At 41.6% G+C, this 72,089-nt stretch overlaps 1 protein-coding gene across 2 annotated transcripts; it reads right to left on the reverse strand.

Annotated features, from left to right (window-relative positions):
- Positions 1–685: 685 nt before the first annotated feature.
- Positions 686–54,285, reverse strand: LOC124236620 (PGAP2-interacting protein). Of its 2 annotated transcripts, none has more exons than XM_046655539.1 (16): positions 54,207–54,285; positions 52,257–52,448; positions 48,698–48,818; positions 48,174–48,328; positions 45,744–45,945; positions 41,628–41,716; positions 36,279–36,536; positions 33,869–33,994; positions 30,997–31,076; positions 27,680–27,785; positions 26,498–26,633; positions 24,694–24,843; positions 19,546–19,690; positions 15,251–15,312; positions 9,996–10,151; positions 686–945 (listed from the first exon to the last, which is right to left on the reverse strand). In XM_046655539.1, the coding sequence occupies exons 1-16, from the start codon at positions 54,247–54,249 to the stop codon at positions 867–869; spliced, it is 2,100 nt and encodes a 699-aa protein (XP_046511495.1). In that variant the 5' UTR covers positions 54,250–54,285; the 3' UTR covers positions 686–866. The 2 variants fall into 2 exon arrangements, with proteins under 2 accessions (XP_046511495.1, XP_046511494.1); XM_046655538.1 differs by lacking the exon at positions 54,207–54,285 and adding an exon at positions 52,761–52,953.
- Positions 54,286–72,089: the final 17,804 nt, after the last annotated feature.

Genomic DNA, 72,089 nt, shown 5'->3' on the forward strand with positions numbered 1-72,089 from the left:
GCCATTAAGTGAGCACATTCTGCTTTGGCGGCCCGGGGTTCGCTGGTTTGTATCCCAGGTGCGGACATGGCACCACCTGGCAAAAGCCATGCTGTGGTAGGTGTCCCACATATAAAGTGGAGGAAGAGGGGCATGGATGTGAGCTCAGGGCCAGTCTTCCTCAGCAAAAAGAGGAGGATTGGCAGCAGATGTTAGCTCAGGGCTAATCTTTCTCAAAAAAAAAAAAGCCTTGAATGCCAAAAAAAGAAATTCACTCTGTGGGACCCCTGTGTGTGTTGAGGTGTGCTCCCTGACATCTGGTGGCCTGACTGACCGGAGACAACAGAACAGCGTGTCATGTGGGGAGTGATATAAATTTGGGAGGAAAGACAGATGATTCCACCAGAGCTCAGAGAAGGACAGTGAGGGCCACGGTGTTGCTGCTGCTGGGTCAGCAATGGCTATATATACACGTCTTCTTCTAACAAGTAGTCTTGATCTTTAAACATTTTTTTCCTCCTTTGTCCCAAGAAGGATTTAAGTCTGCTTGATTTTTGTGAGTAGTCCTTCTAGCTCATCAATAAATCAATTTTCTATTTTTAAGCATTAAGAAGGTAAGACACTTTTATTGTTTTATCTCTAATAGCAAAACTTTCTTATATTACCCCCATATTCTATTTTTTATCAAAAACTTAAGGAAAACAACTTGGAGAAATGCTTTTATTACACAATATATTTTATAAATTGATGGATTATCCCCCTGTACAGATAGCATATTTTTCATTCTTTGTATGTGGTTTCCCACTTTCATTCATCTCTTCTTTTTATCTTGCATACTTTTGTTTTCCTTAGACTTGCCCAGTCAATGAATTCTTGTTTTAAATAGCTCATAAAAAGTATTTGGGAGTACTCATATGAAAATGATGGTTGTTCTCAAAATTGTGTCCTTCCTTGTAGGATCCAAACCTAAAAAAAAGTAATTGGCATGTAAACACCGTTCATAAAACTATGTTCTTATGTCAAATTTCAACCATAATCTACTGTGGTTTAGCTTATCTATCATAAGACCAGGAGAGATGCGATCAACTTATAAAATAGCAAAGAAATAAAGGATTCATGCATATGGGAAAGGCAAACTAAAATTTTAGCCTTCGAAGTCCTCTTCCCATGGTTATGGATCATTCCAAAAGCACAGCTGTTTAAGAATTATTGGGGGAAGATATTGGTGAAAAACAAGTCTGGATTTTCTCTCTAGTCATCAGTTTGAATAATATTCATTTTATAGGTAAAGTGATCATGACACCTGAAATGTTATTCATGTTACATTTACACATATATAGAATCTATTTTGGCACAATTTCAAGTTCTAAGGCTTCTAGAAGTGTTCAGGTGCTACAGATTAATGGTTTACTCTCCTGATGAATAATTATTTAATTATATAGCTCTGGTTGGTATGATGAAATATGAAGGAAGCTAAGACCTGAGCACACGAAGCCATTGACTTTCTTTTCTTTATCAGAAATTGCAATATTCAAGTAACCTCCATACTGTAGAAGAGAGGAGTTCTGTTTACTTTCTCATCTCAAAACAATAATAAAGAATATTAAAATTTTGCATAACCTTCCGTCTGCTATTCCATGACTAGAACTGAGTCCTGAGGAAGTAATCAAAGATATACCCAAAGATATAATAAGGAGCCGCTGGAAGAGTCTCTATAATAATGAAAGAATAAATGTGCAAAAACAGCTAAATTGGTTAGCTAAGTTTGGTACATCCACACAATGGACTATTACGCAATCATTAAAAATATTTTCAGGGACCAGCCTGGTGGCGCAGTGGTTAAGTGCCCATGTTCTGCTTTGGCGGCCTGGGGTTCGCCGGTTTGGATCCCAGGTGCGGACGTGGCACCGCTTGGCAAGCCATGCTGTGGTAGGTGTCCCACATATAAAAAGTAGAGGAAGATAGGCACAGATGTTAGCTCAGGGCCAGTCTTCCTCAGCAAAAAGAGGAGGATTGGCAGCAGATGTTAGCTTAGGGCTAATTGTTCTCAAAAACAAAAACAAAACACTGATCTCCCTTGCCCAAACAAAACAAAAAAAGGAAAAATAAATATTAATAAAATAGCATAATATTAAAAAAAATATTTTCAGAAGAATACTTTATTATGGAAGGAATTCATCATATACTATTTGGATGAAAGAAACCAGATTAACAAATAGACTGACTACACATGCACATATGCATACATATATGTATATATGTTCACACATTTACAAAGGTGAGATAATTGTGTGATATATAGATATACTTGCACATAAAAAGCAAAGATGTATCCAAAAACATTACCAGCAATAACCTTTGAAGTGCTTCTCTCCCCACTGCAACATAAGCTCCACAGGACAAGACTTGGTCTTATTCATTACTCTGTCCTCAGTATCTAGCACAAGGCCTGGCATGGTGCTGGGATCGTGGTACTCAGTGAATATTTGTTGAATAAAGGAATGGGATTTTTGGTGAACTTAGTATTCCTTGTTTCTATTTTATAAATTTTCATATGTATATATTTTGTAAGAAGGAATTTTAAAATTAAGGCAGGACTTCTACTTATGCTTCTGTTATTCTCATAAGTAAACTGAGTGGGAAAGCAGATGTAGCTGCCTTCACAGTTGGTGTGGATCAAGCTGCAGATCTGATCAGCCTAAAATTTTTTTTTCTTGAGGAAGATTAGCCCTGAGCTAACAACTGCCCGTCCTCCTCTTTTTTGCTGAGGAAGCCTGGCCCTGAGCTAACATCGTGCCCATCTTCCTTTACTTTATATGTGGGATGCCGACCACAGCATGGCATGCCAAGTGGTGCCATGTCCGCACCCCGGATTTGAACCAGCAAACTCTGGGCCGCTGAGAAGCGGAATATGCAAACTTAACTGCTGTGCCACCAGGCCGGCCCCTAAAATATTTTATTTGGACTTCTCACACTCCTGGTAAATGAAGAATAAGGAAATAGGGAAATTTTTTTTCTTCCCGGATCTTCCAGCTTCCATTTAAGAAGTTACCTCAAAATCACCCAAGCAGAACAGAAAAGAGAAAAAAGAATTAGACAGAATCACAACAGTCTAAGGGAACTCTGGGACAATATCAAGCATGCTAACATTCGGATTATAGGTGTCCCAGAAGGAGAAGAGAGAGACAAAGGGGCAGAAAATTTATTTGTAGAAATAATAGATGAAAATTTTCCTAACCTGAGGAAGGAAACAGACATCCAAGTTCAGGAAGCACAGAGAGCTCCAAACAAGATAAGCCCAAAGAGGCCCACACCAAGACATATTATAATTAAACTGTCAAGAATGAAAGACAAAGAGAGAATCCTAAAAGCAGCAAGAAAAAGGCCACAAGTGACATACAAAGGGAAACCCATCAGGTTATCAGCAGACTTCTCAGCTGAGACCCTACAGGCGAGAAGAGAATGGCACGAATTTAAAGTGCTAAAAGGAAAAGACCTACAGCCAAGAATACTCTGTCCATCAAGGTTGTCATTCAGGATGGAAGGGGAGATAAAGAGCTTCCCAGACAAGCAAAAATTAAAGGAGTTTATCACCAAGAAACCAGCTCTGCCAGAAATGCTGAAGGGACTTATTTAAGTGGGAAAGCAATGACCACAAATAGAGATTTAAAAAAAATATTAAAAAAACAAAACAACAACAACAAAAAACCAGGCAATAAAATCACTTGTAAGGTAAAAATACAGCAAAGGTAGCAGATCGACTACCTGTGAAGATAATATGAAGGTTAAACGACAAATGTACTAAAATCACCTATTTCAATGATAAGAGGGTAATGGATAGACAAACACTAAACAATAGACTATATATGATTTGAAAAACATATAATGTGGGAGGAGGGGAGTGAAAAAGTAGAGCTTTTAAAAGAGGTCGAGCTAAAGAGTCTATCAACTCAATACAGACTGTTATATGCATAGAATATTAAATAGGATCCTCATGGTAATCACAAATCAGAAACCTATAATGAGCAAGAAAAAAAGTAAGACAAAAGAAATCAATCATATTACTAAAGATAGCCATCAAAACACAAGGGAGGAGAGCAAGAGAAAAAGAAGGAACAGAGAAGAACTACTAAAACACTCAGAAAAAAAAAATAGGGACAAAATGGCAATAAATACATATTTATCAATAGCTACTTTAAATGTCAATGGACTAAATGCTCCAATCAAATGCCATAAGGTGGCCAAGTGGATAAAAACACAAGACCCATATATATGCTGCATACAAGAGACACACTTCAGACCTAAAGACACTCAAAAACTCAAAGTGAAAGGATGGAAAAAGATATTCTATGCAAATAGCAAAGAAAAGAAAGCAGGGGTAGCAATACTTGTATCAGACAAAATAGACTTTAAAACAAAAACTGTAACAAGAGACAAAGAAGGGCACTACATAATGATAAAGGGAACAATCCAACAAGAAAATATAACACTTGTAAATATCTATGCACCCAACATAGGAGCACCTAAATATATAAAGCAATTATTAACAGACATAAGAGGAGAAATAGACAGTAACACAATAATAGTAGGGGACTTTAACACTCCACTTACACCAATGGATAGATCATCCAAACAGAAGATCAATAAGGAAACACTCGCCTTAAAGGACACACTAGACCAGATGGACTTAGATATATACAGAACATTCCATCCAAAAACCACAGAATACGCATTCTTTTCAAATGCCCATGGAACATTCTCCAGAAGTGATCACACATTAGGCCACAAAACAAGTCTCAATAAATTTAAGAAGATTAAAATAACACTATGCATCTTTTCTGACCACAAAGGTATGAAACTAGAAATCAACTACAGGAAGAAAACCAGAAAAGCCACAAAAATGTGGAGATAAACAAAACGCTACTGAACAATGATTGGGTCAATGAAGAAATCAAAGAAGAAATCAAAAAATTCCTGGAGACAAATGAAAATGAAAACACGACATGCCAAAATCTGTGGGATACAGCAAAAGTGGCTCTAAGAGGGAAGTTTACAGCAATTCAGGCCTACCTCAACAAAGAAGAAAAATCTCAAATAGACAATCTAAAAGCGCATCTAAAGGTACTGGAAAAAGAACAACAAACGAAGCCCAAAATCAGCAGAAGGAAGGAAATAATAAAAATCAGAGCAGAAATAAACGAAACAGAGACTGAAAAAACAGTAGAAAAAATTAATGAAACCAAGAGCTGGTTCTTTGAAAAGATAAACAGAATTGACAAACCCTTAGCTAGAGTCACCAAGAAAAAAAAGAGAGAAGGCTCAAATAAATAAAATCAGAAACGAAAGAGGGGAGATTACAACAGACACCTCAGAAATACAAAAGATAATAAGAGAATACTAGGAAAAGCTAGACGCCAACAAATTGGATAATCTAGAAGAAATGGATAAATTATTAGACACATACAACCTTCCAAAACTGGACCAAGAAGAAGCAGAAAATTTGAATAGACCAATCACCAGTAAGGAGATTGAAACAGCAATCAAAAACCTCCCAAAAAATAAAAGTCCAGGACCAGATGGCTTCCCTGGTGAATTCTACCAAACATTCAAAGAAGACTTAATACCTATCCTTCTCAAACTCTTCCAAAAAATGAAGAGGAGGGGAGGCTTCCTAACTCCTTCTATGAAGCCAACATTATCCTGATACCAAAACCAGACAAGGACAACACAAAAAAAGGAAATTACAGGCCAACATCACTGATGAACATTGATGCAAAAATCCTCAACAAAATACTAGCAAATCGAATACAACAATACATTAAAAAGATCATACATCATGATCAAGTGGGTTTCATTCCGGGGATGCAGGGATGGTTCAACATCCACAAATCTATCAACGTGATACACCACATTAACAAAATGAAGAATAAAAATCACATGATCCTCTCAATAGATGCAAAGAAAGCATTTAACAAGATACAGCATCTATTTATGATAAAAACTCTAAATAAAATGGGTATAGAAGGAAAATACCTCAACATAATAAAGGCCATATACGACAAACCCACAGCAAATATCATTCTCAATGGAGAAAAATTGAAAGCTATCCCTCTAAGAACAGGAACCAGAAAAAGATGCCCACTGTCACCACCTTATTTAACATAGTATTGGAAGTCCTAGCCAGAGCAATCAGGCAAGCAAAAGAAAGAAAAGGGATCCACATTAGAAAAGAAAAAGTGAAACTGTCACTCTTTGCAGATGGCGTGATTTTATATCTAGAAAACCCTAAACATCCCACTAACAAACTTTTAGAAACAATAAAGGAACACAGTCAAGTTGCGGGATACAAAATCAACATACAAAAATCGGTTGGGTTTCTATACACTAACAATGAAGTAGCAGAAAGAGAAATTAAGAATACAATCCCAATTACAATTGCAACAAAAAGAAATAGCTAGGAATAAACTTAACCAAAGAGGTGAAAAATCTGTACACCGAAAACTGTAAAACATTGTTGAAATAAATCGAAGAAGACACAAAGAAAAGGAAAGATATTCCGTGCTCTTGGAGTGGAAGAATTAAGATCGTTAAAATGCCCATACTTCCTAAAGCAATCTATAGATTCTACGCAATCCCTATCAAAGTTCCAACAACATTTTTCACAGAAATAGAACAAAGAATCCTAAAATTTATATGGAACAACAAAAGACCCCGAATAGCCAAAGGAGTCCTGAGAAAAAAGAACAAAGCTGGAGGAATCACACTCCCTGATTTCAAATTATACTACAAAGCCATAGTAAGCAAAACAGCATGGTACTGGCACAAAAACAGACACACAGATCAATGGAACAGAACTGAGAGCCCAGAAGTAAACCTGAACGTTTATGGACAGCTAATAGTCGACAAGGGAGTCAAGAGCATACGATGGAGAAAGCAGAGTCCCTTCAATAAGTGGTGTTGGGAAAACTGGACAGCCACATGCAAAAGAATGAAAGTAGACCATTCCCTTACACCATGCACAAAAATCAACTCAAAATGGATTAAAGACTTGAATGTAAGACCGAAACCATGAGACTTCTAGAAGAAAACATAGGCAGTACGCTCTTTGACATCGGTCTGAGCAGCATATTTTCAAGTCCCATATCTGACCGGGCAAGGGAAACAAAAGAAAAAATGAACAAATGGGGCCACATCAAACTAAAAAACTTCTGCACAGCAAAGGAAACCATCAACAAAACGAAAAGACAACCTAACAATTGAGAGAAGATATTTGCAAACCATATATCAGATAAGGAGTTAATATCCAAAATATACAAAGAACTAATACAGCTCAACATCCAATTAGAAAATGGGCAAAAGATCTGAACAGAGATTTCTCCAAAGAAGATATACGTATGGCCAACAGGCATAGGAAAAGATGCTCGACATCACTAGCTATCAGGGAAATGCAAATCAAAACTACAATGAGGGGAAAAGAGGGAGAGAGAGAGAGAATGAAGAGGACAGGGAGAGCGCAGAGAGGAAAACTGCAGAAAACCACAGGGAAAGTACGGTACAGCCTCAGATCTTTTAATTTTTTTAAAAAAATAAAACTTACTTCTAGTTCATTTTCCCATCAAAAAAAAAAAAAAAATTACAATGAGGGATCACCTCACTCCGGTCAGAATGGCTATAATTAACAAGACAGGAAACAACAAATGTTGGAGAGGATGTAGAGAGAAGGGAACCCTTGTTACACTGCTGGTGGGAGTGCAAACTGGTACAGCCACTATGGAAAGCAGTATGGAGTATCCTCAGAAAACTAAGGATAGAGCTACCATATGATCCAGCTATCCCACTGCTGGATATTTACCCAAAGAACCTGAAAACACAAATGCATAAAGATACTTGCATCCCTATGTTCATTGCAGCATTATACACAATAGCCAAGACTTGGAAGCAACCTAGGTGCCCATCAAGGGACGAATGGATAAAGAAGATGTGGTATTTATACACAATGTACTACTACTCAGCCATAAGAAATGATGGAATCCGGCCATTTGTGACAACGTGGATGGACCTTGAGGCTATTTTGCTGAGTAAAATAAGTCAGAGGGAGAAAGTCAAATACCATATTATCTCACTCATAAGTAGAAGATAAAAACAACAAGAAACAAACACATAGCACTGGAGATTGGATTGGTGGTTACCACAGGGGAAGGGGGAACGGGGGAGGGCAAAAGGGGTGATTAGGCTCACATGTGAGGGTATGAACTATGATTAGTTTTCAGGTGGTGAACATGATGTAATCTACACAGAATTTGAAATATATTATGATGTACAGCCGATAAATTAATTAATTAATTAAAAATAATAAATGTAAAAAAAAAGTTACCTCAATCAACATAAAGAAGGAAACTTTTTTTTTTTTTTGAGGAAGATTAGCCCTGAGCTAACATCTGCTGCCAATCCTCCTCTTTTTGCTGAGGAAGACTGGCCCTGAGCTAACATCCGTGCCCATCTTCCTCTACTTTCTATGTGGGGCACCTGCCACAGCATGGCGTGCCAAGTGGTGCCATGTCCGCACCCGGGATCTGAACCAGCAAACCCCGGGCCACCAAAGCGGAACATGCAAACTTAACCGTTGCGCCACCAGGCTGGCCCCAAAAAGGAAACGTTTTATTTTACTTCTACTGTTACTGCTACAAATACTTTGCTGCTATTGCAGCTGCTGGCTACTGAGCATTCACCAAGCACTATTCTAAGAACTTTATGTGTCACTCAAACCTCAACTAACCTTAAGAGTTAGCCACTACTATTTTTCCCGTTTGGTAGATGAGAGATTTGAGGCTTGGAGAGGTTAAACAAGTTGCCCACAGTGACACAGCTGTTCACTGGCAAGAGTGAGGATTTGAACAGGGCAGCCTGACCCCAGAGCCCATGCACTTCACAACTCCATTGCACTCGCTACACAGGGCAAGATCAAATACAGGAACGGAAGCAAATCAAGGCTGGGTTACAGCTCTCCTTACATTCACTGCCCACACTTTGGTACAGTTTTTTCTTGTTGTAAAGAGAGACAAGGAAGAAAAAGAGAATGGATAAATGTCATTTTTCCCCCAAACAAAATGATGTCTGAGAAGTCTCTAGAGCCATTAGCTGGTAAGAGTAGTAGAAATGTCAAATAATAGTAATGGATAGGACATGTTCTGGGTTTGGTTTTGTGCAAACGTTTCCTCTCATTATCCAGTCATGGGAGGAGAAAAGAGCACGTACTCCAAATCACATGTTTTACTGCAAATGGACTTCTCAGATAATCTCTATTTAAAACTAAACAAAACCCAACATATTTCACACGGTAGACTATCTGCAATGGAAACGAATTATCCGCTCGCCACAGTCTCAACACTAACTGCCCATTAGAATAACCTGGAAAGATTTTTCAAACCCCAAAGCCCAGACAACAAAGAGATGCTGATGAATTGGTCTAGGGTGGGGCCCAGGAAGTGGTAGTTTCTAAAAGCTCTCCAAGTGAGTCTAATGTGCAGCCAGCGCTGAGAGTCACAGCAAGCCAGCGATGCTAAGAGGCTTTCTTCCCACGTGGCTCTGTCCGGCACTGGCCACGTAACCCTAGGGAAGTTATTTCACGTTCCTCAGCCTGAGCTTTTTTACCTATAAAATGGGGATAACAAGAGTACCAACCCAATGAGGATTAATCGAGATAAGACACAGAGCACTGAACAGGGTCTGGGACACAGAACACTCAAATATGGTGCTAAGGACGGTGATGGTGAGGATGATGCTGATGTGATCTTTTGGCCTGACCTTGGTCCTGTAACACAGTTCTCTGCCCCAGAAAGCAGAGACCATCACTTCAACCCAAGCAGGCTTTGATCATCTTTACCATGAGCTCGCTTACGTCAATGAACCTCCAGAACCAAATATAACTTGTAGCTCATGGTGGGATAATATTTAGGTCCCTAGAGGGGATGCGTTGCCTTGTAACTGTAGTCTACAACATAAAGGAACTCACTCACCTGGGATTGAAATGAATTTTCTCAGGAACTTCCCTGGGGTCTGTGACCACTTTCTGGTTGTCTCTATAATCAACGGGGTCATCAGGGATGCTAAATTTAGCCATCTGAATTTCAGAGTCACTCAGTCCAGCATGGGAGATTCTTGCATAACCCAATCTGTGGCAGAAATAGAAATGTTTTGTAAAGGTTTTATCATCATACAGAAATCTGATGAGATACCCTCATTATTAGCCAATTTCCCATTTCTAACTCTACCTTGTACATCACTAGAATTAACTTGATTTAATCCTCTAAATATTTATCAAAATATTGCTTTTATGATATAAATGAATAAGGAGCATGCACATAGATTTAATTAACTAAACATACTTGACAACCTTACTCTACTTTTTTACACCAATGAATATTCTGCCTACACAAATTGCCTCTTACACAATTATGTTTTGAGTCAATAACAAGAATTCTTCAGAATGATAGGAGCGTATGCCTAAATCATTTCTTACCTTTAAAAATCCAAATACCACATGCAAATTTCCATCCATGCTAACAAGTCTAAAATAAAAGATTTTATATATCTGAAAAAATGGCACATCCTGGTTTTGCTTAGAGCTTTCAGTTCTCCAGGAAATCAAAGCACTTTATGGATGTTATCCAAATAATTATGGAGAAGCTCAGGTGGAAAAATGAGAGAATTGTGAGCAGCCAAGAATTCCTTTCCTTTTCTTTGTTTTTGTTTTTGTTTTGGTGAGGAAGATTGGCCCTGAGCTAACATCTGTTGCCAATCTTCCTCTTTTTTTCCCTCCCCTCACCCTTGGTACATAGTTGTATATCCTAGTTGTATGTCCTTCTAGTTCTTCTACGTGGGATGCTACCACTGCATGGCTTGACAAGCAGTGTGTAGGTCTGCACCCAGGATCCAAACCGGAGAAACCCAGACCACTGAAGTGGAGCAAGGGAAGTTAACCACTACACTACCTGGACGGCCCCAAGAATTCATTTTATTTTATTTATATTTTGCCTCTTCAAAAGAAATAATTTGGGGCTGGCCAGGTGGCGCAGCGGTTAAGTTCTCATGTTCCACTTCTCGGTGGCCCGGGGTTCGCCGATTCGGATCCTGGGTGAGGACATGGCACCGCTTGGCAAAAAGCCATGCTGTTGTAGGCGTCCCACATATAAAATAGAGGAAGATGGGCATGGATGTTAGCTCAGGGCCAGTCTTCCTCAGCAAAAAGAGGAGGATTGGCAGTAGTTAGCTCAGGGCTAATCTTCCTCAAAAAAAAAAAAAAAAGAGAGAGAAAGAAAGAATTGTTAGGGGCCGGACCGGTGGTGTAGTGGTTAAGTTTGTGCAATCTGCTTTGGCGGCCTGGGGTTTACAGATTCAGATCCCAGGTGCACACCTACGTATCACTCATCAGGCCATGCTGTGGTGGCATTCCACATACAAAATAGAGGAAGATTGGCACAGATGTTAGCTCACAGATAATCTTCCTCAAGCAAAAAGAGGAAGATTGGCAACAGACGTTAGCTCAGGGCCAATCTTCCTCACGAAAAAAAGAAAGAAAGAAAGAATTGTCAGCTTCAGTCATTCATTATTCAGTGAACAAGTATATATGAAGTCCCTACTACATGTAGGCATTGTTCTAGGTTTGGGGGATAAACTGAACAAATCAAAGCCCTTGCCCTCATAGAGTTTCATTCTAGTTGGGGAGGACAAATTAAATATGCATGTACGTGTGTATAAAGTCTATCAGGTGGTGATAAGAGCCTGAGCACTAAGGGGGCATAAACAGAGGAAAGAGGGTGGGGAATGCTAGGTGGCAGAGGTCGCTATTTTATGGTGGATGGTCAGAGCATCCCTCTCCGACAAAGTGACATTTGAGCAAAGAACTGAATGAAGTGAGGGAGCAGACATACAGATATCAGAGGAAAGGAGTTCTAGGGAAAGGGGACAGCAAATGCAAAGGTTCGGAGGTAGAATGTGCTCCGCTTTTTTGAGGACCAGCTCTGCAACGACTGGAGTGGAGTGCAGAAGGGGGAACCTGAGTTTGCATGGGGAGTGGGGGTGGCAGATGATGCAAACCCTTGCAGGTTGCTACAAGGACTTCAGATAAGTTCTGAGAGTGCGATGGGAATGCAGAGGCTTTTGTGCAGAGATACGATGGCTACCGTGTGGAGAACAGACTCCAGGCAAAGGGTGGTAGCCAGGAGACCAGTTAGGAGGCCACTGCAATAATTTAGGTGAAAGACGCTAGGGGCTTGGGCCAGGGTGGCAGGAGGAGGAACTTAAAACAAAGCCTGCAATGACTTGAAAAATAGTAACAGAAACTCAGAGCCAGGCAAGCGGAGGCAGCAAGTCTGCCCGCTGTGAAGGGTAAGAGAAGAGCAGTGATGGCAACAGAATGGGGTCCAAGCTGTCCGACAGGTTGGTGTACTTGTCTAAGCTCAGGGCCCAAATCCATGCAGGTCCCTGTCCCTAGTAAATCTAAGTTATTTATTTCCCAAATCTCTACGATCAAATTCTAATCTGTTTCATAGATACTGCCTTCAAAGGAGCTTCCCAAAGTCCTTGAAAATAAGGAAACTGAAAATCCAATCTTCTACTAAAACAGGGGATCTCTCCCTGTGGTCCAGTAAGTATATATTAAGTGCCTACTAAGTGCAGGACACTGAATTAGATGACTGAGATAAAGCCTACAGAATTGGTTTGTGGACAGAAACTGAAAAACAGTTGTCCCTAACTTCATTAATTTGGGTATTTTCAAAATTACCTTCCCAGCTGCTGTAGACTGAATGCTTGTGTCCCCCCAAATTCATATGTTGCAGCCCTAACCCCCTGTGTGGCCATACTGGGAGATGGGGCCTCTAAGGAAGCAAATGAGTTAAATAAAGTCACAAGGTGGGGACCCTGATCCAACAGAATTAGTGTCCTTATAAGAGGAGATGCAACAGAGCATGTGTGCTCATGTGTGCTCTTTCTCTCTGTCTCCAGCACTGTGAGAAAATAAATTTCTGTGGTTTAAGCCAGCCAGTCTATGGTATTTTGTTCTGGCAGCCGGAGCTGACGAATATACCATCTTTGACAGTCACATTTAGTGTACACACACACACACACATATAATCTGCCATCCCACTCTCCTAGGGAGAGGCAATAAAGGTCTCGGGCCACCAATGTACAAAGAGAGCCCAGGGATTAGCAATTAGGGGCACTGGTGCTATAAAGACCACTGTTCCTCGGCAACTAGCACTTTTGACAACTTGAACTTAGACCTATCTCACTCTATATCATAAACTGATTTCTGGAAATTCTAATATCCCTATTAAAACAATCACTTTAATTTCAATTTAAACAGAAACAGTGTTTTCAATCTGAGGTATCGAATACTTCACAAAACTAACACTTCGGCACACTCCCTCCCAGCTTAGCCCTTTGGGGACACCAAGATAATAGTCAAGCCATCTCTCCTGCAGCCACGTGGGCATGTGCTGAGTTTCTTTTTAGAGTTTCTGAATTATTAATATAACCGGAAGGATCTTAGCATCTTGAGGGCCTCCTTGGCTCACCTCAGTAAGCATATGAACTGATGGAGTCATCCAGGAACCAAAAAAGGCCACCATTTTACTAGGTAACATCCAAAGTCCTTAGTAAGAGTCCACAGGACCTTACGTGCTCCCCTCCCTCCCTGCCTGTACACTCCCCCTCACCTCCTCTACCACCATCCCACCTGCACACACTCCAGCCCCACTAGCCTCATTTTTCTTCAAACATATCAGCACTCCAGCATTTGGGCTTTTGCACTAGCTGGTCCTTATACCTGGAAGGGTCTTCTCCCAGGTAGCAAGATGGCCCACTCCTTCAAATCTCAGCTCCAATGTCATCTCAGTAAGACCTACCAATCCTCCTATTTACAATCGCAACCCCACCTCCATATTCCAGATGCTCCTTACCCTGCTCAACTTCTTCCCACCACACTCATCACCTCCTAAAATATGCTATCATGGCATTACTGATTCCATCATGCCAATCATTGTCTATCTTCCCTCTGCCAGGGTAAGGATCCTTCTCCGCTTTGTTTACTGCTATACCCCCAGTGCCTGACATGCACTGTGCTCCATCTATACTAGTTGAATGACAAATGGAGTAAAGAACAGGAGAACCTAACAGTTTGCTTTCACTGGGCTATAACTCAGAACTGAACAAGCCATATCTCCAATAGGAGAGAAGTCGACCCTGCAATTCTATTTTATTCCTAGAAGGCAACCATTTTCCTTCATAAATGTAGACCACAGATCTCAGAATATAAGGTTACTTAAGGAGTGATCAGGTCAACATCAGCCCGTCTTCAGGTAGGCAATGCCAAGACTCCTCTGGGTGATGAACTGCTCTGTACGGAGAGGGGACTAAGGCCCAGAGAGGTCCATCTTAGAAGCCCACAGTAGAGGTCCCAGCACCGTCCCAAGGAGGGTAGTCAGAGGCCTCAAGTCAAACATCTCCAAACAGATTCTGTACTAATAGGAGGAGCCTGGTGAGTTTCGGGGATGGCCTCCAGCACGTTCCCTCCACTGAGGAACCCTGAAAGTGGAGGGACCTGTGAATCAAATCACTGTCTAGATGATCTGCCCCCCTTGCCTCTCTCATGTCACCTCCCATCTCACTCTACTCCAGGCACGCAGGCCTCCTTGCTATTATAAAAACACCAAGCCAGCTCCACTCAAATTCTGTACCTGCTATTCCCTCTGTCTCGAGAGCTCTTCCAGGATATAGGCAGTTGGAATCCCTCATTCCAGTCGGGCTGCCGCCTGGACATCACTCCATCAGAGACGCTACTCTGTCCATTCTATGTAACACACCACAGCCACCCCCGGCACCCTCATCCTTCTTACCTGGTTTCATTTTTCTTTTTCAACACATTTATCACCACCTCTCCTATTCTATTTCTTATGTGCTTATTTTCTGTCTTTTTCCACTGGAATGGAGGCTATATGAACAAGGATTTTGTTTTGTTCCTCTTATATCCCCACTGCCTAGAAGAACACCTGGCACATAATAGGTATATAATAAATACTTGTTGAATAAATGAATGAATGAAAGAATGAATGGTCAGTCCCTTTTTTTGGTATTAAACTTTTCTTCACTTTATTTAAAGAAAAAGTTAAAAAAGGAACTAATTGCTTCCATAAAGTTTTTCCTTTCAAGATAGACCCCAAAGATCCCAGTCAACAGATTAAAAAAAAAACTAACAAACACCTATGCTCACCTGATCAGCCCTCGATACATAATGTATTCACACCATCTGTCTTGATCTGTGCTGTCAATATCCTAATAAAGAACAGAAAAGAGAATGTTTAAAGCATAAAAAATAGTGCTCTATTCCGAACTGCCAAGAAAACGTGTAAGCTACAGTAATAAATACGGCTTTGTGCATGCTATTTTCTCGGTCTGGCTCCTACTGATCGGATAAGGTCCAAATTGTTTATTCATTCTACAGACATTTCTGGAGCACCTACTATGTGTCCATCCAGCCCCTGTACTAGAAGCTGGGAGTACAAGGAGGAAAGTGGTCTAGATCAGGAGCGAGGCAGGTAAATCAGCGGTTACAATACAGTCACTGGCTCCCTACAGCTTTCCAGGTCCCTCATCCCAAGCAGAATTTACGGCATCCTCCTCGGTCATCCTATGCAGTACTTTCTGCACACCAGCTACACCATTCTGTACAGTTATTTGTTTATATGTCTCCACCCTCCCCTCCTGAGCAGAGGGATTCTTAATCACTTTGGCTCCCTGGTACTTAGCATGAAGCCTGGCATTCGGCAGGCACTCAATCTGTGTTTGTTAAATTGAATCACTGGAAATAAACACATTTGGGAAGTAATCATGAGTCTTTTTGATGTTGAAAGCTTGAGACCAGGGTTATTTTTCATCAGAGAACCAGAACATAAACATGTTCTTTTTCTATAACGTGTTGGGAAAACTCTCAATATGGAGCTTTTATACTGAAGAAATTTCCATTTTCTACTTTTAAAACATCTCATAAATAAAAAATACATCTGACTTTTTCCCATTTCTCAATTTTACTATTAAAATTTAATTTAAAACGTATTTTAAATACATAATTTAAAACAATGTCCTGCCTGGTGGTGCAGCAGTTAAGTTTACCCGTTCTACTTTGGCAGCCTGGGGTTCGCTGGTTCGAATCCCAGGCGTGGACCTACACACCACTTATCAAGCCATGCTGTGGCAGACATCCCACATATAAAGTAGAGGAAGATGGGCATGGATGTTAGCTCAGGGCCAGTCTTCCTCAGCAAAATAAGGAGGATTGGCGGCAGACACTAGCTTAGCACTGATCTTCCTCAAAATAAAAAACCATATTTTTAAATCACTAAAAGAATACACCACAATTTATTATCTATTTCTCAATTTTTTTTCATAAGCTTAGTGGTGGACACCTGGATGCTTGTTAATTAATCTTTTTGATTACTCTTATATCACACACATACAGAGGCCTTTTGTATACATGAAAAAATTATAATAAATGTTAAACATTAAATTAAAAAAATTTAATGATGAAAAAGCAAATAAATTGAAAGTACTGTTCTGATTTGCCTTGGGAAGAAATAAAAATTTAGTCATTCTGCTGTATATATTGGGAATAATAAATTATGAATATGTTTAACTATCATTTTATTTTACTAGGTTTTTAGAAGATGCTGTCAAATTTTAAGATGGCAGAATTTAAATACTCATTTCTTAAAGAGAAAAATCTGTTCATCCAAGCATTTATGATTAAAATTGCTCTCAGCATTAATAAACTTCCCAATAGAAAAAAGCCATATAAGAATCCACTGCCAATCTTGACACAGCTTCTGACTGTGACAGTGGAAACCAACAGAAGATTAAATAAAAATCAAATAAAATTCCTCTTTCCTAACACCATGCATATCCCTTACACACACACGCGCACACACACACAATGTAAGAATCCTTCCCTTATTATGATGTGATTTTTCCTTAGACTTGCCAAATATCATCTTGTCTAATATTCTTTTGTACTTTATAGACCGTGTATTTGGACATTTACCTTATTTGATTTTATACATACAGCCAGACGCACATAATATGTACATATAGCTACCACTCATCGAGTGCCTCCTACATACAAGGCTGAGGACTTTGCAGGCATTATCTTATAGTCCATCCTCATAACAACCCTATGATACAGTAGATATTACCATCACCACTCTACACATGTGGACGTTGAGGTCCACAGACCTCAGTCCCCAGAAAGGTGAAATAATTTGCTCCAAGTTCACACAGCTGAGAAATACAGCACCAGCTACGCTAGTGAACGATGAGAGACCATACAGAGAGGGAGCCCCAGCCAAGAACCAGCACCAAAGCCACAGACATGTGAGTGGGGCCATCTTGGACCCCCCCAGCCACAAGCGAGCCACCAGCTGACTGCACGAGTGAATCCAGGCAAGAACAGAAAACCACCCAGTCGACCCACAGAAGCAGGAGACTATTAAACCACTGCTGCTTAAGTCACTAAGGTTTCAGGTGGTTTGTTACACAGTGATAAATAACTAACACAACCTCTGTGATTCCACACTCTCCAGATTTTCCCTTTACTCTTCTGACCTTTCCTTAATCGCTGTCCTGAGATAATCTCCCTTCTCTTCCCTCACCCATCACCCCCATGATAGCCACATTAAATGTGGCTTTATCAGGGGTTTTCTTTCGTCTTATTTTTGCAATTCTCTAACCTCATGAGCAATGTTATCTGTTTCCATGGTTTCAACGGTCAGCTAGATGATGTCACCTCCTTAATCTGTATCTCTAGTCCTAGTTGCCCTTCTCAATTCCAGATCCACATATCCAGCTGCCTGATGGCAATTTCCATTAATATCCCACAGATACCTCAACTCAACCTAAAGCTGAACTCATCATCTTCTTTGCAAAATTCTTCTTACTTATGAATTTCCTATAATAACAAATGTCACCATCATAAGCTCTCTGACTAAAGCCAAAATCCGGAGTCTGTACTGGCCACACTTTCTGCCTTATCCTCTAGGGCAGAGATGAACTCATCTCCCCAGTATCTGCCTGGCCCTTCTTCCAAAGGTGTAGTATTTTTAACTGGGTATCGAGGTTAAATATTGCAACTCCCAACTTCCTGTATGGTAGGGTGTGGCCATATGACTAAATTCCAGTCAATAAAATATAAGTACAAGTGCTGGAGGTCAGTTTCCTGGAATTTTCCTTTAGAGATTTCTTGCATATGCTCTTGGCCCCTTCTTTATCCTTTCCTCTGTCTTGCTAACTAGAACACGGATGTTGCCATCTTGGACTGGGAGGCAAACTTGGGAATGGAGGCCTCATAAAGTGGAGCCCCAAGACAGAAGGAGCACACTCCGGATACCACAGGATGCCACACCAGTGCTGACTCACCTGCCCAGACTTCTACATAAATATACTTCTCTTAGTTAAACCACTGCCATTTTGTGTTTTCTGTCTCATGGAGAAAACCCTCATCACACCATGCTCTCTCTCACCTGTCTTTCAAAGCACTTGATAAGATGGATAAGCTTTTTTGTCTGCAGATATTATCTCAAGACAATGAAGTCAAAAACAAAATGTAAAGGACCAAGAAATCTACTTAGGGCTTAACTAAATATAACAATTATATTTCTCATTATAAATTAAGGCATTTAACACTCCAGTTGTACAGCATATATCATATATCAGTCTCCAAGATTTGATTTGTGTGTCAGTTCCCCAGAGCATGACTGTATCTGGGTACAGTGACAAACTCGACTGTTTTGGATCTGAACAGGTAAGTTCTAATTCAGTATCATTTAGTGAGGCCCTGTCTGGCTGGTCAGCCAGCCTGTCTGTGTGCCATTTCATTTCATCTTTTACTCTCAGCATCATAATTAACTTGCATAACGTGGCAGATTGTATTTTCTAAACATGGCTAGAGTAACTGACTTTCCATATGGTATTCTTATAAAGTGACTTAGATACTCGTTGATGGAGTTTATGTTTCTCTCACTTGAATGTGAGCAAGCTGTGACAATGGCAGAAGTCACACTACATGACTTACAAGGCTAGGTCATACAAGGCAATACAGCTTCTTCCTGGTTCTCTTGGGACACACACTCTTGGAAGCCAGCCATCATGCAAGGAGGAAGTCCAAGTAGCTCATGGATGCCACCCAGGACCCCAAGCCCAAAGCCCCAGGGGATCTTGTATTCAACAGCCAGCAACTTGCCACTTCTGAGTCATCTGCAAAATGGCTCCTGCAGGCCCCAGTGGAGCCATCTAGCGGCACGGAGCAGAAATGAGCTGTCCCCACTGAGCCCTGTCCAAATGGCAGATTCATGAGCAAATAGATGACTACTGTTATTTAAAACCAGTATGTTTTTCAGTGGTTTTCTATGCACCAGTAGGTAATCAGAATACATATTAAATAGTTGGAGTGGGATTTTTTTTTAAACATGGAGAAACATTTTACTTAATAAATCAGAAATCGTATTAAGATTGTGTTACCTTCACATTACCGTGTTCAACAAGCTGCAGATAATCCCTGGAACCAGGTGCTGAAGTGACATATCCCAGAAATATCACTCGATTAGAGCTACTTTTCAGTAGTTTTGAAACAGCAATAGCCTGAAGTTTCCTGTCGAGGTCATCTCTAAAGAAATGCAAAAATGTACCTCTTTATCGTATTTGCAAAAACAATTTTTAAAAAGTCTTAGGTTCCTAAGTTCCCAAAGAATATCTTCAAGCAGTGCACAAACCCAGAGTCACTCCTGCTTCGGCAAATGTCTTAATGTACAAACGAACAAGGCAGAGACACTGTTTCCACAGAGTAAGCCAACAAATTCTGACTAAGAACAACATGATCTTTCCCCACAAATCATTTGGAATCGAGTTGATTTAAATATCAACTCTAAAAATAGCATTTGTTTGATTTTTCATCAGACCTGGTCATCAGTATGACATCTAAAGACTAGTAGTCAAAAAAGAAAAAAAAAAAGATCCTAAAGTACTTGTAGAGGGAGAATCCTAACCTTCACAGAACATACCAGGCTTATATAACCTACTCAGCTCCTTCAGCTGAACACCTTCTAAAAGCCTCGCTGGCTCTGCTGGTCAAATACTGGCTACACATGATGTTTTTATTATGCTAAGCACTGCAGATGTATAACTGAGATAATTAGGCAGGTACATCAAACTTTTGGGTGGTTTATGGTCAGTCTGTTTGGGAAAAAATAGGCAGATCATATCTGACATGATGCAGCCAGGAAAACTGAAACCACTCTAGGTGTTTCAAACCAAGTGAATTTAACACTGGGAAATGATTAGCGAGGCGACGGGAAGTCAAACAGGAGTCAGTGAGGCAACCAGAGTTTAGCAACAATGAGAAACCAGTACCACTTCCAGGGCTAGAGGAACAGGGGGAGATGATATTCCCAGAGTCCAGAAGCCAGCCCTGACTGGAGATGGCACTACGGAGAACGCTGCCCAGAAGGAGCTGGGGTCACAGAAGAGATTCAGCTGCTGCGTCACAATAGACAAAGAAAAGAAAGAGAGAAGGAGAACTACCCTGCCTTCGTCCCGCCTCCTGCCCTCCACCTTGCACTAGTGCCTCCCATTAGTGAAACCCACCCAGGAGGCAGAAGGCAACAGACTCTGGGAAGTGTGGCTCCCTGCAGGGTGCAGCCGAGAGGGAGATGAGCCAGGAATGGATCGAAGAGCTAACAGGCAGTAGATCAACACAGGCGTTTACAGAGAAAGACAGCTAATAAATGATCGTTAAGAAAAAAAACAATGAAAAAGGAAGACAGAGGGAGATCACCAAGGACTGAGAAGACCAGAGAAACCTCCCTGAGCTAAGACCCGAAGACAGAACTAAGCTTAGTAAGAATGTGTAGACAGCTGAGTACTATTAAAAGATGCCTCGAGAAACAGAAGAGTGAAAAGAATGACCATTTGTTAAACATCCTTGATACGGAATGCTCATAATAACTGAGAGGCAGGCATTAGCTCTATTTTTAAACGAGATTAAGAAACATACCTAAGGTGAGTTTCCATCTCCCCTGCCTACATCCATCTTGGCCTACTCCATGCCCTGGGAGGCTGACCCCTGCGAACTTCATCTCCTGGGCTCCTTTGTCTGCTGATTTCCAGTTAGGTTTGGCCACTGGCGACACCAGGAGATGAAAAGGTGGGAGGAGAGAGAAGTCGGGGTATTTCTTCCCCAGTAGCTGCATTCCTCATGCCTCGTGGCCCTTCTTCCTGGCTCCAGATCTCATGGGGCCCTGGGAACACTACTCCCTCTGCCTGTCCCTTCAGCCCTCAGGATGGTAATGACTCCCCACTACTAGTTACTAGTAGTGTACACTAGTTACTAGTGTCTGAGTCACTCAACATTTCTCATCTGTTCCTCTGACCCTTCCAACATCTTGGTAAGTAGTCCCTTCATTAGGTCTGTTCCTTCCGATACATACAACCGACATTCAAATCTGGTCTAGAGCATTCCAAAGTCACTGCACCACAGATAGGGCTTTCATTCAAATATAGTTTAGCAATATATAATTGGAAAATAATCTATGAATTTGGTCTTAAATTTTCTCAGGAGATAAATTTTATCCAGTAATAATAATAAGAATAAAAAGTATACGTATGGGTATAAAGAAATGGGGGGGAGGGAGGGAAAGAGGGAAGGCGAGGGAGGGAGGGTGAGAGAGGAAGGAAGAGAGAGAGAGAAAATACATTTTGTGTTTCCTTATCTGTTAATATTTGATCAGCCCAATAACCTTATTTGTGGGCTAAAAAAATAATTTTATCTGATTTTCAGAGACAAGAGAAACGAACTCTTGCAGATTATCTTACAACAGAACCCAAACTAACTACAGACTACAAGTTCTGTGCTCTTTCTTCTCTGTACATTTATGCAGAGAAATACATGAAAAAAAAAAAAGAATGATGATTCTGGTGGCTCAGTTAATTACCTAAAATTATCTCAGTTATGGTGTGTACCTAACTGACTTCTAAGGAATGTCGCTATTTCCTACTTATTGGTTGTACAGAGATATTTGTGTAGTCAGTAATTTAGAAAATCTTGTTGAATCAGCCAGCAACACGCATAAGCATTCTGTAATTCATTCCTAATATGATTTCATGTTTGTACGCCATAATCACCAGAAAATGAAATCTCTAAATATTTAGTCACAGGAAGAACTTTTTATCTAGTCTTGTAGAAAACAAAGGCAAGCAAAAATATGTAATGATGGCTTCACGAACTGTTCGAAGATGAACTTTCTCATGTTGCTGGTTGGCAGGCCACAGTGCGCATGGACAGGGCTTCTAAGGAATGACATCAGAGCTGTGGCTCTAAGGGAAAAGACTATACCTCCTACTGTGCTTGGGAACAGCAGGTGCTTGATTTATGTTTGATGAATGAATTCTGTTTTGAGCTGCCCAATATACCTGACATTTAGAACTGGCTGATAAGCTTCAACAATGACAAGCGTTAATTGAGCACTTAGTGTATTCATGTACTTTGTATGAGGTAATATATCTCATTTAATTCTCCCAAGGACCCTATGATTTGGTAGGATTATTGTTCCTGACTTACAGATGAGGAAACCAAGGCTCAATGTAGATCAATAACTTGGTGAGAGGATATATCTTGAATTAGGATCAAAACCACCTTGGTCTGGCCCCAGGTTCTGGAACTCCATGCTTCTAACCATTAAACTATGTTGCTCCTTGCCCTCGAGTTACATCTCCTCTGTAAGTGTTAGCTATTATTCTTACTGCTGTTGTTGTCATTATTATTAAATCAAGTGAGTAAGACAGCAACTAAAGGATACGGTGTTAACCAGAGAGTTTTAAATATGTGGTTCACACAAAGTTAGCAAAGGTAATCCTTCTCTCGTCTTTTCCAAATCATCACATTCTGAGGGCTAACTTTTACTCTTCTCTTCCCTTTCGAGTGGAGGAGGCTGGAGGGAGTTGCAGTGAAAAAAGCAAAGGAACAATGGGAAGGAGTGGACTCAACTGTTTCTTAGGTTGAGATTCTGCAATCTTGAAATACAAAAGTGCCTATTTTTTACAAGATAAACCTAATTCAAGTGCAACTTAAGGTCAGTGGAATGATTTTTGAATGCCTAGACTTGCTACGTGAAAATTACCAGGACAAACAGAGGCATTTCCTCAAACAGCTTATGAATAGGATATGAACCATCTATATCATCCATCCCCAAACACCCTTCTTATTTCTAAGGAGACAAGCAAGGGTCCAACGAGCAAAGGGCTCACATTAATGACATTTGGAGTTTGTTTATATTAATTATGCTCTAACTAATTTCAGAAAATATTCAAGTATGCTTTCACAGATCCATATAACACTGTGAGAAAAAGTGAGGTGACAGGAAAATAAGGGTAGCAGGCACATTAGTTTTGTTCAGGTGAAACTGACAGGACAACAACGTGGTTTTCTTAACGTTCTGTCTGTCACTTTAAAGTTCTGTGGCCTCTTGTGTCATTAACATGGACAGGATCTGTGTGTCATATTTTACAGCACTAAGCACTTACATTAGTGTTTTCAATTATTGTTACAGAACGTTTAGTATGGTAGAGCATAAATTATATACTTTTATCTTTGCTTTAACAATATACTGTTGGCATTATTCATGACTTTTTTTTAGGGCTAAGCCACTGGTTGTGAATGTTATTCTTTGGGGATAAACTCATTCCGCCTTCCTCGTGCCTCCTTGTAGAGCAACTTTCTTAGGAAACTATCTCTGGCCTCGCTTTCACTCTTTACTTTTTGGGAAGACTTTTCTAATTAATTAAGTTTGGAAGAATTAACCAGGCATGCTTGTCTCAAATCCTTCCTCTCTCTTCTCCTTGGAACCTCCCAGTTTGCAGACTGGGTGTCTTCTGGCACATTCTCTCCAGCAAGGGGAGAGTTGGGCAGGGCAGACTCTGCCGCTCCTCTGTGGGTCTGCTGCTCTGGCAGAGCCGGTTTCGTGTACGTAACGGGATAGATTAGCAGGTCCATGTGGACACACTTAACCCATGTTGTCTACATAGGTTTATCAGAATTAAAAGAGATATTCGGCCTCCCTGCCAGATTCCTCTGCCTACCTATCAGCTGATTGTGACAGCACGAGGGGAAAAGGAATGTCATTTAGTACCCTCAAATCCCAACAGTACTCCCATTGTAGTGACCCTGTAGAAGGGAATTTCATTTTTCTGCAGTCTGGTTTGCCGTGCGATTCCAAGCACTTGCAGGCTCTGAGTTGGGTCTACCTAACTCCTAGCTGTGTGACCCTGGTTGGCCAAGTCATCTAACCTCCAGTTTGGTTTCTTTATTTGTAAAATGGGGCTACGATAGTACTAACTTTATACAGAGTGAAGATTAAATAAAAGAATGCACTTGGCACAGCACCTGCTCAGCAATTGCTGGCTAACACAGTCATCACTGCTGCCCTCTACCATCATTAACGACTGCCTGCATCTCAAATGTTTTCATGCCTGATTTTTAAAACCAGCAAAACAGAAAAAAGATACTTTCGGAGAAAAAAAAGAAGAAAGAAATAAGTCAATGAACGGAAATCAAAGTAATGTGTTAACAGTGTTTCTTGGCCTTTGCGTACTATTAGAAAGACCAAAGAAACCCACTCATGATTCCCAAAGTGTGTCACAACAAAATCCACCAGTCTGTCTGAGATGTTAACAGTCAGCGTTATGGCTGGTGCGATCTCGCCCTCTGGTGACGGAAGAAGGTGATGCTCTGATTTCATAATTGGGTATCTTGACAAAGCCATAATCCTGTATTGGAATGAAAAGAAACATGTGTGTCACCGTTGGTCCCACCATATCACGCAGACAGAACTACGCAAATGCATTAAAAAGGGATGTGTCACACTTCAAGCATCTCACTGAGGGCCATTCAGAGCAATACTGTGGCGGAGATGTGTGTGGTAGTCTGACAGCTCACGGCATCTCTGCTATTCAGCACATCTCTGTGTCACTAACACAATGCTATCAACTGTGTTTTAATAAGCGCTATGGAGACACGAAAAGAGCAGAATTAGTAATACACAAAATCCATTTTACTTGCATTGTTACTCTGGCAACATGTGCATAAACAATTCTAATATTAACACATTTGGGAATGTACACTCTTGCTAGCAAGGATAGAGAGTAACAATTTACAAACTTAGAAATGACAAACTGTCCAATAAAGACATGAAAACATGTTTCACCTCACGCTAAGTAAAAGAACTACATAAGAAAAAGACAAGCAGAGCTCAGACCTCGGCCGGCTTCTCTTCCCTGGTGGCGTGCACTACCGCTCTGGTGCCCTCGCGGAGTCCCTCCGACAGGGCCATCTCGACAGGGATAATACCAGAATTTACATGTCCAGGTTGTCCTGTCTCATTGGACCTCCAGGCTGCACAAAACTGCTTACTGTATGTCACTTGACTGTCTGAGGGCATCTCAAACTTAGCACAATCCTGCTGCTCACCTGGTCATTCCCATCTCATGAAACGGCCTCATCTCCTATCAGGTATTCTGGTAAAAAACTTAGATGTTGCCCTTGTCACTTCCCGGCCCCTGACCAGGAACCATCAGTAAGTCACATCAGCTCTGTTCCAAAATAGCTCCTGAATTTGTCCCCTTCTCCCCATATCCCCAGCTCCCACTGTCATCTCTCACCTGTGCTGGCACATCTACTTCATCACCTGTCTCCCTGCTCCCGCTCTTGCCCCCAACAATCTGTTCTTCTGGGAACATCCAGAATGATCTTTTAAAAAAGTAAATCAGGTCCGATCTCTCCCATGGGTTATAATCCCCCAGTGGTTTCCCATGAAAACGGAATTAAATCAGCCTAAGCATGGACCATGGGGCCCTCTAAGATCAGGTGCCCACGCCTGACCTCATCTTTTTACCAGTTCTCCCTCAATCCCCACATTCAGGCACGCCAAGCTTGATCCTGCCTCAAGTCTATACTGGCGGTTCCCTCAGCTCTTCCCATGGGTCCCGGGTCCTTTTCATCATGAGGTCTTCAGAGAGACCCTCCTGACCACCCTACTTACAGCTGCACCCCACATCGCCCCTGCCCACCCACTCACTTTCCTTTTCTACGTAGCACTTACTACTGTCTCAAATTATCTTATTTATTTCTGCGCACACATTTGTTTTCTGTCTCTTCACACCACAATGTAAGCTCCATGAGGACAGCATCCAAGCCAGACATGCTTGGTGCTGTAACCTCAGCTCCTACACTGAATGGTCTATAACGGTGAATAATTGAAAATATCCAGCAACAGGGAAACCAGTAAGGCAATTACTGGAATTTGCACATCCTCAGCACCTCCTCATCCCCCAGGAAGCAGCCCTGGGGCAACTTGCTACTCCAGGCCTATGCTGCCTAGTCTTTCAGAGCTATGTTCAGCATTAATTCGCCAGGTACACTCACCCCCAAGTGTGATCCCTTGTGCTAGGACCAAAGTCGGTATAGAAACCCAACTTCTCCCCTAACCACATGGTTAAGTCATTGTTCCCAATAAAGGGCTTAGAAGCATCACTCTCCAAAACTGTTATGAAATCTGCACCTGTTCAAAAAAAAATGCACATAGTGATTAAGTATAGAAATGCAAAAAGAGTTAGTAAAATTTAATTCTGTAACCCTTTGCCTTTACTCAGAAATAAAAAAAAAAAAATCCTAATGAGTCACTAAAGTTGCTCAAATCTGAGCTACAAGGGAATTTTCCCATTTTTAGAATGTAATGAAAACATGGGACACCTTGAGGAAATGCAGGAAAGGATAAAAGTGTAACTTTTCTAAATTTTCAAATATTCTTAACATCTTTCCCAAAATTTCAAATAAGCTTAATGCCTCTCTCAAATACCCAATTTATGCTCAGAAACCATAGAGTGGTGCACAATAGTGTTTTATTCCTGGGCAAACACTTCTGTGATGTTGGCATGGAAGTAAGTTTATTGGTTTTTTCAGACTCTGGCCAGATGTGCTTTAGAGGCCTATAATAAGAACTAAAGGACTAAGAGCCAAGGACATTTTTTAGCAGCATTAGAATCATACAGACCCTCAGCAGTTTCTCAGGAGACATGCTTATCAGCAGGCACAACCAGAACAGTTCAGCCCTTTACATATCTTGCTCCACGTTCCACATAGTTGATCTAAGAACCCAGCGCCCACATATTTTAAAGGATGCTTCATACAGAGATGAATGCACCCCAGGGCACGGAAACTTACAAATTGGCCCGTATGTTCTTGAAAGCAACTTGCTTGCAAACGAGCATCACCCTGACCCATTCTGCCTTTCAATCTGACAGTTTTCTGGTCCCCAACAGTGGGCCTCCAATTGACAGAAGCCACCAGCAAGGGCATCTCTAAGAGCAAATGCATGACAAGAATCCCCTGCAGATACCCAGTATGAGGCTCTGTTCAGAATCAACTGAATTAATTGCTCTCAGACAGATGTGGCTACAGAAGCTTAATCCTCCTGTAGATGCCCACCAAAGTAAAGCCTTTTAAAAAGATTAGTTTATGACCCAGCAAACCCTCCTCCTATTACTTATGATCTTGCTCAAAATAAAAGTAACAACAGTACCTGGAACTAAATCCAATAAGACTTACCTGTTTGACTGAGCAGTTGGGCTGATCTTTCTAGGCTAGACCATCCTTCATTGTCGTAGCCAAACCTGAAAGCCCAGATGGCGGCAGAGATCTCTGTGGCTGGTGCCTGAGGAATAGTTAATGGTAATTTAGGATAACTGAACAATGGCAGTTTCAGTGACCCAGTTATCTCCACCTCTCTCTTCCAAGATTCATATTTCAGCAACGAAATTTCCTTAGACATTTGCCCACGTTTAATTCATAAAAATAAGGAAATATTTGCTAGATGGTATTCTCATAATAAATCTTCTGTGAACTTCTAGCTTAAGCTTGGAAGGTAGGAGGACTGTTTGGAAAGTGAGCATTTATAATAAGTATTGTTTATAATAGCAAAAAATTCTAAACAATCTGGCTGTTGTTTCAACAGGAAAATGAATAAATAAATGGTTTCACAAACATATAACAGAATACTACACAGCCCTAATAAATGAGTTAGGACTACATATTTCCATATGGATGAATCTCACAAAGGTGATTTTAAGTAAAAATGTTGCAAAATATATACGTCAGATGTCATTTAGATAAAGTTAAAAACATGAAAGGAGCCAGCCCCATGGCTGAGTGGTTAAGTTCGCACGCTCTGCCTCGGCGGCCCAGGGTTTCACCGGTTCAGATCCTGGGTACGGACGTGGTACCACTCATCAAGCCATGCTGAGGTGGCATCCCACACAGCACAACCAGAAGGACCTACAACTAGAATACACACCTATGTACTGGGGGGCTTTGGGGAGAAGAAGAAGGGAGAGAAAAAAAGAAGATTGGCAACAGATGTTAGCTCAGGGGCGAATCTTTATAAAAAAAAAAGGAAAAAACAATATTGTCTAGGGATATATGGTATGTACTAACAATATAAAGAGATGCATGAAAATGACAAACAGCAGATTCAGGATAGAGGTTACCTTTGCACTGGAGAAGACTAAGATCACAGAGGGGGATACATAGAGGCTTATAATATATTTGTACAGTGGTCTGCCAATATAACTGAGTTATAAATGGTGTCACTCCCCTACTGTACTGGCAAGGCCAAGGGACAGGAGCCCACCCCTTTGAGAGTTCCTCTTTTGGGTTCCTGGGCTCAGCCAGAGAATGCATTGCCCAACCCTAATCATCCACCTCAAACTAATACCTACTGGTCTACAACAGGGATCCTGCTAAAGAGTATGGCTGGATTAGCCAAACCCAACACCACAGTGAAAAAACAACTCTAAGTGGACCACACAAGTTCAGGTTGGGAGAAGGATAAGTAGCAACCGCTTTGCATAGGAGGGCTGCTACTTAACATAAACAGTTCAACATGCTACCGACAAGGAGCTGGGCATTTCATCTTTATACAAGAACATTATTCAATTTAGTGAATGTCATGTAAAGAGAATGGAAACATCAACAGAGATTTCAGGAGGCACAATTATACTCATCAAGCTATCCCTTTTCACGTAACTATATGTCTATAATTAACTCCGGATTTCATTACTCCAAAACCTGTTATTCCCTCATTCTTCCCATGTCAGTAAATGTCACCACCCTCCATCCAGTTGCTTAAGCCAAAAACATAGAAGTCATCCTTGATTCCTTCCTTCTCCTCATCCAGCAACATCTAACCCATCAGCTATACTTTAAAGTATGAGCTATACTTTCAAAATATATTCTCAGCCTATCTGCTTCTCTTCAACCCCACTGCCACTGGCCCATCCAAACTTCCACTGGGCGACTAAAAAAATCTCATAATTTATCTCCCTGCTTCCACTCTACACTCCATTCTTCAAAGAGCAGCCACACTGTTATATACCGTGTTTCTTCATGCTCCTGCTTGAAACACTCTGGTGGCTTCCACTGCAAGTAAAATCAAATCAGAACTGCTTCCTGTGCTCTGGAAGAGCTTCATCAGCCTCTCCATCCTCATCTTCTACCACTCTTCGCCTTGCTCACCAAACTTCAGCCCCACTGCCCGCTGATGCTCCTCAAACACACCAAGCCTGTGTCTCCTCAGGCGTTACACATGTTCTCTCTGCCTGAATCCTTTACCCCTAGCTCTCTGAACTGGCTTTTTCTCAACTTTCAAGTCTCAACTTAAATGTCATGTCCTCAGAGCAGCCTTCTCTAACCACCCGGACCCAGTTACTCTCTACTCCATAATCTTATTTGCTTCAGAGCAGCCTGATCTAAAGTGATAGCCTTTATCTATTCAATTTTTGTTCCTCTGAATACCGTATTTCTCCCCTACCAGAATGTAAACTCCATGAAGGCAGGGATCTTGTCCAACTTGGTTATCTCTGTATCCATGGCACCAGACACACAAGAGACATTCAAGAAGCGTATAAAATGGATGAATGAATGAACAAATAAAGAAAAGAACAGGTATTAAATCCAACTGCAATGACTCCTTTTGAAAAGAACCCCTGGCTGACATTAGGTATCCTCTTCTGACTGATGTTATATTGCAATAATAACAACTAACAATTAAGGGGCAAAAGAAAGAGACCATGCAATGAATTATTACTTATTCAGAAATAGTTACTGAGTTCTGAATATGAGCCAGGCACTCTGTGAGGTACTGGGAATACAAAGGTAAATAAGAGAAGCGTGGTCTCCACCCTCAGTATAGCTTTTTATTTAATATGAAAAACTTGCCTGGTAATACAGATTGCTAAAATTCAAAGTTTTAGCCTCAAATTCTGTTTTAGCCAGAACTGTAACTCTAACTGCATTATGAAGTACATCCAACTTTTTATCAGAGCAGACAGAAAACACAACATTGAAAACACTTACTCTTGCTTCTGCCCACCTGTCTAGAAGAGAAAGGGACAATAAAACATTCAAGCAAGAGAAAAAAGGAAGAGACAAGAAAACTTCCACGACCCATCCATACACAAACTATCCATAATCTACAAAATCAAAAATTACCTGTAGGATTTTTCTTAAATCAAAGAATCTCATATTGTTGCCTTCAGCAATATCTACCAAACAGGAGAAAGAAGCCCCTTACAAAATAGTTATTTCATAGTTTAGATATGTTAAATCATAGACAAAATGACTGCATACAACAAAATCATGAGCAGTGTGCCCCTAATATACGGGCCCATCCTGTCCCAAGAACTCAGCTTCATAAAATAACTCCACTATGTTACCAGCCTGGGACCTGAGAATTAAAGAGGGGAGATCCTGCACCCTGAAGTCATCAGACCCAGGGCTAGAGTTCAATCGTAATGGTGACGTGTACAAAGGTATGGATACACATATATAGCATATAAAGTTCTAAATCAAAATTGTTCATTACTTACCCCTTTGCCCAGTTTCCTCCCATAGGTTTTATGCCGTACTCCTAATCCCAGCAACCCCACACCAACAAGCAGCCACAAAACTAAACAGAGAGAAGAAATCGTGTTAAAGAAACCAAGTTTGTTTTTTAAAAAAATAATGTTTATGAAATTATTGAATCTATTAGGATTCAATGCAAAGGGAAAAATGCCTAATTCCTGGGTAAACTTTCCTGGGTGACATGCATACATAACCCATACTTTAAACTTAGGCTTCAAAGAATCTTCCCCTAAAAACGTTCCAAGGATGATGAGCTTAAAGTAAAAATAAATCATAAATATATACAAGAAAACAAGTCTCCACAAGCAGGAACCAGCAGGAAAAACACCCTGCAGGATCAAGCCCACAAATACTTTAGATATTGGAACTTTTAGCATCAGAATATAAAATAAGCATACTTAACATGTTTAGAAAAATCAAAGAGGGTATTCAATATGATGACTAAGGAATATGAAATTAAATTAACAATCAGGAAAATGTGTAAAGAAATCAAATAGACTTCTAGAAATAAAATCATATAATAATCATTGAAATTAGAAACTCAAGAGACAAGATAAACAGCAGGTTATACAAAGCTGAACAGAGAATTAGTGCAAGAGGCAGCTCAAAAACAGAGGTAGAGAATATGAAAGAGAAGAGTGTAAGAAGATCCAACACATATCCAATTGGAGTCAAAAAAGAGAGAAGAGAAAGAATGGGAAAGAGGCAATATTTGCAGAAATAATCCAGAGAATTTTCCAGAATTGACAAAAGACATGACTCTTCAGATTCAGAAAGCCCAAACACAAACAAGCAAGATGGGAGGTGGGGGCGCTCCACATCCAGATACATCACAGTGAAATTTCAGACCACCAAAACAAACGGAAATCTTAAGAGCTGCCAGAAGGAAAAGACAGAGTATCTTCAAAGGAGCAAAGATTACAATGACAGCTGACTTTGCAACAGCAGAAATGGAAGCCAGGTGACAGGGAAACAAAATCTTTAATGTGCTGAGAAAAAAATAACCAACTACTAAAAGAAGAAAAACAGAAGGTGTAATTTCCAAACTAGAAAGAGGAGTGGGGAGGAAGGGGATAAGAAAAAAAGGAAACTCAATCAATGCAAAAGCAAGCAAGAAGAAAAAGAGGGAAAAATATACCTAGAGAAAGTAGAAAAAGCGAAAGCAAAGTAAAACGATAGAAATAAATCATAACATGTGAGCAATCACAACAAATATAGATTATGTTTTCAAGTTAAAAGACAAAGATTAACATTCTAGAAAAGGCAAAACAATGGAGACTAAAAAGATGAGTCGCTGGAGCACAGGTGATGTTTAGGGTAGCAAAACTATCCTGTATGATACTGTAATGGTGGATACATGTGAGCACAGAGCATTTTTAAGGCAGTGAAACTGCTCTGCATGATACTATAATAGTGGATACATGTCATTATAAATTTGTCAAAATCCACAGATGTATAACACCAAAAGTGAGCCCTAAAGGAGACAGTGGACTTCGGGTGACAGCGATGTGTCAGTGTAGGTTCATCAATTGCAATAAATGGACCGCTCTCGTGGGGGATGTTGACAGTGGGGGAGACTGTGTGGTCAGAGAGTACACGAGAAATCTCTCTGCTTTCTGCTCAGTTTTGCTGTGAATCTAAAATGGTTCTAAAAAATAAAGTCTATTAAAAAAAAAATCACACAGGGCCAGCCCAGTGGCATAGTGATTAAGTTTGTGTGCTCTGCTTTGGTGGCCCAGGGTTCACCAGTTTGGACCCTGGGCATGGACCTACACGCTGCTCATCAAGCCATGCTGTGATGGCATGCCGCATACAAAAATAGAATAAGATTGGTACAGATGTCAGCTCAGTGACAATCTTCCTCACACACACAAAAAAAGAGTCACACAAAACTGTCCAAACAACTTTGTAAATAAATTGTTCCAAATGCCTCAATTTGATGAATGAATTAAAGAGTTATGGTTCTTAGTAAAAATAAAGACAAAGATTGTCAGGATTAAACAGAAACAAACAAAAACTGCCAGATCCTGGTTTCAAGGGACATACCTAAAACATAAGAACACACACACAAAACTCTAAATTAAAAAAATTTCCCCTAAACTTTAATACAATTTTTTCAAATTATGATAGAACATACATGTAGGTGTTTATATAACAGTCTTACTGCTTTGTGATATTTCTTTTAGAAATATATTGAAATTTTACTTAGCTTCTTAATTGTTTCCTATCTCTTTACACTATAACTTTGTCTTCTTTAGTAAAGTATCAGGTCATTGAGGGTGGGGACCAGTTTTTACATGTCCACATCCTACATAACACCATGTAGTCACGTAGTGTACTGAATTCTAATACACTATCTGCAAATGTTATACATTCAATGAACATTTTTACTTAATCCAGTCCACTTGAAATAAGACAGATTGAACAGTAAACTAATTTCACGTTTGAGTTGCTAATTCATCAACATTCCAAATGCTAACATATTTAATCTCCCAAAAAAGGAGAACAAGAAATGAAATAAATAGTGTCAACGATTAGAACAAAGTGTTTTGGAAATTCTACCTGTTAAATCACCATATCCACATTAGAACTGAAGCAAAACTAATACACAGCATCTATGGTTGAAATGACACGTTATCAGAGATTTGCTTTAAAGTATTTCGCCAAAAACAAGTAACGAAGATAGCTGTTAACAACATGGGCAAAATGTTAACAATTGTTGGAACTGGGTGAAGGATACATGAGGGTTCATTATACTCTTTAATTCCATACATGTTTGAAAATTTATATTTATAATAAAATGCTTTTAAAAAAAGACAGCAAAACCATACTTACAAAGTTTCATGCATTTTTCACTCTTTCTGAAAAGCGCTTTAGGACTGTTTTTTGCTTGAAGAAGAAAGTCAAGGCTTTTCTTAGGACCAAATAGCATATTCAGCCCAATGATTAGCATCACCGTCCCTGTTAAAAGAGAAAGAATATATCACATTTTAATCTAAAAATCTTTCCAATAGTAAATTCTATGAGCCTAGGTTTTGTTGAAATGGACATACCCTGAAAATTCAGTTATTGAGTTAACATATCTCTGGTAGTACTTTTGATAATCGAGACGATCATGAGAAATCATCTGAGGTTCTAGGAACCACACTTCAAATAAGAAGACTCAGCCTTTCCCTCATGAGGGATTTAGTTCTTCTAATTTCCTGAGTGCTTCCTAGTTGTTATGTTGGTAACAGTATATGTCACTGACTGTCGATAGTGCAGGGGAGGGCGGAGCACAAGAGAAAGGAGCCTTCTGAACTGCCTCAGGGCTCAATCTTCCCCACCAAAGAGACTTCAAGTGCACCAAGTTGAGGAGCACAAAAGGAGGATTTGGAAGTTCTTAATACGGCAATGTTGGCAATCATTCCGGCTGGGGTGTGGGTCTCACAGAGGATGCACGCTAGTACTCACACTGCGCCAATAAGGCCAGCCAGTCAACTGGGATGCATTACAATGCAGCTTATATGTAAAGTTTACATACTTCTAAAATTGTATTTAATAAGAATAGAAACAGAGGTATGATTGAATAATACATAAATTAGGAAATGTCAAGCAAAAGTTAACTTAGGTGGAAAGCCAGGAGAAACCCAGACAATAAATTTATACTAGTTTCTGATTTAATACAGATTCTTTTCAATTGTATTAAAAGCTACTCTGAACATTACCAACATTCCTCAGTTTTTGTGGCCTTATCAACATAACATCATTCTTACTAAAGCAAGTTCTTAGTTGTTGGAAGCTGTACTGACGCACTGTTCTGCAACCCCAGACGCAGCAGGAAGGAATTCAAAAAGCACATCATTCCTAACATTCTAAAGAAATCAACTTATGTTGAGAGTGGCTCTTACTTTCGTTCGCTTTCTCCACACGGCAGACCCCCAAGCAAGGTGGAGTAAGAAAAAAGCAGAGCATCAGACAGCAAGATAGAGCAGGACAGAGTGCACATACCTGAAAGAAACCAGAAGAAACACAAAGTTCACAAAGCCAAGATTATTGCAGAGGAAACGCAGCAATGTATGTCTGGAATTGGATGAGAGTTGGGTGTTTACCAGACATATCAAATTCTCAATAGATGTTTAAAAATATTCCATATAGTTTAAAAATATATCTTCCAAAATAGCCTGTCCTGACAGATGCCTAGCTCATGGAGTAGAAAAGTTCATGCGACAATGGACAGCGTAGTAGGACATGACGGGGAAGTGCAAAGAAACACGAGCAGGAGCCTAGACTTCTGCGCTGCCCTCACACAACTGTAATTCCACAGTACAGGTCTAACTTCATGCCTAGTGTTCCTCCTGCTACACTGAGGCTCCAGGTGGGCACAGACTCTATGTCTCTTAAATCCCCAGCACCTGGCACTGTGCCTGGAACACAGCAGGTGAGCAATAATTTTTTAATGAATAAATGAACAAATGGAAAAGTGAATGTGTAAACAAGAACTGAATTCCCTGTTAACATGTTTTGTCTCCTCATTTGTCAAAGATCGTATCCTGGAAGCATCTGACATGCTTTACTGAAACTGAAATGATAGTAATTACGGTAGTAATTATACATCAGTATACATATATCACACATTGGTAATTTCAGTATGGCTAGAAGACAATTTTTCAAATATTAAACCGAGCTGAGTTTATGAAGTTTTAATTTTGGCATATAAGCTCATAACCACTGAAATGGAAAATGTATTTACCCTGTGATTTGGAAATTTATTTACACTAAGATTCATATATACCAGATATATTTTATTGGTAAAAATATGGTAAATAAAAATCAGATTAAATTCAGGGGAACCAAAAAAAAAAAAATCACCATTTCTGTATATTTTTACGAGCCTACCACTGAAGTAGCAACGTAAGCATCATGATCGTATTTTCTCCTAACATATCATAGAACACAAGTGTTACATGGCACCTCTTTTATACTTTATTACAGATTAAACTTAGTTGTTATCACAACTAATTCACTTAAAAGGCCTTTGCAGTAGCAAATATTACTGAAACTCATGGATGAATTAAGAAACTGATTTTTAAGTAGTAATTTAGACATTCCTTCAGTTTCCTTTTTAATCAAGAGAGTCTATTTTAATAGAAAGGCTAAATAATCCTATTTATTTCCACCAGTCACGTAAAGTGCTAAATCCTAGTCAGTGCTGAAGGGTATTTTCGAGTAGTTACTTTAATCCAGATCTTTCATATGTACTCACCCAAAAGCACATCAGATCTTTCTCTAGCATATACCCCTCCTGGGACAAATTTAAAAGCTGTGCACCATGCACAGAAATGTATTTCTAGAAGATAAAATATCATGGCGATGGTCATGGCTTTCCCAGGGCTTGACCCAGAGCTAACAAGGTGTCCAAGCACTGGAGGCCACATGGACGCTGTGAAGAGGGCAAGCACACAGCCAGAAACAGCGGCTGCCCACGTGGGCAGGTAAAGGAGACCCACAGCTGAAGCCACTCCTGTTTGAGAGAAAGAAAGAAAAAGAATCAGACAGGAAAGCAGTCATAGTCTCTACCATTTTCTTTTAAAAAAAACCACGTGTGTGTGTGTGTGTAGGGGGGTGGTGTAATAAGCTTATAAGATGACCGATTTATAGCTGTTTAGAACCAGAGGGACCTCAGGAGCATACTGGCCCAATCTCCAGGCTGATGAGAAACTGAAGTCTCTCAAGGTTAACGTGATTTGCTCAAGGTCACACAGCTAGTTACTTGCACAACTGGAAGTGGAATGTGGATCTAGTAAATCTCCAGCCAGTGCTATTTCTTCAGGAAGGGCAGTGGGAGGGAAGAAGGCATTTTTAGCTTATTTCCGTTAAGATCCTAATGGTGAAAAAGGAAAGAACTGAAATTACCTATGACACCAAAAATATCTCCTTTTAATTTAACCAGCTGGATCTAGGACATTAGAAAATCTGTCAGTGTGGTCTCTACAACGTTTTTGTTAAAGAACTTTCTAAAGGAATTTCCATCCATTTCATTTCCACATAGCCCTAAAAGAAGACGTGACTGAGACAGCATGGGACTCACTGCGTTAGCAGTTCTGCAGTCCGTTCCCTGTTATCCAACAGCCTAGGAGATGCTGGATGCTGTGCAGTCTGCCTGGTCCACAGCAGGCACTTAGTAAATGTTTGCTAATTTGCTGAGTCAAACCTGAGGAAATATAACATTTCTCCCAATTCCTGTGAAATCAGCTTTGAGACAGCACATCAGGGTCTTACAACACCTCACTTTGGAGCCATCCATATAACATCTTTCCATAGACTAGGACATTTCCTAGACATTTCAATCAGTGTTGTATAATTGTGACCCACCCTTCAAGGATGCCTACAGCAGACTCTTCACTGCTTGGGGCAAGAACTCCAGAAAAGGAGGAGTGGAGAGCAAGAAGCGGATCCAGGCAGCTTCTCAGTGCCCCAGTGCACTCATCCATGAGTAAGTCCCACTTGCATCTCACAGGATAATGCCACGTGACTATCTATTCTTCCCCACTTCAAAGAGGGCATCACCCAGATGAACCTGAGAACCAGACGGCAGGGCCCTCTACAACCCATGGACTTTAATTCTGCAGTTAGACCTTCAAATACTTAGATCCGACAATGGTTATTTTAATAACAAATTTTTTTTTTTTTTGAAATAAACAAATGCAATGCCTTTTCACTATAGAAATTTTAAAAATACAAAACTGAAAGGAAGCAATTAAGGATTGCCTCAGATTGAGATGATCACAGCCAACAGTCCAATATATTTCCACTGTCTTTTTCTACATATATATGGAAGTATTTTTAGGTAAGTGGAATCATACCACATATTGAGGATTATATTCTGCTTTCTATGTGACATTATATCAAGAACATTTCTCATGTTATTAATGTTTGTTTCTAAAACATTTTTAGTATATATACTATTCCACTGGATAAATACACTACAATATAAGCAACCATTTTCCTATTGTTGGCCTCTTCTGAAGCTTCTGACACTGTGAGGAACATCTTTCTTTGTCCATTAATCTCTTACTACATGTTTGATTATTTCCTTAAAATAATTCTTAAAAAGATTCTTAGAGGTACAACTACTGTGTCAAGAGGTAAAAGCATTTTATTTATTTTTTTTCTCTTTTTGGAAGAAGATTAGCCCTGAGCCAACTACTGCCAATCCTCCTCTTTTTTCTGAGGAAGACTGGCTCTGAGCTAACAACCATGCCCATCTTCCTCTACTTTATATGTGGGATGCCTGCCACAGCGTGGCTTTTGATAAGCGGTGCCATGTCCGCACCTGGGATCTGAACTGGTGAACCCCGGGCCAGCAAGAAGCAGAATGTGCGAACTTAACTGCTGCGCCACCTGGCTGGCCCCTAAAAGCATATTAAAGAGTCGCTACTTGTGGTCAACTGCTTTCCTGAGAGGTTACACCAGTCTCCATTTCCTCCAGAAACTCACCTTTTGAACCATGCCAAAATTATTTCTTTCTAGAGCCAGCCCCCATGGCCTAGTAGTTAAAGTTTGGCGTGCTCCGCTTTGGCAGCCCGGGTTTGGTTCCCGGGTGCAGAACCACACCACTCATCTGTCAGTAGCCATGCTGTGGCAGCAGCTCACACAGAAGAACTAGAGGGACTTACAACTAGAATATACAACTGTGCACTGGGGCTTTGGAGAGGGGAAAAAAAAAGAGAGGAAGATTTGCAACAGATGTTAGCTCAGGATGAATCTTTAAAAAAAATTATTTCTTTCTGAAAATCTTTGCCAAATTAATGATGAAAATAGTACCACATTTTGAATTTCACTTATTTGATTATTAGTGTAAGTAAATTTTTCCTATTTACCAACTTACAATGACTATTTTTTAGAAGAATGAGTCCTCATTTGATATTCTAAAGACATCAGAATGACTTTGTTGCTTCTATGTTACTACAAAGAATTATCTGGAGGGAAAGAAAACATTTCTTCAAATTTCCCTTGACTGTTATTGCTTTTATTTTTAATTTAAATACTACTTTTAAATAGGCTGTATATTTTTAAATCCACTAAAATTGTATTTTTAAATAGGTTATAAATTCAAAAGGTAAAAAAAGAGTCCCTCTGGGGCTGGCCTGGTGGTGCAGTAGTTAAGTTTGTGCACTCTACTTCAGTGGCCCGGGGTTCACGAGTTTGGATCCCGGGTGTGGACCTACACACCGCTCATCAAGCCACGCTGTAGTGGTGTCCCACAGACAAAGTAGAGGAAGACTGCCACAGATGTTAGCTCAGGGACAATCTTCCTCAAGCAAAAACAGGAAGATTGGCACAGACATTAGCTCAGGCCAATCTTCCTCACACACACACAAAAGAGTCCCTCTGACCCCTGTCACCCACTAGTTCCCCTTTGTAAAGGCAACCAATGTTAGCATCTTCTGCATCCTTCCTATGCATAGGAAGAAATACATACATGTGCATTTCCCTCCCTTTTTGTGCACCAGTGGTGGCATATGACACACACTGTCAGTCACTCTGCCTTTTTCACTTAACTGTCTACTTCAACTGTTTTTTGTTTGAGACTGAGTCCTTCCAAATACTGTCCCCTAAATCTTTACAACATCTAAGACACGAAGTAGAATTAACGGTAACTGAATACTCCAATACTTATAATAACCAGCGTGTTAGCTTTCCACAGATCAAATTGTTTATACAATGAAGTTGTAGGCACACTACATAGTACACTGGGGTCCTATCAATGCGTTTACACATGTCTTTTTTTTTCAATAGGGCTTTGATTTTCCTAATTTAATTGCCATCAAGATTTAAAGCTCCTGTATGTTTGCATTTATGAAATTCTGTTGGTCACTGCCATAATTAATTTCATGCCGAGACCCAGTTGGGCTCGCCAACTTTAACTGTACAATGAAAAGATATGATTGCTTTTTCTACACTCTGCTTTATGATGCGGTTTCCAGAAATGAATCACAGTGAAAAAGTGGGCACCATCTTTAGATAATTAAGTGTGAGCTCCAACTTATTTCAGGTGAGCAGGCGATCAGAGAGGGAGACGAAACAGACGAATTATGGCCCTGCTTTCCTGTCTACTGAAAAAAGCCTATTAGAAGCCTTAAATCTGCTTGTCCCAAGGGCCTTTTAAACTACTATTTAATACTTCAAAGAGAGTAGGTTGGACTCTCAAGGCTAGGACCTTTCTTATCTGGGGAAATAAGTATAAGCATAATACTATAAATTCACAGCTTTTCTGTTCCTTAACTAATAGTTCACGTTTCTGTGAATCTCAGGTTTCCCATGTCTAAAATGAAGCTGATAATCACCTGCCCAATAGGCATTTTGCTTATATTTAGTATGCTATAAATGCCGAACAATCTTTCAATGTATCTCACCTTCCTTTTCCCAATTGCAAACAGATTAAAAAGCTATCTATGCTCAACGCAAACAGCATTTACAAAGTGATCTGGCCCTTTCTTGAGGAATCTCATGAGGCGTATCTCTGGTAAGAAGAAAGGTTACTCCTATATTATATTCACACAAACTTCCACAGAGCCCATATGGAACGCCTACTAGAAAACACAGGAGCAAGTGAAAACAGCTCAACACGACTGCAACAGTGTGTTCACACATCCCCGGGAGGTCGAGGGCCTGGTGAACCTCATTAATTGAGCAGCCTAACTCATTACACACGTTTCCATGCAAGGGCGGTAGACCTCAGAGCGCACAGAAATTTACTCATTCTTATTCAACCCACATCTTCTGTTACCGATATACATAGTCTCACAACTCACACACAGCCTCTAGTGCAACACTCTGAACCACCTGCTTAATTAATGTGTATAAGGACGTCTCTCCTCACAGAAACCAAATATAGTACTTGCTCTGTCACAGAATGGGGGGTTTTTAACTTAACACCAAAACTGACTCTAATCATTTCTGCCTTTCAAGGGGAAGGGAGAAGAGTGGCATAATTCAGTTGTGGGAAAGTAAATAGATTGCTCCTGAAATATGATAGTTTTCACCAATATTCTGTGATCCTAAAGGCAGTGATGGGGAGGAGAGGGTCCAAGCCTTTGAATAAGCAAACATGGACCCCAAAGCTGAGCAGACGGGTGAGGAGCTAAACTCTTCCACGTAAAAGAGAAAAGGAAACTGAACTGCATGATGGAGTTCCAATGGAGGGCGTTCCTGAAAACCAGAGAAGAGAGGGATCTCGGAGAGGGGAAGAGGACTGGCAACGTGGCGATGTACAACCCTCTACCTCCTCAGACCTGCGGTAAATCTGTGACTGACACACGTGTGGGGAGATGGGGGAGATCATGTCAGCATAGTCGGGGGGAAGGAGACAGCTACAGGAGGAGAGGGAAAATGAAATGGAGGAAGTAGGAACCTGGAGCCCGGAGTCACTGGAAATCATGGTGACATCTGGATTCCAGCAGCTGTAGCTGTTTAGAATAGCCCACGTGGCAACAGCACCTATTTGTATGGCTGCCTGGGTCATCTACTTCCAGTCTAGGTGCACATGCCTGCAAGTGAACTGGACAGCTGAGCTGAACGACGGGCATATCTGCAGGTCAGCTCCACATACCTGTAACCCACCAGATTACACCGGTACCAGGAAACCATGAACAAGCCGAGAGCATCAATCCGCTCGCCAAGCACAGCAGAATTACACCTCTGTGAAAAAATGACAGGCTACAGGACATCTGACATTATTAATATTTCATTGTCTCAAATAGAAAACAGAAATATATCTCCTACCTCTTAGTACATCCAAGACATAACATGAGTGTGGAACAACCAATGAGATGAGCGCCCATTGGGGACCAAGATTATATCCATTCAGAACATTAAAGTAATAACTACTCCAACTTGAGAAAAGTGCTATCTTTCATAGTCATCTTTCATGGTCAACGCAAACACAGTAATTGAGTTTTCTCAGACTATTAAATTATAGTCCATATTGGCCAAGTGACATTTTAAATGACTGCCAAACACCAAAAGAAAAAGTCATTGGGAACAGTTTCTCTTCAGTTTGCCTGTTTTCTTTCTTTTCTCTACCTCAATACTGCTTTCATCTACAGTCACTGCCTTCGTGGGACTGGTGTCAGCTTGATAAATGAGAGTTGTGTTTTTTAAAACAACTACAAGCTATCTCATTCTTTAGCTACTTTGGCAAAAATTAGGAGGAGGAGAAAAAAATAATTTAACTGAACTTTAGGGAAAAATCCAACAGCAATAATAGCTTATGACATGGCACTCAATTAAGCAGTTATAATATAAATTAAGCTAAAAAACATAGCACTTACTACACACCAGGCACTGTTTTAAGATTTTTACATATTTTAGCTCACTTAATCCTCACAACTCTGTAAGACAAATGCTATTATTATCCCCATTTTGCAGAGGAGGACACTGGGGGAAAGACCACTTAGGTAACCTGCCTGACGTCACACATAGTGGCCCACGTGGGACTGAGAATCCACAAAAGGCCCTCAGAGGCCAGCCTGGTGGCACAGTGGTTAAGCGCATATGTTCTGCTTTGGTGGTCCAGGGTTCACCAGTTCGGATCCTGGGTGCAGACATGGCACCGCTTGGCAAGCCATGCTGTGGTAGGCGTCCCACATATAAAGTAGAGGAAGATGGGCACGGATGTTAGCTCAGGGCCAGTCTTCCTCAGCAAAAAGAGGAGGATCAGTGGTAGATGTTAGCTCAGGGCTAATCTTCCTCAAAAAAAAAAAAAAAGGCCCTCAGGCTCTGGAGTGAGGCTCCCAGCTGCCCTCCCACCTACCCCCACCTCCTAAGGTTAAGGATCGTCCAGGGTCTACAGAAGACCAGATGTGAGGAAAGGCCATGGAGGACAGGTGATCTTTCTCTATCCTCAATTCAACAACAAACGTTTATGAGGACCTACTATGTGCCAGGCTCTGTTCTAGGGGCTCAGGATACATCAACGAACAAAGAGCCCTTTTCTCCACAGGGCTCACATTCTAGTCGGGGGTGGGGGAGGGGGACACAGACAATAAACACATTAGCAAGTAACACAGGATATCAGAAGATGGAAAGTGCTACAGAAGAGTAAGAGTAACAGGTCAGGAGTGCTGGGGTGGGCTGATGGGAAGCTGGAACAAGTGACTAAGACACCGTTTGTCTGGCTCCCTCTTCTCCCAGGAGCTATGGTCGGCACTGATCCTTTGGTCCCCCAGAGTCCCTTCAACACCCTCTGAGCCTCTCTCTCCCCTTTCACCCATCTCTCACATCTTTATCCCATCAAAACTTATCTATGACCCATTCCCTTGAGTAGAATCTAGTGAATTTTAGAAAGCAGTTCCTACTCTGATGGTCATGGGTGACGACGGTCTTATGCAACATTTCTCAAACAGGGTTCTGAGAAACAGCAATTTTATGAGATGTTAATAGGTGTTCTAGAAACAGGGGCTGGCGCCCTAGCCTAGTGGTGAAGTTCTGTGTGCTCCACCTCAGCTCACAGGTTCGTGGGTTCAGATCCTGGGTGCAGATTTACACTACTTGTCAGCCATGCTGTGGTGGTGACCCACATATAAAATAGAGGAATACTGGCACAGATGTTAGCTCAGGGCTAATCTTGCTCAGCAAAAAAAAAAAAAAGGAATTTCATCTTCAAATAAGTTTGAGAAATTCTCTAGAGTCTCTAATATGCTATAACACACATTGTGAATCACAAAGAAAGGAATATAAAATGCAATATTTTATAAACCTATTTGATCTAGAAGACTTTTTTTCTCTTAGAGTAGCTATTGACATCTCAAGAAACCAATCTTTCACCGATCTCATGGGTTGCATTTCCACCTTCAATGTCTCACTCTAACATACAGAATCATAAGATGTCTGAACAGAAAACTCTCATTTTACAGGTGAGAAAAACAAGGCCAGGGATGTAATGTGACTGGTCCAAGGTTGAATGGTGAGTTGCTGTTGGCCAACCACGACTCCAGCCCTTGAGCCCCACCTTGGATTCCTGGTCCGGCTCTCCTTTTGCTCTTTCACACCTCTTATGCTTGTTTTCACAGGGAACTTTGGAGACAAAGCTTTAATACGAGAATAAACTCCTTCCCTTCCCATCTCTTCCTTTGTGCCTTTCTTCCTTCTCTCTCTTCCTCCCAAGTATGCTGAGTATCCAAGATCAAAAAGACACAGACTCTAAATGAGATAACATATGTAAACTTCCTAGCTCAATGTCTGACACAGAGTACATCACAAACATTAGTTCTTCTCTCACTCCCTGTCCTCAAGGAGGTTAGTGCCTAGAGAGGAAGAAAGGTGCAAAATAACTGTAATATTAAAAAATGTGTAATACAGAATAATAATAAGAGATATTGGGGGGGATTCAAGATAGTATGTGGCATAAAGGGACCCCTGGGATAATCAGAGAAGACTTCACAGAAGAGATGCTTGAGCTGAGTTTTGAAGGGTGAATAAGAGCTTGCCAAGACCTTAAGGAAGAGAAGGGAGGATAGGCAGACGAAAGAGCACACACACGCAGATGGAGGAGTGGAACAGTCTGGCACTTCTAAGGAACTGCAAGTGCTTTCAGCCCAGGTAAAGCACAGAGATAAGGTAGGGAGCATTTGTAAAAGCGGACGGTGTGGGGCAGATCCTGTCTCATATGACCTGGTATTGGGGGTAAAAAAAACTGCTGACAGATTTTAAGCAAGGGAGTGATGGAGTCAGATTTGCATTTTAGAGAGATCATTCTGGAGAGGGACCATCAGGAGAAACAGCAAGAGCCTGGATGAAAGATGGTAAGGACTCCACTAAGGCAGATATGGTTGGGGAAAGGGAGGGAGGCACAGATCTGAAAGAAGTGGTAGAATCAACTGGACTTAATGCCAAAGATGCAGAAAAGGAGGAAGACACAGAACTCTAGGATGACTTGTGGTTTCTGGCTCAGATGATGGGGTGGATGGATAGAGTGAACCAAGGCCTGGAGGAGGAGCAACATGTTTGGGGCCTGGGAACTCCTGAGTCCAGACTTGGACATGCTGAGAATGAGAAGCCGGTGGGATATGCCCAGATGTCTGCTGGGGAAAGATCCAGCAGGCAGTTGCATGTCTCCAAATGTGGGAATTTCAGCACTTTAAGAAAAAACAGGTATCTGAGGCAGATGCTTTAAGGGTTTCTCGAATCTTTTTACATGAAAGACTGGGTCTGGCATGGGAAAAAAGAAGTGCCAGGAAGAACACACAAAGGGTTGATGAGGACAGAACACATGGACTAACACTTAAATGCAAGACTGCTACCTCCCTAGGTGCCCCATGGTTGGAGCAAGTCCCAAACTACCAGAGGATCAGAGATCTCCCAGGCTCCCTCCTTTGGAGAGAATAGAGATCTATGCTCAGGCTGCCAATCCTGTATCTCCCATCAGTACACTCTGGTCTTGCCCTACCAAATGCCAATAACTGTAATGGCGGCGAGGCAGCGGTAGGGGGTGTGGGGAGGGAGTCTAGAGGAAAAGAACAGAGAACGTCATGCCTTCCGGCCACTAAGAATGCTCTCCTACTCCCTGGCAGGGGCTCCCAGAACCTCTTACTCAATGTTTCTGATATCTAGGGAGAGTGGAATATGAAATATCTGGCTAGCACAGATCTAGCTGCTCAACCAAGGAGGTATTTCTTCCCTCAACCATAACAGCCAATTTCTTGATTGCTTCCAAACCCAAACTCACCCAAATGGGTTAGGATCCGGCCCTGGATGGGGATGGCCACTCACTGCCCATCTGGAAACGAGGGAGACCTCTCCAAACACCCAGTGGGTGAGGAATATGAGATTGCCAAAGGCAGCCCCCGCCAACAACCAGTTAGGTCTAGAGGCCATCCCCTTGGCTGCCTCGCCAGTCTTTTTCCCCTCAGGTTTACTGCAGTCACCATCTAGAACAAAAATGGAAAAGGGTCAGTTACATGGAAATTTACCCTCTGCATTTAACAGACTTTAGCAAGTAAGAAATGTGACTGGCTTCCAGGAGCTTACTTTAGAACGGGAGACGACACATGAACCTACAACACAAAGCAGAACGTGCTGAGAGCTGGGCAGAGAGAGAGGACCTCAGGCAGGCTGGATCCGGCAGGCTTTAGAGGGAACAGAACGTCTTGGAATTTGACAAGTGAAAAGGCGGAAAGTTATTTACTTCATGTGAAGTTCACAGCATGAGCAAAAATATATGCAGAAACAGTGAACGGTATGTTCAGGGGACAAATGCAGTCCTGCTTGAGTGGAAAATTTCCAGTACACCAGGCTGCTCCCTCCCAAAAGAAGAGGGCTCCCACCTAACGCTCTGTGTATCCAGAGTCCTAACAGCACATTGCCTGAGCAGAGACTGTGTGCCAAGCCCTCTTTCAAGCCCTTTATAGGAGCTTACTTAACTTTCACAACTTTATGAGGCAGGCTCTATTACTAATCCCATTACCGGTTAGAAAACTGAGGCCCAGAGAGAACAAGTAACTTGTCCAAGATCACACAGCTAGTAAAGAGAAAGTGGGGCTGGAACTTAGGCAGTCTGGCTCCAGCACCTGTGTACTTAGCTATACCATACACTTCAGGGGACTGTTGAACCAACAGGTCTCAATTCACTGCACCACTGACTTCACATAATGTAACAACTGGAGAAAATGCTGGCAGGAGAATTTCTTTGTAGGAACAGAGAGGCTGTTGGGCAGATGCTTATGACGCTGTGAAGCCCTCTGCAGGACAGAAGGAAGCCTCAGGGTCTGCCTGGGGGGCTGGCAGCCCTATTTTACAAGGAGGAAGAAAGCCATTCTGCCAAAAAAGGAGTCAAAGAAAGGAGGAGCAGAGCTGAAAGCTATGGGGATGAGGGACAGGGTGGTACAGACAGAAGGGTGGCCAGGGCCTGGAGGCTAAGCAGACAGTCTTCGGAGAAGAGAGATATCTAAAACGACTTTGCTGTGTATTACGGCGGGTGACCCCTCCCCCAGGACCCAGCCGATCTTCAATAAAACTACAAAAAACTCCTGGTAACATCAGAAATGCTAGAGAAGCTGGCGAGAAGTCTTGAGTTTTGTAAATGGGGCACAGGGCAAAAACAGGAAGGGAGCAACAACTGGGTCATGTAAATTTAAAAGAGGCGAGAAAGAAGAAAACTCAAGTCAGGAAATGTAAATTATACCTCAAGTTCAGATCCTTATCAGGCTGTACCTGTGAAATTTGCTGCCTGAGTTTCCACCTCTAGATGTTAGTGTTTTATAAAATATAGAACATATTAGGGCCCTAGACGGAGATCTAAATGCTGCAACTAATACTAACGTCACTTGAGTAATTTACTTGCGTGATGTCCCCCTCTTCTCACTACCCTCATTTCATGCCAAAATTGGGGCCAAAGGGGGATTATACAGCATTCTGTTCACACTGAGCCAAAACCCTCTACACTTCCATCAGTCTGTGAGATTTCTCCTTGTATTTACAAAAGAACAGTGACTCAGTGAGAGTGACACAAAAAGCCAGGAGCAAGTTAATTAGAATCTAGTAACACTTCTCTCTTCTTTTCAGAAGGGTCTCGAGTTAGCATATGAAGCAAACATCAAGCTGGGTGTGTGCCTGTCTCCGAGAAAGTCAGCTCCAGACAGCGACAGGGTATTTGAAAGGTGGTGTGAATAAGCAAGACTTCCTTTCTTTTCAAGTTTTAGACTTGGAGTTTAAATATATTCAGACACCTGGAAAAAAAAACAATGCCAGGTAGTTCCCACGGCCCCAGCTCACAGATAACAGTCCACAGTGTTAGAGCTACACTGGGGTCAGTACGGAGGGAGGGGGGTGACGGATCCCACCCTGGAAGGCCTGTCCAGAGGGAAAGAGGAGAAAGAGCTGAAAGCCAGCTGGGAGTATGAGGCCGGGTTCTACTCCCCCACTGCCCAGTGATACAGTCAGCTTTTTATTATCATTCTCTGTAATGGCAAGAAAAAGATGCCTTCTGCTTAGATAATAGTCCACCATGACTGTGCCGGTTACTATTTCAGGGGAAAAAGTTGAAATGGAGACATAGCACAGAAAGATAATTTTTATCTTTCAAGATGTGTCACATTCAGGTAAGAAAAGTAAACTACGCAAGAGAGAAAATCCCTAAAGAAACTGGGTATACTCTTACCTGTGAAGATGCGATCAAGGGTGGCTATGGTACTTAAGGTCAGGATCACTCTGTTGGACACCTGATAACTCCAGATTGGGTTTAGTGAAGTGTACCATATGCGAAGAACTAGAAGAAGAATCTGTCCTAAAATAAATCCCCAGATTCTGAGGTACCTGTAAGTACAAAAGTATTTGTAACATACTTTTTATGTGGTTTCAATGTACTATGTCCATTGAAATTCTACGAATTCCAGTTTCATAGAATGAGCATAGGAAATAGTCTTATTGGTAACTTGCAGTAATATACATGATATAGCCTTTATAAAGCCCATTACCTAGGCGACTTCTTCTAATTCTTTAATTCTGAAAACATTATTAAAACTAATAGCAAGTATTCACATCGCGGTTTTGTGAAAAGGAAAAAAATGAGACTTCTACAAGGCCATATGCAAGGTAAATATGAAACTGGAACTCTGGGTCCCGACTTTCCCTTTGGTGACTAATCACACTTGCTTGTCTACAGGTCTAAGAGACGAACCATACCTTTGCAAACCACTTCCTGTCCACCATGTCACAGATTGCACTATCAGAGACGAAGACACACCAAGCGCGAGGACCACTATCCGAAGTTTGGCATTCGGAGCCTGGAAGGAGGCTATGCTGCCTACAAACAAATTAAGGAGAGCTGAACGTTTCTGGCAATCATGCACTGGTACTCGGTGATCTGCACTGATAACTGTTGTGTCTGATACCATCTTTATACTCAGGAAGATAGAGTGAATATATAATTGTGTGTGTATAAATCTTTTAAAAAATTTTTATTGAGATATCATTCATACCATAAAGTTCATCATGTTAAAGTATACAACTCAATGGTTTTTAATGTATTCACAAAGTTGTGCAACTTTTACCAATATCTAATTCCAGAATATTTTCAATCACCCTAAGAAGAAACCCATACCTATTAGCAGCCACTCCCTTTTCCTCCTCCCTGCCCGACTCCCAGCCCCTGGCAATCACTAATCTACTTCCTGCTGTATGGACTTTTCCTATTCTGGGCATTTCAGATAAATAGAATCATACAATATGTAGCCTTCTGTGACCGGCTTCTTTCACTTAGCACAACGTTTTCAAGGTTCATCCATGTTGTAGCATGTATTGGTATGTCATTCCTTTTTATGGCTCAATAATATTCCATTGCAAGGATTCCATGGCATGGATATACAGCATTTCATTTCTCCATTCATCAGCTGTTGGGCATTCAGGTTGTTTCTACTTTTTGGCTATTATGAATAGTGTTGCTATAAACATTTGTGTACAAGGTACTGTGTGAATGTATGTTTTGATTTTTCTTGGGCATATACCAAGGAGCGGAGCTGTCAGGTCATATGACAGCTCTGTTTAACATTTTGAGGAACTGTCAAACTGTTTTCCAAAGCAGGTGCACCATTTTACATTCCCACCAGCAATATGTGAGGGGTCCAATTTCTCCATGTCCTTGCCAACACTCGTTATGGTCTGTCTTTTTGATTATAACCATTCTAGTGGGTCAAAATCTTTACGGTCAAAAATGACCTGAATCAAAAGGAGTATGAACGAATTTAATAGTTAACTACACAGTAATTAAGCTAAAATATCTGAGACGACAGATATGAGGAGGCAGGTAACACTCAGATCTTCTCCATATTACGTAAGGATACCTTAGGACTCTTCAAAAACCAGTTGTTTCCTTGCCTTGAGAAGCATCTGAAGGGAGTTTTAAGTCACGTCATGGCTTACTTCAGCCGCTGTTGAGCATCAGCAAGACTCAGGGGTTACCTGGAAGGGTATCTGGCAGAAATTGGCTTCTTCATCCTCAACTCCGAGTCATTTCCCACCTACTCCACCTTCTCAAATATAATTCTACCTCTATTCAAGGTGATGGGTTTTCACGGAGGAAGGAGGTGGAAAGGGGACAACAGGAAGCATCCCAAATACCATACCCACCCCAGACTCATTTAATATCACATCCCTTACAGCCACCACAAGTTACTGGGCCGGAACTGGACTTAATAAAACACGGTCCCAGGAACTGCTCAGTCAGTGGCTTCGTAGGTAAGCCTGGCACCGGCAGCACGGAGCAAAGGCAACCAAAACGTGTCACTGATGAGATCACTCTCGTAAATGCCAGCCAAGGAATGTGATGAGAAACTGAAACTTGCAACACTCAGGCCGTAGTAATTCATAGAAGGATAGAGTAAGCCAAAGGCGGTTTCACTCAGTGACCATCTACTCAAATCAGGGTAGAAAGTTTCACTTCTCTTACTTCTGGAGCTGAACATTTCATGGTCAAATATTGTCTTTCCATTCCTATGGACACCATCTTTGTAAAGGGTGCATTTTTCAGTGGCATTTACCACTTTTCTTTCTGAGCCCAAGCTCTTTAAAAGCCGGAGCTCTCCACCTTTGTGGGCAGACACAGAACTCACCGCACTAACTGTATTCTGTCTTCTTTGGGTCTGATGCACAGAAAAGCAGAAGGCAGCTACCTAGCGATTCCTGTTACTGTTTCTGAAAAAAGTCAAACGACTGTTTCCAGACAGAAGAAACATACAGCCCGGTTCATGAACAAATGCACTTGGAAAACTCAAAGAAACCAACTGCATTATTGCAGAAGGGCAAGACATGCAGAGTTTTTAGCTACAGATTCACCCAGACTGGAGTCTGGTGTTTTTGTTTTTTAAATCTTTTCTCCATGACCTCACCTCCTGAGTTTTTCACTACCAGGACTTCTCCAAGGTCTCTCAATACCAATATTAAGAATCTCAATTTTTTGTGATAGCAAATATACATTTAAAATTTTTTCAGTTGCTAGTTTTCGGCAATGTAACATACTCAAATTCAGAATTCAAAAGGTATACAGTGCAAAGTTGCCCTTCATACTTGTCTCTAGGTACCATTTTCTTCTCCCTGGAAGCAACTAAAATGCTATCAGTTGCTTTTTAAAAAATCCTTCTAGAGCTATTTAACGCATGTTCAATTAAATACTAAATACATTTTCATCTAACCCAAGTGTTAGTATTCTTCACACACTGTTTAGTGCTTCCTTTTTCTCGCCTAATATTTTGAAGAACATTACACTTCCTTACATAAACAACGGTCTCATTCTTTTATATAGCTGCATAGTATTCCGAATTTTATAATCATAATTTATCTAACCTATCTATATAGATGACATTTGGGTTATTTCTAATCTTGCTATTATAAATATTGCTGCAATGATTAAGTAATATTGTATTTTTATCATGTTACACATATGAGTGTATCTGTAGGATATATTCCTAGAAGTGGAATTGCTGAGTAAAAGAATATATACATATTTGTAACTTTGATAAATATTGCTAAATTATCCTCTGCAGAAGTTGTCCCAACTTACATTCACACCAGCAACATATAAGAACCTGCTTTCCCACCCTTCCAACACAGCATTTTCAGACTTTGTTCTTTGCCAATCCGGTATGTGAAACTATGTATAAATATGTGTGGGTGTATATATAATTTGTATTCTATACATTTTAATATATTTTTAAGAACCAATTATATTTCCTTTTCAGTAAACTGATTGTATCTGTTGCTTCCTTTTCTATTGAGTTGTTGGTCTTTTTTATTATTGATTTATAAAAATTCTACATATTACTGAAATTAGCCCTTTGACTAAAAGAGTTGCAAATATTTTTCCTAATTTGCTGTTTGACTTTGCTTACTGTGGTGTTCATCATGCATAATTTTCATATTTTCATGCAGTATCATTTAACAATTTTTTTAATGGCTTCTGAGTTTTGAGTCATAGTTGGAAAAAAGAACACAATATGTTCAAGTGTTGACCTGTTCACCAAGGTATCTTTCCTCTCCTCGCTTCGGTGATTTTTAGGCTTTTCTAATCCGACAGAAAAGTGAGAAATGTAAACTACACTGACTTGGTCTAGACTCCCAGCTCTACTAAAACTCTTCAAGGTAGCAGTAAGAGAAAGAGAAATTTCTTTTTTTTTTAATAATGTAGTATTCAAAGAGCAGTATACATAATTTTACTTGATTTTTAAGTAAAAAAAATCTTAAATCTTACCAACAGTAATCATCCGCAGCAGGGTTAGCATCCACTTCTTGTTAACCAATTTCCAGAAAGGACTAATGGTTAGCAATATTGGAGAAAGAAATGCTATGCCAAAACCTTCAAGCCCAGTGAGTTCGAGGGTTTGCAGAGGAAAGTAAAAGATCACTGGTCCCATATCATGGCAGAGAGACCAAAAGACATACCCTAGAAAAAAATTTTTTTAAAGAGAGAGAGAAAGTGTAACTTTGTCATTGTTTCAAACAGCAGCCAGGCTGCTGCACCCCCACCGCTCGGTTGGCCGGCCTCCTTCATGACTCTGGTCTTAACTAGAATTCCTCCCCTTGCCATCACGTCCACCAAGGAGGAAAATGGCTTCCTGCTGTTGCGGGTCCTCAGCAACCCTCCTTTGTTCCTTTAACCCTCGCAGGTAGTCCCTTTATGAAAGCCTCTTCAATTAGACCATCTTTGTTGAATTTGGTTTCCTGTCAGGACCCTGAAGTGATAACATTTCCTTACCTGGGTCTCCTCTTCTATAAGGAGAAATATCATGAAAATCAAAAAGAGCAACAAACAGCAGGACCCCTTCCACTCCAGACGACACCCAAAGGCAGGTTAGTGACGCAACCATCGGTTTCTTGTGAGTAGACTATTGTAAACCCAACCCTTAGGAGACAGTACCAGGTAGTGGAATAGCCAGATCCGAAGTCAGTTTCACCTCCGTCAACTCCTGACTGTGCAATCTTCTAGAATAACGATAATTAACGACTGGACATTTATAGCATGTGCTAGGCTCTGCGCTAAGTATTTACAGGGGTCATCTCTCTTATTCCTCACACAACCCATGTCCTACGAAATTAACACTATGTCTACTCCCCACTTACAAATGCAAAAACAAGAAAAAACTCCTGAAACTCAGAAAGTTACGTAATTGCCTATGGTCATGAAAGTAGCAAACAGCAGAGTGAACGTAGACCCAAGCAGTCTGGCTCCAAACGTAGCTGTCTAACCACCGAGTGTTGTACCTTTCTCCCAAGGTACCGCTCAGCCTCTCCTTCTTGATCAGCAAAATTGTACTTTTAACCACTTCTCGGAGTTGTTAGGATTAAATGAGATCAGGCACAGAGCACCTAGTGCCCTCGATACTTAACGCAACGTAATTCGCTTTACACGCCCGACGTACTTATGAGATGCTGTCTGCGCCAGAACAATGGGTCCTCCCAAGCGTTACTAACCCCCCCCAAAATCAGGTTCCTAGGAGGGCGCCCCTCCCAAGCCGGAGGAGTGCTTGTTTCATAATGAACAGCGAGATTCTAGCCATTTCCCAAGCGTTGGTCTGGGAATTCTGATTTTAAGCATACAGCTCCGAGAGAATTACACCAATAATTGTTCTTGGGACATTTTGCTAAGTGAGCACATGGGACTCGAGTTTGATGGTTTTCGCCAAATCCCAAATGACCACCAAGGCCACTTGTGCCGGGCCAACGCAAGCAGCGTCTACTGCCCTGTGTGCTCACCTACAGCTGCGGGGGACGGGGGGCGGAGGAACGGGGACGGGTGCCCTGTCTTCCTGAAAGTCAAAGTTCAGTACTAAATCTTATTAAGTTAAACTTAAAGGTCGCGGGTGGGAGTACTAGGGGGCGGTACCAGCCGCGCCGGTCCCAAGCCGGCGGCACGTGGAGAATTCGCGACCCGTGGGCGCAATCCGAGGGTAGCTTGGCCGCCGGGGAAGCACCGGCTCCCGCACCGGCTCCCGCACCCGCCTCGCCAAAGCCTCAGGTTTGGAACCTCAATCTGAGTCTCTTGTTTTTTTCCTTCCGTAGCAAAATTCCCAGGGGACGATAAGCATCTCTATTCTGGGCACCGGGCGCGCTTTTCTCCCTCCCGGGCCAAGCGCCGCGGCCCGGGGCAGGGCCATGCGGAGCGGGCACCCGCGAACGCGCGGCGAGGGCGGCCTCGGCTTACCCAGGACGGTCTCCAGGAGGACTTCTCGCCACAGGGAGCCCATGGCCGCGCGTGGAGCGGCGCTTTCTAGGAAAGCAGCGCGCGCCTCCTCGCGCGTACACCGCGCGCCCCGGCAGCCCCGCGTCCTCCCGGCCTGCGTCTGCGCCGCGCGTCCCCTAGCCGAGCCCGTCGCTGCCGCCGCCGCCCATGTGCCGAGGCGAGGGTGGTGCCCGGCGCGTCGGCCTCCGCCCCGCCACACCCCGTCCAGCCCGCCAGGCTCCGCGCCGCCTGTGCGCGCTCCCCCGCCGCAGGCGCCTCGGGTCTCTGAGCCGCCGTCGCCACTGCGCGCTGCAGAGGACAAGTGTCCCGGCGCAGGGAGCTGGGGGCCTCGGGCCCCGCGGTCGGGCAAAACCCAGGGTGCCCTGCCCGCTCGCCGAGCAGCCCCGGGATGGACGCTGCCAGCGCCCAGGAGGGCGGAAACAAGCGCAACTTTGGCCTGGTCGTGCGCATGTTTTGGCGAGGCCACGGGAGCGCGCTGCGAGGAGACAGAGGGAGACCCGAGGGGCAGCCCCAGCTGCAGAGGGGCGGTGAGGCCGGCTGTGGCGCTCTGGGCGAACAGGACCCTGGCATTCCTAAGGCCTGGGCGACGCTCCGGAGACGAGCGGGCCTGGGCAAGAATCGCGTGACTGCGCGCCTCCTTCTCAGCTTTGGTAGGAAACAAATTGCATTCTGGAAAGGTGGTCAAAAACATCTAGAGGCTACAGGACTTTCTGTGGCTTTTAGAGACGTCGCAACGCTTGGTCAAGGGAGAGAAAATAATTGATGCGAGTGGAAATTTTGCCCTTCTCAACTTTAGCGATGATCATCTTTGAGCATGCTCGTCCCTAAGGAGAAGGGGAGAGACGTTCTAGTTAACAATGGAGCGAGTGAACTAGGCCTGTTATTTCTCGCTCAAATATTGCCATACCCAAGAATGTCTTGAACTTTTTTAGAACCTTCTCAAAGGAATTTAGCTTAATTCACTTTGATTTTTTTGGGAGAGTTTATCATTTATCACTTTTGGAAAGTTTACTCTAAAGCAAACGATGAGTTGCCTAAAAGTATAGGAATCGCTAGGAGCAATTATTGCTATAAGCCCACAACAGTTTTGAGCAGAGTTCCAAGTCACTTAATTACTTACTAGTACTCTTTGTCACAGGATAGACATATAGATCATTGGAACAGAACTGAGAGTCCAAAAATAAACAGTCTCATTTAGGGTCAAATGATTTTCAACAAGCTTGCCAAGACAATTACGTGGGGAAAAGGATAGTCTTCAACAAATGGTTCTAGGACAACTGAATATTCCCATGAAAAAGAAGAAAATATGACCCCCATCTCACAGCATATACAAAAATTAACTCAAAATGGATTTAAGACCTAAATGTAAGAGATAAAACTATAAAAATCTTAGAAGAAAACAGGAGTAAATCTTCATGATGTTTAGTTAGGCAATGAGTTCTTGGCAACAAAACCAAAAGCACAAGTTTCAAAAGAAATAATAGATAAATTGGAATTTCTTAAAATTAAAGGCTTTTGTGCTTCAAAGGACACTCTCGAGGAAGTGAAAAGACAAAGCACAGAATGGGAGAACATATTTTTAAATCGTACATCTGGTAATGAACTGGTACCAAAATATATTTAAAAAAATTAGAATTCATCATGAGCCATCACTTGCAGGAAACTAGCTTCACAAAAGAAGCCTACAAGAAGTACAACCAAGATTCCGTGAAATCAATCAAAGGCAAACTTGAAGAACAGAGACCAGAAAGAGTAAAACCTTTTGTGACAGGGGCTGCGGAACCAATGAAGCCCATCCTTGCTAATTTCAAAAACTGCCAGTTCTTTGCTGGTGAAAACATGAATCCAGATGGCATGGCTGCTCTGCTGGACTGCTGTGTGGATGGTGTAACGCCATATATGATTTTCTTGAAGGATGGTTTAGAAATGGAAAAATGTTAACAAATTTGGCTATAACTTTGGATCTGCACCTGTCGTAACTGGCTGCTGCTTTCATCCACACAACACCAGGACTTAGACAAAGGGGACTGATGTCATCTTGAGCTCTTCATTTATTTTGACCTTAATTTATTTGGAGCAGAGACATTGTTTTTAAGGAAAAAGCATGTCATGTAGGTTTTCCAAAAATAAAATGCTTTTAAACTCAAAAAAATTACAGTTCAATAATAAAGAGACAATTAAAAGGTGAACAAAGGATTGGATAGACCTTTCTCCAAAAAAAATATACAAGTAGCAAATAAGCACAAGAAAAGATATTCAATATCATTTCATTAGGGAAGTACAAATTAAAACCACAAAGAGATACCACTTCACACTCACTGAGATGGCTGTAATCAAAAAGTCAGATAATAACAAGTGTTCACAGGATGTGGAGAAAATGGAACCCTCCAATGTTGCTGGTGGAAATGTAAAGTGGTGTAGCCACTTTGGGAAACAGTCTCTTGTTCCTCAGATGATTAAACATGGAGTTACTCTGTGACCAACAATTCTACTCCTAGGAATATATACCAAAGAGAAATGAAAACGCACAGAATTTGTGCACAAATGTTCATAGAGGCATTACTCACAATAGCCAAAAAGTGGAAACAACCCAAATGTGCAACAACTGATGAATGGATAAACAAAATGTGGTGTATCCATACAATAGAATATGATTCAACAATAAAAAGAATGAAGTACTGATATATGCTACAACATGGATGAACCTTGAAAACATTTTACTAGGTGAAAGAAGCCAGTCACAAAATAAATCACATGTTGTATGATTGCATTTATATGAAATATTCTGAATAAGCAAACTTATAGTGCCTGAGAGTAGATTAGTGTTTGCTTGGGGCTGGGGGCACAAATGGTGAGGGAAAGGGGTTAATTGCCATTAACGGTTATATAGTTTTTTTTAAGGGGGATGAAAATGTTCTAAAATTAGATTGTGGCATTGGTTGCACAACTCTGTGAATATACTAAAAGCATTGCATTGCACATGCTAAATGGGGAAGGCAGTTTAAAACATGAGTAGTTATATTTTGTAAAAAACTTTTTGGCTGGGTTCCAGTTTTTTAGTATCAGACATTCTTCAACGTGTGAAAGACTTCAGTGACTAAAAACATCAGACGCTGCATTTTCCTTCCTCTTTGCCCACGTCGGTTTACTTTCCCTGCACCCGTATGAAAAGCATCTAATTCAGTGCTGTGTGTGCCCAGTGGGTGCTCTGTAAAGTTTGTCCCTTTTTGAAGCTAAGTGCTAAGAAAACCTTTGCTCCTACCGAGGATGCAGTGTGCTTTCTCTTCCACTCAGAGCTCAATTTTTAGTCTTTGTGGGTTTTTTTCTCTTTAACAGTTTGATCATAGCTAACTGCAAGGAATCTGGAAAATGCGGTCTAGCTGTGAGCCCAGAAAGGAAAGAAACCAAGTTTTGGTGAGCAGCTGTCCGTCTCTGCTATTAAAACCTACTGTGTACATAGTGCTGTTTTGAGGTTTAAATAGATCAAATACTAAGGTGCTCGGCACGTCACCTATGGTATTCACAGTATTCAGCAAATGGTAACTGGCATTATTATTTGTATACCCCTCATAATGTTGGCCTTGTGCTCAGCGTATGGTAGGTAAGTACGTGTTTGGCCATTACATCAATAGCCTCTCCATCCTGAGATCATTTTAATTGCCTTCTCTGGTCTTTCTCTAACTCATTCTGACTTTTTCCCAACTGCCCAAACAAAAGTCGCACTCAGTGTGCCAGGGGAAATTTCATCAGAGGTTTTTTTCACCTCCCCTGCTACGAAAGAATAATAATGTTTCAATTGTGTGTGCAATAATTTTTCTGATTTACCATTTTGTCCCTCTGTGACACATTGTGGGAAAATTTACCATGGTCCCTGATCCTTTCCTGTGTAGCTTGTAAGTTTGAATTATTATTCCCATAACCAGTTAATCATGAAGTTGCTTTTTTTTTCCTTATTTATTTATTTATTTTTATTATTATTTTTTTATTGAGTTATTGATAGGTTACAATCTTGTGAAATTTCAATTGTACATTAATGTTTGTCAGTCATGTTGTAGGTGCACCACTTCACCCTTTGTGCCCACCCCCCACCCCACATTTCCCCTGGTATCCACTAAACTGTTCTTGGTCCATAGTTTTAAATTCCTCATATGAGTGGAGTCATACACAGATTATCTTTCTCTCGCTGGCTTATTTCACTTAACATAATTCTCTCAAGGGCCATCCATGTTATTGCAAATGGAATGATTTTGTTCTGTTTTGCAGCTGAGTAGTATTCCATTGTATATATGTACCACATCTTCTTTATCCATTCGTCTGTTGATGGGCACTTAGGTTGCTTCCACGTCTTGGCTATTGTAAACAGTGCTGCAATAAACATTGGGGTGCACAGGACTTTTGGGATTCCTGACTTCAGGCTCTTTGGATAAATACCCAGTAGTGGGATGGCTGGATCGTATGGTAGTTCTATTTTTAGTTTTTTGAGGAATCTCCATACTTTTTTTGCATAGTGGCTGCACCAGTTTGCATTCCCACCAGCAGTGTATGAGGGTTCCTTTTCATGAAGTTGCTTTTAATATTATTCACAAATATCATAAGTCCAATAGAATGCTCATATGAGCTTTTACTTACCTTACTTTCCGTTTAATTTCATTGCTACTTAATTACAATTACTGTATAATTTTACCTGTTACATGAAGGATCTGAGTTACTGGCTAAACTGATAACAGCATCCTTCAGTTTGACCTACTCTGTGAATGCATCCATCATATGTAAATTCATTACTGTGACCTTGGTTTTTATACTATTTACGATCTGCCTGGTTTTAATTTAATTTCAAACGCCGTGGTCTTTTCATTTTTGTCAGAATCTCTTTTTTGAACTCAAATTGCTATTTGCATTCTTGGAAAAGGATGAAGCCCATTAAGGCACTGCCCGCTGCCTCTTCCTCTCTGACTTCTGGGAGCATGAACACGTCAAGTTCAGTCAGAACATGCTGAGATTATTTTTCTTTTTATCAGAAGAAAAGAATGTCTACTAGCAGATAATACTTTTTATGGTATAATAAAGATCTTCTGGTCTAGCAAAAAACAGAAACGTTTCTCTTTGAAGAGGCGAAATAAAAAGAAACCCCTTCGTGTCGCTTCAAGCTCTCAGTTATGCTCATTAATTTTTTTGAGAAGCATCTGTGCCACTTTAGGATAAGCTAAATTCATGTTTTACGATGACAATGTTTATTTCTCGCTTGCATCACCTGTCCACGGTGGGTCAGCTACAGCTTTGCTCCACCGTCATGAATCTGGGACTCAGGATGGAGAAGCAGTCTCCACCTGCGGGTCTCCTGGAGGACCACATCACTTCAGCTGCTGCTCAGCAAATACAGTGGCCAAGCTGACCTCAATGGGGAGGAGCCCATACAAAAAAGGCAGGGAGTGTTTTTGAACAATAATGCAATCTATCACAGTCCTCTTTTTTTTAATAAGAGTGTGTAGTTCTGTTAATTCTTTTAATTTTAATTCATAATTGATTAGTAGTTGTTTAATTATTATCTTTGATTACCTGCTTCTTTCAGCCGAACACATTAAGTATATTTTCTCGTGTCAATTAACATTCCTCTGCAATGTGACTTTCAATGGCTGTATATTATTCCCTATCATGGTTGTATATAATTTAATTGACAATTCCCCTTTTGATGGATATGTACATTGCTTTGTTTGTGGTAATATTCAAATAAACAGACTCCCTACCTAGAAAACATGAACACATTTTTCTTTTTTGCTATCCAGTTCATTTAAAAGACAGAAGTTACGTGTCTCCAACAAAATGAAAAGGTAGTGAACTTCTCTAAGAAGCTGATGGTCTTCAGCTCTGTTTCAGCCTAAGTCTTCAAGGCACTGGCTTTGGCTTGAGATCATCAGACTTCAGCTTGTGGCTGTGAAGAAACGGAGGAGTACACTTCGCTTGCCTCTCTTCCATTTGGACAAGTAAGCGTCTTTCCTTGAATGGGAAGAAGTGCAAGCTCCCCATGGCAGAAAACGTTAAGTATCTACCAAACATTCCCGCTTGTCCCCCACTGTCCATGGAACAGAGATGTTACTGGAAAGGAGCTGCCAGCCAAGGGCTGCATTTCTCAGCTCCCCTGGCATCTCCATGGGGTCTTGTGTGACTAACTCTCGCCAACAGAATGTGACCAAAGGATGTGTGTGTCTCTGCCAGACAAGGAGGTTAAAAAATGCTGCCTTTCTCCTCTTCTGCTTGGGATAGTGAGGCCCTGGGGAAAGACTGAGCCACAGGAGGAAGGGAGCCTAGGTCCTTGAATCACCACCAGGAGGAGAGCTGACTGGGAACACTGGCCTTGGACTATTGTGTGTGATCGGCCACTGAAAGGTTGGGGCTTGTTCGTTACAGAATTAGCATTGCCCTAACCAATACACCCACATCCAGTTTTTCCCCAGAGGTTAAGGGGCTGTAAAAATGAAAGGGGGGCCGACTCTGTGGCCGAGTGGTTGGGTTCATGCGCTCCGCCTCTGTGGCCCAGGGTTTTGCTGGTTGGGATGTTGGGCGTGGACATGGCACCGCTCATCAGGCCATGCTGAGGTGGCATCACACGTAGGACAACTAGGAGGACCCACAGGTAGAATATACAACTATGTACCAGGGGGCTTTGGGGAGGAGAAGGAAAAATAAAATCTTTAAAAAAAAAAAAAGAAAGGGAATGCCATCGAGCATTCATCCTATGCCCCTCTAGGCACAGGGAAGAGAGAAAGAAGAAGAACCAGGTTACAATGTGTGAGTGTAGTGCTTGAACTAATTTCTCCTGTAGGAATTGTTATGCTGCCCCAGAGGAATATTTGTTTGTTAAACACATCCAGGGAAATCAGTCCCCCCAACTCCCAGAGTCCCTGTCAGATTTTCAGCTGAAGTTATATGTGAAATCACTACGTATTTTTTGTTTGTTTGTTTTGTGAGGAAGATTGTCCCTGAGCTAATATTTGTGCCCATCTTCCTCCACTTTGTATATGGGACACCACCACAACATGGCTTGATGAGTGGTGTGTAGGTCCGTGCCAGAGATCCAAACCCGCAACTCCGGGCTGCCAAAGTGGAGCATGCAAACTTAACCACTATGCCACCAGGCCAGCCCTGAGATCACCACATTCTTTTGAACTGGAAAAATGGGGAATATAATGCAACTATTAAGAATGGGGCTTTGGAAATAAACCAATCTGTATTCAAATCTCAGCTCAACCAGGGACTAGCTCATGGCTAGACTTCCAAGAACAATAGCCAAAAACCATGCTATATAACTGATTTGAGGCAGAAACCTCCACTGCATTGAGCACTGGACACCATAGTTTGCTCCACTGCCATGTCCATGCTAGGAACTCAGCTATCTTGCAACTGCTTCTGCCACCAGCATCAAAGTCACCACTGCCCTCAAACCTTGCCTTTTCACCTGCCATCCCTGCCACCATCTTCAGAGAAGGTGGGTCAGTTTAGGCCTCTTGGGAAGCAGACACCAAGACAGAATTAGAAGTGAAAGAGATTTATGAGGGAAACACCTGTGAAAGGCAAAGGCGGAGGGAGCAGGAGTAGGCAGAGAGAGCATTCAGACTGTGACGCAGGTCTGACACCTGTGAAAGGAGAGAGGGAAGGAAAGCGGATTGGCTGGGGAGAGCCTCAGACTGTAGGGACCTCTGGGAAAGTCTCAGCCAGGCAGAACACCAGCCTATTAGAGTAACCTGCATTGGAGAGGAATGTCCCAGCTCCTCTGTGCTCTGTTCCCATTCAGTGAACAGAGCTCCTGGTCAGAGCAGAGACGTGGAATGAATGCTGCAGCAAATGCCAAAGGCTGTCAGTTAGTTACCCTCCTCACAGCAGGTTCATTGCAGGGAGATCTGAGTGGCACACCTCCGTGCTGCCAAAGGAGTGTTCTTGTCTTTTCCTTTGGCATCACTGGCTCCTGAGTCAAAGTCTGATTGGTGGTGAGTAGACCATGTGCCCTTGCTGCAAGAAAGCCTGGGGGAGCAAGCGACTGGCATCCTCAGCACCACAGAATATAGGTCAAAACAAATGACTGTAAAGCACGTGATGCACACAGCCCAGTGCCTGGTGCAGCAGAGGCACGGGATGCACAGAAGCTGCTGTCCACACTAACCACGCTGAGAATGTCGGGGGGGGGACAGAAGGAGAACGAGTTGTTCAGTCAATCTCTCCTGGGTTTAGATCTTGGCTCCAGCCTTCCAGTGAAATTGGGCAAGTGACTTAACCTTTCTGAGCCTCAGTTTCCTCATCTGTAAAGCCCCCTTTGCACAGTTATTGTGAGGATTTGCCTTCCTATATAGAAGATGATTGGCCCAGAGTGGGCTCTGAGAAGATAACAATGCTGTAGTTACCTTGTAGTGAACACAGTATGGAGCACCGAGATTCATGTGCAAACACTCTGGAGGTGGGCGCTGAGCCATGTTCCTCTTTGTAGGCCTGGCCCTCAATAAGGACCGTGGCATTTTCCTCATTGATAGATAATGAAGACAAAGCTGTGTAAATCATTTTAAACTACAATTTTGGTTTGCAGACTCATTTTTCCTAATAATGTCCTCCCTTCTCCTTATTTTTTCCTAATGTTCTTGCATTCAATCCAATCTCTCTAAGGAGTTTAGAGATTATATAGTCAAACAGTTTTATTTTATTTCATTAATTTAATTTTTATTCTTATTGAAGTAGTATACTGCGTAGTTTTAAGAGTCACGTGGTAAAGACAGAACATCTTTCCCCTGGGGCACCTCTCCTCATCCTCATCCCCATTCCTCAGAGGCAACCAGTCTCAACTTCTTAGCTGTGTCTTTGGTATTTACTTGAAATATTTCTATTTCTTGACTTTTTAAAAAAATTTAGACTTTATTGGTTTTATTATCGTGAAAGATGGGGGTTTAAATCTCTTCTCCTTACAGACACGTACACACATACACACACACGCGTCACCTCCTTCATCCAATATAGTTGTTTCATTTGGTTCGCAGATTTTTATTGAATCAGTAGCGTGTTTATTGTATTAGGATATGTCGCTGCTAAGCCATGCAGAATACTGTAATTAGATTTTATTTCTCATATAATTTTTGTGTCCTCTTTAGCTTACCATTGATTTGGTTTTTTCATTTACTTACCTGTGACAATCACAAATTCGTTCCCAAACCATCCCCAGAGCTGTAAAACCTCATGATGGTCAAACCCATAAGGTCTCCCACCAGTTTCCTTTCTTCCCGGGCATCACCTCTCCTGGTGCCTCTAGTCTTCTGCTGCGGTCTGGACTGACTGCTCCCCCGGCTTGCTGCAAGCCCTTGTCCTGGAGCTTCCCTTCAGCCCCGTTTAAGAAACTGCTTTCCCCTCTGTCCTGTATTGGACTCCCTGTTTCCAGGAGCATGTCTTCCTCTTAACTGATTTACTCCAATGGCTTCCTGAGAAAGAGTGCATAGCAAGTAAGGGTTTTTAAAACAATTTTATTGAGGTCATATTGCCTTATCACATTGGGTAAATTTCGGCTGTACATTATTATAGTTCAGTTTCTGTATAGACTCCATTGTGTTCACCATGGATAGTCTTGTTTCTATCCATCTCCCTAAACATGTGTCCCTTTAACCCTTTCACCCTCCCCCACCCCCTTATCCTCTGGTAATGGCTAATCTGTTCTCCTTATCTATGTGTTTGTTTGTTTCTCTTCCACATATGAATGAAATTATATGGTATTTGTCTTTCTCTGTCTGACTTATTTTGCTTATCATCCTCCTCTCAGGGTCCATCCATGTTGTCACAAAGGGCACAATTTTGTCCTTTTTTACGGCTGAGTAGTATTCCACTGTATATGTATATGACATCTTCTTTTTTTGGTTAGGAAGATTCACCCTGAGCTAACATCTGTTACCAATCTTCCTCTTTTTTTGCTTGAGGAAGATTAGCCCTGAGCTAACGTCTGTGCCGTCCTCCTCTATTTGTATGTGGGGTGCCTCCACAGCACGGCTGATGAATGGATTAGGTCCATGCCTGGATCCCAACCTACAAGCCCGGGCTGCTGAAGTGGAACACATGGAACTTTAACCACTCGGCCACAGGGCCAGCACCCCACATCTTCTTTATCCCTTCATCTGTTGATGGGCACTTGGGTTGCTTCCAAGGCCTTGGTTATTGTGAATAATCCTGCAATGAACATAGTGGTGCATAAATGTTTTTGAATTAATGATTTCCTGTTCTTTGGGTAAATATCCACTAGTGAAATAGCTGGATTATATGGTATTTCTGTTTTTAATATTTGGGGAAATCTCTACACTGTTTTCTGTAGTGGCTGCACCAGTTTGCATTCCCACCAGCAGTGTTTGAGAGTTCCCTTTTCTCCACATCTTCTCCAACACTTGTTATTTCTTGTCTTGTTAAAGTCACTCTGACGGGTGTTAGGTGATATCTCATTGTAGTTTTGATTTGTGTTTCCCTGATGATTAGTGATGTTGAGCATCTTTTCATGTGCCTGTTGGCCATCTGTATATCTTCTTTGGAAAAATGCCTGTTCATATTCTCTGCCCACTTTTTGATCAAGTTGTTCATTTCTTTGTTGCTGAGTTATATGAGTTCTTTGAAGTAAGGCTTTTTTGAGGCTTTATCTACAAATGTCCTTATCCTACCCAGTCGGCACAATCCACTGAGATTGAAAAATTATTAGAATAGAAAACACCTTATTGCACCATTTATCCCAAGGTTTGACCAATTGTGACCAAAATTCCAAAATAACAGTGGCTTGAACAAGACTGAAATTTTGTCTTCTCACATAAACGTTGGCATAAGTAATCCCAAGCTGGCATGATGGCCCCACAGTCATCAGGAACCCAGGCTCTTTCTATCTTGTTGCTCACCATCCTCGACAGGCAGATTCCACTTCCTGATTCAAGATGACTGCTTCAGCGCCAGGCTTTGAGTCCTCATGCAAACCAACAAGAAAAAGAAAAGGGAAGGAGACGGGGAAGGGAACAACTCTGAAAGACATTTCCTGAAAGTTGCACACACTCCTTCAACCTACGTCCCCCTGACCATCGACCAGAACTTAATCAGGCAATTGCATTAATATCCTATCAGTTTTTATCCTTGTTTTTAACCTTATTTGTATGATACCTCCCATAGATTTTACTGTGCCTAAATATCTGCATCATTACTATAATTAGATTTTAAGCACATGGTGTGAAGTAAACATGCCTTTTAATTTTTATTACCTTTATATCTTTAATTTGTAACCCAGATGTTGGCTGTCCCCAAACACCACTTCTGTTTTATAGGTTGTACTAAGTTTGAAGCACAACATGACCATATCCTCCAGAAGAAAAGCCACCCCGCAAATCAGTAATGATATTTGAAGGGTGGCCTGGTCGTCTTCCGGGGGAGCTTTGTCCACGTTGGTGGCTTTAGGCTTCCAAATTATTTTTGGCTTCCTCAGTGGTGGAGGCCATGCAATGAAAGGCAGGAGAGACGCTGTTTGTTTCCCACCATGTAGAGGAAAGTATTTTTCACTGAGAAAAAATGAACACTACGTGAAAAGAAGGGCAAAGAAGAAAGAAGAGTCGTGGCAGCCTTCAAGCCCCTCATTCAGTTTGTCTCCAAGACCCAGCTGCATGTATGCCCGAGCCATAGTTTGCTTGTTCAACACTTCTATGGATCCTATTGGTCAGTAAATCCTCCCTTTGCCCAAGCCAGTTCGATTGGGATTTCTCTCACGTGAAAAGACAATAATCTTGACTAATTCATATTCAAACAAAGTAGCTTTTTGTAATTGCAACAGAGCTTTCTCATTGTGCACATGGCTAGTTTCCCAGAGGGAGTAGTTGGGAAGTGATAGCTAAAGGGTATGAGGTTTCTTTTGGGGGTGATGAAAATGTTCCAGAATTGAGGGTGGTGATGGTCACACAACTCTGTGAATACATCAAAAGCCATTGAAGTGCATAGTTTAAGTAGGTGATTTTTTTGTATGTTAACTATATCTCAATGAAGCTGTTTTTAAAAACTATTATAAGTCCTAGAATTGTTATCTGTACCTGTAAAAGAGTTAGTAAGGGACTCTCGTTATGTCTGTCTGGAGCTGATTTAAACTTGGGGACCTGTAAGAGTACTGATTAAGACAACTAATATCCGGCCGGCCGGGTGGCGCAGCAGTTAAGTGCGCACTTTCCGCTTTGGTGGCCCGGAGTTCGCTGGTTTGGATCCCAGGTGTGGACATGGCACCGCTTGGCAAGCCATGCTGTGGTAGGCGTCCCACATAGAAAGTGGAGGAAGATGGGCATGGATGTTAGCTCAGGGCCAGTCTTCCTCAAAAAAAAAAAAAAAAAAGAAAAAAAAGACAACTGATATCCCCACAGAAGACAAGGCAAGTTGTGTTCCTGAATCAGCAGAGTGGGGAGCGCCTGTTCTCAGAGACCAACAAAAGCAATCCCTGTGCCCTAGGACACAGGGTTTCTCAAAGAGTTGGAAGTGACTCAATAAAGTTGGGCCCCCCAAAGTAAAGAGGATCTGACTGAATGAACATTTTCTTTTTCCTTTTGCCTGTTTTTTTTTTTTTTTGAGGAAGATTAGCCCTGAGCTAACATCTGCTGCCAATCCTCCTCTTTTTGCTGAGGAAGACTGGCCCTGAGCTCACATCTGTGCCCATCTTCCTCCACTTTATATGCGAGATGCCTACCACAGCATGGCTTGCCAAGCAGTGCCATGTCCGCACCCAGGATCCGAACCGGCAAACCCCGGGCTGCCGAAGCAGAATGTGTGAACTTAACCGCTGTGCCACCGGGCCAACCCCGAACATTTTCAATACAGTAAAAATAGAATAAGAAAGTCTTGAGAAACGTTGAGTTCACATTCTAATATAAGCATTAGGTTTTCTTTCATTTAGACTTACAATCAAGAGCACCGTCTTAGCACAGTTTGGGGGGAAAAAAAAGGCTTACATAGAAGACAGGCCTGGAGAATCAGGAATCACTCAGCAGTTTCTTTGATTTGTACATTTTTATTTATCCATTCTGACATCTCCTGGGAGCCTGTGTGGGAGGGCCTGTCATCAATCCTGAGCGCACAGATATGATCAAGACACGGTCCCAGCAAGGAGGAGCTCAGGGCCCAGCATGGAGACTGAAGTGCTCAGGTCGTCACAGTCACTGTGAGAAGAGCTGCAATGGAGGCAGGAGGGCCTGCCTGGGGGCTCGCAGGAGGGAGCCGGCCTGGGGCCCTTGGAGTCACGGCTGTTAGGGTCTATTTACTCATGGATAATTGCAGTGCTCATTTACCTGCCTAAGCCGCCACTTTCCCAGCTGTAAAATGAAGCTAATTAGAGAACGTTAAGGAGTTACAGCGTCCCTGCACTGACCGGTCTGACTTGAAGGAGATAGAGATCAAACTTCTATCCCGCTGTGGGTTAGCTCCCTTGGAAAGCTGTGACTCAATATATACATTTCTGGAAGGAGCTACAAGAATCCTATTATTATTATCAGATTTTTCATCCATTTATTCAGCTAACAAATATTTATTGAGCATTTATTAGCCATGCTTCTCATCTGGAATAAACAACAGTGGTGAGCAGCAGTGTATCAGAGGATATATAGGCTTAGCAATTCAATAGTGCACATCTTTTCAAAGCATTGTTTACTCAGTGCAAACAATTCATAACATTTTTATGTTAAAAACAAACATGGGTATGCTACAGAGAAGGAGGCAAAACGCTTATGAAGTTTTAGGATAAAGAATATGGGGCTCCTAGTAGACTTTTTGATATATGTCTTCCAGAATTCTGGAGGGAATTTGTTCATTCTCTTGTGCTGTTAATTGAAGATCAGTTGTTAAACAAGAATCTTAGAAGGTGCGAAATATACATCCCTCCAAGAGTCTATCACTGAGCTGAAACAAGATACATGAACAAATGAATCAAATAGGTTTCTCTACATGTGTCTTTTGAGAAGTGTGAGAGCTTGCTTCTATGTCCACGAAGTCATTTTATATTAGACTCCTGCCGTGACAGAACTACGAGAAGCCAATTCAGGGGCCCCAAAGGAGAAACCTAGAGAAGAAAATGAAATTCAGCAGGTAGCTCATAAAAAAAGCAGATATAGAAATAGCAACGGAAGGGTCCCTCTTATACAGAGCAAAAGCTCACATCCACTAAGGTGATCAAGACAGATGGGCGTGGAAGGATGGAGAAGATTACAAAGGGCAGGGATCGGAGAAAGACTATTCCAGGTGAACAGAGCGCGACCTAGAAAAGGGACAAAGTCAGGAAAAGGGAAGTTGTATTTGGGGTTCAGGGAGTAATCAGTTGGTCTAAAACAGAAGTTTCACCAAGCATCCCAGCACAGCCTAATGAAGGGACCTTGAATCCAAGGACTTAAAGGATGTGAAATGTACCTGCCACTTAGAACATGCTCGAATGAAGTTTGCTGACTTACACGAACTGGTCAAGCCAGATGTAACGATGCACTCCACTGCTCCCAGGCAAGTTAAAATGAATTCAGCACCTAAGTCTCCCTGAAATGTTTCCAGTGGCTTCCTCCTCCTCTTCCCTCACCTCACTGTGTACTCTCTCCCATTCCAAGACACACATAGAAAACATTTTGCAATATCACCCACACCCTTAGCTTCATTATGTGCAGTTAAGTCTAGGATAATGTGTGATGACTCACCCAGAGCTGGAATAACTTGTGCTGGTAGATAGAAAGGGAAAGCGTTGGGATTGCCCAGTTTTGGGTGTGTGTTACCCCTGCAAATTCCTAATTTTTACGTCTTCATAGTTCCTAGATTGTCCGCTCACCCCAGGAAGGAACTGTGTCTTGATTAATTTAGTTCCCCGTGTCTTGGCACATAGTGTGGAGGTTTGAGAGAGTCAATAAATAGCACCCTTCTTGCCCACCCAATCTCTGAACCATCTGCGAGACATAAAGGAAGCAAGCAGATGGAGATAAAAAAATTAGCAGCTTAATTACTGGTAAAAGCTGAATGGAAGCATGTGGTTTAGATATGCAGCAACAATGAGTGTCCTAATAACTGAACCTGAGAATTAGACAGACTCACCCACACAGCCACAAGCAGCTCTAGGAAACGGCAGGCCTCACCCCATCGGGCAGAGCCTTTGTTGGCTGGCCACCTGCAGAACAGAGCACATGCTTTCTGCAGGCCAGCCCTAGAGAGAAGGGAAGGAGGAAGGTCTGAGGGCTGGATGCCAGCAACTCCTTCCCAAACCACCAGCATCTCCTGGGGAGAGATCTGAGCAAGGTGGCAGGAGAGGACGGATGTGTTACCCTAGCAAGTGTCCCTAGGAGCCAAGAAGTACCCCCCATATGTGACATTACTAGCCATGTGTTGTCTATGGAATAGGCCACTTACCAAGGCCAACTTGAAACAAGAGGCCATTGAGCAAATGTGCTCAGTTGTTCCAGCTGGCGCTTTGTCTGGCGATGGGAGCTGCAGCGCACCTTTCTGTCCTGCTAAGAATCATGTGATCACCCCCTCCTAGCTGTGAAATGTGCTGTCCAGGAGGCCTTAGAGGAAGACAAAGGGTATATCAGAAGGAATTCTGGCGCTGTTCTTCCCAGAGATCTCTAGAATGCAAACCAGGTTGCCGGGGAGGGCTGGAGTTAATTTGCATTCGGAGCCCGGGGCCTTATGAGAAAGAATGAACAGGTGCCCCAACACACGGGGGCCTCAACACCTGCGTTCAGGAAGCTAAAGCCTTGTAAACTGGCTGGCCATGGTGGAAATAGCATCAGTCTTTTCCAAGAGGCTATAAAATTTGGGACTACAAAGCAGATTATGACAAAAAGACATTTTCATTTAAATTATTTTTAAAACAGTACTTTTTCCCTAGAAGGCGGCAAATTTTCAAAAGTAAAAAGAAAGCCTAACGATACAAGGATTAGGTAACATATACGTATATTATTTTTGCCTGGTAATATATACATATATACGCACAATGTTAACTTGACGATATTTAATCAGTGGTAACCACTGTGGAAGTGGGCTGTATACCATAACAGAAGAATGTGGGTTTCTAGGCCAATTAACAATATATACGATGTTCCGATTAGAGCAAATGTTTAGCCCATTTATTAAAACCAAAATTTTCAAGCCTAGCAGCATACCAATGGAAATGATCAAACAGGGCCAGGCCGGTAGCGCAGTGGTTAAGTTTGCACATTCCACTGCACCAGCCCAGGGTTCACCAGTTTGGATCCTGGGTGCAGACATGGCACCGCTCGGCAAGCCATGCTGTGGTAGACGTCCCACATATAGAGTAGAGGAAGATGGGCACGGATGTTAGCTCAGGGCCAGTCTTCCTCAGCAAAAAGAGGAGGATTGGCGGCAGTTAGCTCAGGGCTAATCCTCCTCAAAATAAATAAATAAATAAACTAGAAATGATCACACTAATTACAAATAATATTACAAGTTCATTTTCTTTTAAAGAAATTCTGATTTGCTGTCTTCTCGGAAACAGCCTAGTGTGTTCTATATGTACATCAAGTTCACAGAATTTTACAATTTAAAGGGATCTCAGAGATCATCTAAGATCAGCATGTAGCTGACTGTAGCTAAATTTTTTTACCAGCGTTTATGAGCATTTAGCTCAGCAGATACCCCAGCTCTCTCACTTTACAGACGAATAAGTGACTTATCCAAGGTCAAGTTATTGCATGGACGAAAACAGACCAGTCTCTTGTTTTTTAGTTCACACCTTAAAATGTACACTTAAAAGTATTTCCTAATTCCACATTTTCTCTATTTTAGACTGATATTCCATCCATTTGACCTAAATTAAAGCAGTTTTCTGCACGGACAGAAGCAACAGAATGGAATCATAAGTAATAAAAAATGATCCCTAAACCCTGGCACCTCCTGGGCACAGAAGGATGAACAGTGAGGTGCGGAAGGTGTCCGATGGAGTCAACGACCCCCGTGCTGACCCCGGGAATGGGCTCACAGGGCCATAAATTTACATAACATTTTCAAAAGTAAGGTATTTCAGCCACAATGGGTTCAGACAGCTGTCCCTTTCCACTCCAGCTTCCTATCTGTCACATTTCCCTCATCAAGGGCATTAAAGTGGCTGCAGGCAGTTTTGGGATCCTGCTAAGGAGAAATTGAGTGGAGCGTGTCTGGTGTCAGCTGTAGTTTGGAAAGTTGTTCTGCAAAGTTTCAGTAAAACAAGTGAGAAGCGACAGACATCATTTGACTTCTTATCATTTATTTGTTAAAGAACTGAAAGAACATTTTTTTCCTAGCTTTACCAAGATATAACTGACAAAGTTGTATAAATTTTTTTTTAGAGTGAAAAGTGTGCGAGCGTTCTTTTTTTCATTGCGGTCATAATAGTTTACAACATTGTGAACTTTCAGTTGTACATTATTATTTGTCATACGCCATATAAGTGTGCCCCTTCACCACTTGTGCCCACCCTCCACCCTCTCCCCGCAGTAACCACTAATCTGCTCTCTTTGTCCGTAAGTTTGTTTCTCTTCCACATGTGAGTGAAATCATACAGTGTTTGTCTTTCTCTATCTGGCTTATTTCGCTGAACGTAATGCCCTCCAGGTCCATCCATGTGATTGTGAATGGGACGATTTCATCTTTTTTTACGGCTGAGTAGCATCAAAGTTGTATAAATTTAAGGTGTACAAGGTGGTGATATGATATACATATTTATTGTGAAACGATTACCACAATAAAGTTAGCTGACACATCCATCACCTCACATAGTTAGCATTTTGAGAGAACACTCAGGTAAAAAATTAGTGGAATATGAAACAAAAGAGGTTACTATGAAGAATAAAATGAATAGAAATT

Source organism: Equus quagga, chromosome 3, assembly GCF_021613505.1.
Source record: "Equus quagga isolate Etosha38 chromosome 3, UCLA_HA_Equagga_1.0, whole genome shotgun sequence".
NCBI classification, from domain to species: domain Eukaryota; kingdom Metazoa; phylum Chordata; class Mammalia; order Perissodactyla; family Equidae; genus Equus; species Equus quagga.

Excerpts from the sequence above, each read along its gene's own strand:
- LOC124236620 (XM_046655538.1), bottom strand. The coding sequence starts at position 52,872 with ATGGTTGCGTCACTAACCTGCCTTTGGGTGTCGTCTGGAGTGGAAGGG. Across the intron at positions 33,995-36,278 it reads AAGATCTGATGTGCTTTTGG|GGACGGTGATGCTAATCATT; the intron begins GTGAGTACATAT and ends CTCTTTTAACAG. Across the intron at positions 946-9,995 it reads AAAATTCATTTCAATCCCAG|GTTTGGATCCTACAAGGAAG; the intron begins GTGAGTGAGTTC and ends ACTTTTTTTTAG.